A 64,255-nucleotide genomic window follows, 5' to 3' on the forward strand; every position below is an offset into this window, starting at 1 on the left:
TAAATAGTACCGAAAAACAAAACTGAGCAAAAGAAACACATTTCTAATTCTAATACAAATCAAAAATAGAATAAAAATAACAACAATAAAAATAGAAACTTGTGTTTCACTCATATCACCCTGAGATCAAAGACCACACTAGATTAGTGTTGGGAAATCACACACTAAGAAAATATTATCTTCAAGCGAAAGCACACTCACAAATAAGAGCAGTAAAATATAAATAAAAACACATAGGAAATTTAACGTGTTCGACACCTCAAGGCCATACATCCATAAATACTCAACAAGAAGTATTATCACTCAAGAACATTTTTTTATGGATCAAAACTGTAAACTCTTCATAGTGCAATTTTCGTGGACCTAATACTGCAAACCCTTCATAATACAATTTTTTTTTTTGGCAAAAATTGCAAACCTTCCAATGACACACAACTATCCAAGCCCCCCATACACTCAAGAGACCTATTGAGTTATGGTGACAATTTCAAAAGCAACTCTTTATTTTTATAATACTTTTCTACTGCTCTCTTCTTCATATTACTCGATGTGGAGTGAAACTTTGGTGAATACTCACTTGAGAACCAACAACTAGATGGGTTTCATGTGGTGAAGCAACAACTTGAAACCTGTGAACTACATTATGCATACTAAACTTAAAACCAAAACATTTCACTCTTTTAGCTTGATTAAAACCCTGGTTGTTCTACAAGTTTTGGTAATAGTAAGCATTTTGTCATCCTTATCATGATAAATGATGCAGTTTCAAAGGGAAGAAAATCAAAATCAAGAAATAAACTTTAATCCCAAACAAATGAAACCCCAAAACTAAGAAAATGTCATATCACCACCCAACTCATACAAAGCAATTAAATTATTCAACAGGAAGTTGTAAGAACAAAAGTTTTAAAACGAAAGTATTGTAAATTTTTTGTTTATGAAAAATACTACTAGCTAGCAAATTAGAGATGGGGTGTACGAAGGTTATGCTAGCCCCGACAAAGCTTCTAGCAGTGAGTAATGATAATGACAACCTTGAGCTTTATGTGTTCTGTTTGGTTGAATGTAAAGAAGGGAGAAGTTGATTGCAAAGGAGAAGAATAGTAAAACATGTCTTCTCTATCTTGATTTGGGGGAAAAGAAAAAATAAAACATAGCACACTCTTAATTTCAACCAAAACGTCCATTCTTAGTTTTATTTCCTTAATGCTAGTGTGGAAAAAAAATAATAAAGAATATCCAAAGTCATGCCATGTCATGTAGTAAGATAAGCTGTCAAAAATGAGTAGTCATTATATCATTTTCCTTTACTTATGACTAATTGATAATTCACATTTCACTTTATTGATAATCTCGTTCACAAAATGCATATTTATAATTATACACATCTATATAGGTATTTTACAAAATTTAGTTTAATTACATCATTTCAAAGAATTTAATACTCTAATATGGTGTATAATATCAACATAGGTAGTAGTGGTCAAGATAGAGAAATTAATAGTAATTGGTCTAGAGATAAAGGTATTTATGGTTCCATCTAGTAATGTTATCAAGGATGACTCTTGTCCTTTGAAGATTGTTTTATGTTCCATTGTAGTACTACAAATCTAGCATTTACTATAGCAACCAAATGTTCAACATACAGAGGTATCATGCATACATATTTAACAATTTTATATCATTTTCTTAAGAAGAAGAGACAAAAAAACATGAAAGAGTAAAGTGAGAACAAATATTAGATAAAAATTTGAATGACATAAATAGTGCAATTATATTACTCATATATGATTACATATATAGAATCAAAGTCACTTATTTAATTATCGTGCATATAAATTTAAATTATGTAGCTAGTCAAGCTATATAAGCTTCAATGTAAGAGACTATTGAATATGGTTTAAATATCACTCATTTAAATTCTCAGCGCTATACCTCTATCTACGTATAATTTAAACTGTCACTTTTTATAATAGTGTCATATATAAGATATTATTTAGAACACCTTATTCAAGTTAAAATGCCAATTAAACAAAATATTGAAGTATATTTGTAACACTGAAGGCTTTGTCATATAAGTGAGAAAGGGTTCAATTGCTTAGCAAAACAGGACATGCTTTTGGGATAAAAGAGAGTAGAATTAGAGAAATGTTCTCATTGCATGACTGGTAAATAAACCATTCCCTTAAGAAGGATCCTCTTTAATGGAAACCAGAATGGCTTGAATTGGTGCATTTTGATGTTTGTGGCCCACTGAAAGTAAAGTTGTTTAGTGGTGCACTTTACTTTGTTACTTTTATTGATAGGAAGATCTCAGTCTATGCACCTCATCAAAAAAGATCAAGTACTTGAAAAGTTCAATGAATTTCATGCTTTGGTTGAGAGGCAATCAAATAAGAGTTTGAAATGCATTAGTATTAATGATGATGGTAAGTATCGTGGACCCTTTGATTTTTATTGCAAGTAACATGGTATCAAACATGACAGAACTTCTCCAAAAACTTCTTAGTTGAATGATTTACCAAAGAGGATGAACAAAACTTTGGCTGAGAGAGTTAGATGTATAATTTTTGAAGCAAAGTTGTCTAACCACTTTTGGGGAGAGACATTGCTTGCACATGTGCATGTTATTAATCTTAGTCTTGCAATTGCTTTGAGTATTGAGGTGCTGGGAAAAATATGGTTTGGCAAGAATGTTAGCCATGATCATTTACGTGTTTTTGGTTATAGGGCACTTGTTTATGTTCCAAATGATGAAATATCCAAGTTAGACACAAAGACAAGACAATGTATCTTTATTGATTATGGTCATGATGGATTTGGCTATAGGTTGTATGATCTTTTAGAGAAGAAGCTAGTCAGAAGTCGTGATGTGCATTTCATGGAAGCTTAAACCATTAAGGACATTAACAATGTAGAAAAGACTACACACGAGAAAGATAAAAAATCTCATTAATGGTAATCTGATGTGGTTTCCTATTCAGAATTTAGAATCTAGAAAATGTTGAGACTATTGCTCAAGATGATGAGCAACATGGTGATGTTGATGATCAATGGGTTAGAGATTGAGTTGAGGTTCCCATTGATGATTCTCAATAGTAACATTATGATGATCTTGGTGATACACCTGAATTACCACAAGTCCCTATCAAGAGGTCCAACAGGCTGATAAATTCATTTTCCGGGTATCCTTCTAATGATTATGTAACATTGACTAATGGTGGTGGGGAACCTTAATGTTTTGCACAGGCTTTAGACAATGAAAAAAAAACAACAGTAGTTGGATATGCAATGCAAGATGAAATGAAATCTTTGCATGATAATCACATTTATGACTTAGTGAAAACGCCTAAGGGAAAAAAGGCTTTAAAGAATAGATAAATTTTTAGGATGGAGCAAGATGTTAATCTACATCTCCAAGGTACAAGGCCACATCAGTGGTGAAAGGCTTTAATGAGGTTTTCTCACCCATGGTCAAAATTTCATCCATCAAAATTGTCTTAAGTTTAGTTGCTACTCTTTCAAAGGTTGAGCAGATGGATGTGAAGCCAACTTTCCTTCATGTTAATTTGGAGAAAGAGAATTTACATGAAACAACATGATGGTTTTCTTATTGAAGGCAAGGAATATTATATGTGTATGTTGAGGAAAACTTTATACGGTTTGAAGCAGACTCCAAGACATATAAGAAGTTTGAATCATTTATGAGTGAACAAGATTACAAAAAGACTACTTCTAATCTTTGTAACTTTATTATAAAGTTCTCTAATGATGATTTTATTATCATATTGATGTATGTTGATGACATATTTATTGTTGACAAAAATATTTCCATAATTGACAAGTTAAATAAGACATTTGGCGAGTCTTTTGCCATAAAAAACTTGAGAGCTTCTAAAAAGATTATTGGCATAAGTATCTCATATTATATAATAGAAAAGAAGATTTGGTATCACAAGAGCACTACATAAAAAAGGTGTTGTAGAGATTCCAAATGGAAAATACTAAAGCTGTGAGCACTCCTCTTGCTACTCATTTTAAATTAAGCGTTAAACAAAGTCCTTCAAATGAAGTTGAGAAGACATATATAAGCATAATTAATTATACATCTATGGTGGGTAGTTTGATGTATGCAATAGTATGTACAAGACCCGATATTGCACATGTTGGTACAATTAGTTGATTTTTGTCAAATCTAGGTAAAGAACATTGGAATGTTGTGAAATGGATTCTAGGGTATCTTCGTGATACTAGTGATTTGAAGCTTTGTTTTGGAGATGATAAACCTACTTTAGTGGTTTACTCCGACTTAGATATTGATGAAGACATTGATTCCAACCCACTTTGGTCCATTTGATTAAGTTTTTAGGGGGGCTTTGGCTTGGCAATAAAGCTTGCAAATGTGTGTAGCATTGTCTACTACAAAAGGCAAAGTTCATTGCTATTACAAAAGCATGCAATGAATTTTCATTGTTGAAGAAATTCTTGCAGGAGCTTGGTTTTGTGCATAACAATGATTCATTATTGGTGGATAGTCAAAGTGTTATTCATCTTGGTAAGAATCAAACTTTTCATTCTAGGTCCAAACATAAATTGATGTGAGGTATCATTGGATACGTGATGCTTTGGATACTAAGTTGTTGGAGTTGGATAGTCAAGAGAGGTTTATTTTCGTAGCCCTTGGAAAAGAGAGATAATTTGTTGGCATATTCACAGAGTCGTCTCAGTAAAATTGTGATTCATGTTTCGCTAATCGTTGGATCAAGCTGAAACTTTGACAAAAGGATTGTAACATAGGGTTCTTTATTTTGATTATTGGGATCATACATTAGAGGTTTGAGGTTAGAGAAATCAATTTCGCCTATTGCTTTATTATGGATTTCCCTTTCTTTATTCTTTATATTTGAGTACATTATTGTTTTGATGGAATGGATGGTTATAGACACTTGCTTGTGTTTTTTATTTGACTTTCTTGTACCCATATTTGATCTCAGTAGAGATTGATTTACTAACTTGTGTATGTGGATTTTTACTTTTGATATTGAAATGGTTTCCCACGTTAAAAATATCAATATTTTCTTTTATGATTAATATTGTGTTTTTCTATTGTTGCATTACTAGGTTACTAGTTTTTAATATTATTTTAATATTTTTTAAAACTACTTTATTAAAAAAACACTTTATGGTCTAAAAAAGTGAAACTCTTATGCCATTATATAAATAGATTAAGAACTTAGATAACTATCAAAGTCCTTAATCTTTATCATCTTGATTTTTAATAAAAGTAATGAAATTGTTATTATAATTTTATCTTTTCTGAATTAAATAATAGTCTAAAGATGATTGGCCTCCTTCATTGGCACATTCTTCCCTTCTACGCGACACATATGTTCATTAATTAATAATTAATTAAATAAAAAAACACAAAGATTGATTATAAAACCATGAATAATTTTACCCTTCCCATAACATATCTTTGATATAAAAGATATATTAAATATGAATATGAATTAAAAAGCATTTATTTAATAATTTATTATTAATGTTACATATTTTTACTTATCTCAACAAAAATAACTATTAAATATAGACATAATTCACAAATCAGATAATAAGACAAGTATGAGGCTTTAATATATATATTTTTTAAATGAACTAATATGTGAATGTTTTTAAATAGGTTATGTGTTTATTTAAGGATTTCTTTTTTCACTTTCATTCTCTCACTGACATGCAAGTATTTTTCTTTTTCTTTCTCTAAAGTTTTTTCTTTGTCCTCTTCCATTTCACGTTCATTCAATTTTCAACGAATCAATTTCTCTATCAAAGTTTTGAAGTGGTGAATGATTTCTTACATAAGTTGAAATCTTATCAACATAGTAGAAAAGTTTCATGAAGGGAAAACTAAATTAGATAGATTACGATCTCTTTTTTTTTTTTTCATATCAAGTTTGAAGTTTTTGAGTTAATTGAGTAAAGTCTTCAAGTTGAAATTGAAGAACATTTATTACATTTGCTTTTTGATAAAAATATATAAATTCAAATATTCAAAAAATTTGATGACCGATATAATAATATATTATAAAATATAATAATATGTAATAATGTAAATATAAAATATAATAATATTAATATAATTAAAATATAAGGTAAAAAATAAAAATTATAATTTTTTAAAATTTTTAAAGATATGGAAATAATTAACTATTTCAATTTCAATATTATTGCAAGATTAAGATTCATATATTGTGAAAATTGGAATTCAAAATATATACAGTAACATCTTCTCTGAAAGCGATTACCAAACTGAAACTTTCGAATGAAAGTAGGTACTATTTGATTAATTAAACAAAAAACATACCAATAAAAATTAAATTTTGAAATAAAAAAAACATAGTGTAGGTTTTTTAATAGATTCTTATAATGTCTCTAAACAAGTTTTAAATATTTTTAACTTATAAGAAAGGTTTGTATTTAATATATTATCAAAATCTGAAAAATGATAAATTGAAAATTTTTAATAGAAACTAGCAGGCGCGATAGCGCCTGTGTGTACGCATTTTTTGAATTATATTAATAATTGATGATATTATAATGCTATTAAGTTAATGAACAAAATAAAAGTATATTTATAAAAATTAAAGTGAAATGTATGGAGAAAATATGAGAAAAATAATTGTTGATGAATAGTAGGAGAAAAAAGAAGAAGGAGATAAGTAAATAGTTTTATAAAAACTTGTAAAAGTAACCGTTAATTTTTAAAAATTTAATAAATAATTAAATTATAAAGAGTAAAGTTGGAATTATGAAATGTGGACACAAAAGAGGGAATCCCCTTTATATATAGTTATAGATACATTAATATTCACAATTAAAAATAATAAAAGTTAAAAATATGATATAGAAAATAAACAAGTAATATAATATTTAGGAACAAAAGCCCGTGGTTCTTAATAATGTAATAATATATTAATATATTAGTCCTAATATAATAATAATAGTAAAAATAATTAAAATATGGTGTAAAATAATAAATAAATAATTGTAAAATTTAAATATGAATTTTTAAATATTTTAAATAATTTTGACATATTTTTTACATTTTACACAAACTTAAACAATAATTTAAAAAATAATTTTTATGACATAGACATTGGAATATCATTACAAGTTAAAATTGTACATTCTTAAAATTTTTAAAGATATAAAAATCATTAATGATCTCGATTTCAGTTTTTTTTTCTAAATTAGGATATATATTGTTAAATTTGAAATTCAAAATATATAGTAATAAAGTTTGAATTTAAATTCTAAATTTTAAAAGCTATAAAATATGGGAGCAAAGTTAAAATTTGAAATTCAAAATCCAAAAGAATTGTAGAACTCTAATAGAGGAGTCTACCAGACGTCTAAGCTTTGTATTTTTGCATAGTGTACTATTTATATTTGTCTACATAGTCTACATTTTGTAAGTTTTGATTGTTTACTATTTATATTTTGTTTGTAGTCCAACATTTGTATCTTTAAAGAATCTACTATTTATATTTAGGTGTAATTAGTCGGATAATACTCACTTTTGTTCGGATATGTCAGTTTGATACCCGCTTTTAAAAATGTGTCAATTGGGTCCCAACTTTGGAAAAAATGTCTCAATCAGACCCCTTTGAGAAAAAAAGTATATTAACGTCATTAACGGTATCAATATTTAAAATGACTTCCAAGAGCAGAAGGAACCTAATTCAAACATTTTTTCAAAAGTTGGGACTCGATTGACACATTTTTAAAAGTGGGTACCAAACTGACACATATGAAGAGAGTGAGTATTATCTGACTAATTAAACATTACATTTACATGCACGATCTATCATTTGTAGCTTTATATCGTTTACTCTTTACACAATTTTTGTATCGTCTAACGTTTGTATCTTTGTTAAGTCTACTCAATAATTTCTATATCGTCCATCATTTTTATTATTAGAGAATCAACTATTATAATTTTCTACATTTTTTACTCAATATTTCATTTAAAATTAAATTTGATTTCTTAATTTTAATTAACTAAATTTTAATATATTATTTAAAATAGTTATATATATATAATACATTTTATTAAAAATATATATAAATAACCTAAATATATTTTTATATATATTTTTATCATAAAATCGACTAATATTATTATTGAACTTTATAAAATAAAATATATATTAAATTTAATTATACTTTAATAATTTCAAATTAATTTAATAAATATACTATAATTTTTAATTTTAAAATTCGATATACTAGTTATTGTATAAACGGAAATAATATCAAATAATATATGGCAATAAATTTTGAATTCCAGGCGGCATTTGAAAATTGAAAATTCAGACCGTGTATATAAACGATCGTAATTTGAAAATTGAAAATTGAAAATCGTAATTTAGTGAGATCGAAACACAAATATAGAAAAATTGACTTTTTTTATTTTTTTTTTAAATTTCTTAGTACTTTGTAAAAGATTAGGAATATGCACGTATTTTCTAAATATTTGTGAAAACGAGAGATAAATATATGGTTTCTTAACTTATAAATATTCGAGAAAATCGTAATTTGCGATAATAAGAATAGTAAATTTTATTTTTTTTGAAATTTCTTAGTAATTTATAAAAGATTGGGAATATATATATATATATATATATATATATATATATATATATATATATATATATATATATATATATATATACGTGTGTGTGTACGGGCGGAAGTTGTTTAGGTGATTATCTTTTAGGTTTTTGTTAAACTGAAATAATATCAAATAATATATTTTGAATAAATTTTGAATCTCTGGCGGCAATGATTTAGTATATGAATTAATTTGCTTTTGAAAATTGAAAATTCAGACCGTGTATATAAACGATGGTCTCTCGGACGGAACAGAACCCTGCAACCACAGAACCACAGAGACAAAGCCTTCTCTCTTTCCTTCACACAGAAACTGTCTGAATTAGGTTTCCGATAGGGTATCGAAAGGAAGTTGGTGTTCTCTGCACTCCAAATCTGAAAGGATATGATGGTAAACCTCTTCTGCTAGTTCATGGATACCTATGGTTTCGTAACAACAGTGTTTCCACGACATCAAGGGTTTGCATGACCTGGGAGATGAGTTTACTCTGATCTTTTGGTATTGGAGTGAAGGGAGCACCATCGTCTCCTCAAACCCTAATCTTCTGTCATCTCATTCCAACAAGGTTTCTGTTCTTTCGTTCAATCTTCTTCATACATGCTATCGCGTAATCTGTTTCTTGTTTCTTTATTACAAAAATGTTTCTTTTGATAGCTCTATATTATTACATATTCATCTTTTTCAGCGTTGGAATTTTTTCTATTTGTATCATAAATTCATTTGATAGGTGTATATTATTGATCGTTACTGCAGGTGTGATGAATTAATTTGTATCATAATTTCATTTATTGAGATTTTTTACGGTTTTTTTAAAGCCTAAAACAATACAAAACCCTTAAACATGGTTTCTATATTTTTTATTATACTTTTTATATAGGTTGTTTCCACCGGTGGTGAAGGCCGCCGGTGAAGTTTTGTTTCCACCGCCGGTAAAGTTTTGTTTCGTAATTGTGACGCAAGGAGAAATAGTGAAGCTGGCAGAAGTTTATTTAGTTCTTGAATCTTTTTTCTCTACTTTTTAGATGTTTATCTAATTTAAATACTATAAATAAATATTGTTAAGTTTTAATTTAAATTGATTTTGATCTTTTTCCTATTTTTTTCTTAAAACTATTTATCTCATAAACGTGTATTTTAAATACAAACAAATGCAAGCCCAGATTTATCCACGAACCATGTTGAATTTGTCCACGCTTTGTGTAGTTTTCCACAAACTCTAAGATCTCCTCAATCCCAATTTCAGATCCAGATCATGCCCTACGCAGAATAGAAAACCAAAATGGTTTAAAGTAAAAAAGTTAATCAAGATTTAACATTAAACCTAATTAGATCCACAGATATAAAGCTAGAGTGTCAATGTTTGACATGATAAACATATAAAATGAAGTGAAAACTATGATAACAAAATTAAAATTGCTTGAAGAGAAGAACATTAAATTCAAATATGTACTGTTAGAAAAATGAATGAAAAAGATGCTAAATTAGTCTCAAATTTGAATGGAACTCACTTCACCACAAAATAGAAAAGATCAAAATAGCCATGTTTCAAAGATCATGAACACCCTAGTGAGTGCATAATGATATTTGTGGTCACTCACATGGGATATATATGAGCTTTCAATCATGGTCTACAATCACCTCCTTTCAATTTTCATGGCAAAGTGAGTTCCATTTTCATCCATTGAACACTAACACATCTTCTAATACTAGTTTGAGATGAATGAAAGTGTTTTACTTGGAATATGAATGATTTTAGCACTAGTATGCCTTGGATTATATAGGCCTCAAAAAAAAGAAAATTGAGTTTCTTGCATCTCGTAATTGATTTAAATTAAATTTTATAATGTAATATTTAATACTCTTTTCGACTTTTAAGAGATTCTTTCTTCAAGAGACTTCAATGAACATTTAATATTTAGGTGGATAAAGTTAAATTTTCCGTAAATCAAGTCTCAAAACAACCATGCATCTTAATTGCTCATAAAGAGAAGAAATAATAAAGACAATTGCAATTAATATTTCTTCCCATTTAATATTTTTTGACAATTGATTATTTTCTTTCAAAAGTATTGAATGAAGCTCGTGAGAAATTTCGTATATGGAAGACAACTAAGACTGTATTAATTAAATCAAGTATATATAACTCTTGTAATAAATGTTTTTCTATTTAAATATTAATACAGATTAAATTAACGTAGTAAAGTAAGAGAAAAATGTTGTAGGTCCTTCTAGAAATCAAGTTAGTTCTTATCCGATAGTCAAAAGATAAACGAGTAGAGATGTTAAAATGAGTTTAAATTCCTAAGTCAATTTGATTTATCATGGGTTTGAGACGGGTTGGATCCAGAAAAAATTCAGTTACATAGGTTCACAATTTTATATTTTTAAATCTTAGAATGTTATTCAATAATATTTGAATAATTTAAATATTTCATTAATTTGTTTGTCAAGTTATAGACGTTTATACTTTAATCTTTAACCGTTATCTTTATAATAATATTCAAGAATTAAGTGAACACTATGATTCCACTATTATAAAAAATAAATTTAGTCAATTCACTCTTATTGTAATGCACTAAATATACAAAATAAATTGCAAAAAAAAAAAATCATTTATAAGTGAGCCAACCCACCAACATATGGTTGGTCGAGCCGGATTGAACTGACCATTTTTTAACTCAACTCGTGGTGAGCCAACCCGTATGAGCTTAGTTGACTCACTTTGATACTCCTATAAATTAGGATTGAAATTGAGTAATTGAAATTGGAAGATTTAATTTAGTTATTTTATTTGCTTGATTATTGAAATCCAAATTGAACATGATTTCAAAGAGTACAACTTTTCAAAATCATGTTATATTTAATTAGTAAATTACATTTTAAAAAATTATGAGATATACATATTTAAAAGAGGAAGTTTCACTACAAGAAAATCATTATTTAACAACAAATTTTAAAGACAAAAAATAATTAGTCATCATAGTAACCAATTATATCATGGGTGGCTCAACGATTTGGAAGGCTTAAAGCAAACTTAAAAAATGAAACTTTTTATTTAAAAATTATTTTTTGAGTTTTTTTTATGCAAATTTATTAAATTGTCATAATTAATTTCATTTAACATTTCTTTCTCAGTAGATAATATGGGTAATCTGTTTAATCTTTCTTGAAACATTGTTGATTTTAAATAAGTTTTTATTATCTTTAGGTTTGAGAAACTCCTTTCGGGTGAAGCAACTGACACCATAATTGTTAACATTATTCTATATGTTATATATGCATTTGGAAAAGAATTTATTCTTTTTATATAATTAAGAATATCAATTGGTTTATCATTTTTGAAACCTATAATTTCCCTTAAGATATTTAATTCTAAAAATAAATCAAATCCATCAATACCCTACAAATTGTCATGTTTTAAAGATTTTTCAAGGTTTAAGCATTTTTCTTTCAAAAATGTATAATCTAGTGACTTTAATTTTTTAACACTAAATAAAAAAAAATATCTTCATATATTTTAAATTGTTCAAATTTTATTATAGCTCCTTTTTGTGATGCAATTAAAGCCTCAATTCTTCTTTTCTTTTGAATATTTGAATAGCCTGATTCAAATTTTCTATTTGACATATCTATATATTTTTATATGAAATAAAAAATTATAATATGTAAAACACTAATAAAGATAAATATATAAAATGAATGAATTAAAACAATAAAACCTTGTGTTGGTTGTCAAGAAAATAAACTCTACAATGTTTTGAAGTCTCGAGTCTCTTTTTCGTTTTCAAGTCTCAACTTTTTCACAAACATGCAAAGTTGTTTATTTTAAGATTAATCATTAATAAAAAAATATTATTGTTCTTCTCAACTAGATATTAAGTCTTTTTTTCCCTAAACTTAATTATCTTTTTATAGAAAACTCAACTTTGAATTATTCTCAAATTAATTTATTATCCATAAAAAGATTAAACCATAATCTAATTAAAAGTTTTGTAAAAAAAATTCAATTCCTCATTAAGATATGTGCAAACAAAAAAAAAACTCTCGAAACCCATAAATTAAAAAGTACAAAAAAATAAAACTGGGCAAAAGAAACTCATTTCTAATTTTAATACAAATACAAAACAGAATAAAAATAACAACAACACAAATAGAAACTTGTGTTTCACTCATTTCACTCATATTACCCTGAGATCAAAGACCACACTAGATTAGTGTTGGGAATCACACACTAAGAAAATAATATCTTCAAGCGAAAGCACACTCACAAATAAAAGTAGTAAAATATAAATAAAAACACACAAGAAATTTAATGTGGTTCGACACTACATCCACAAATACTCAACATGAAGTATTATCACTCAAGTACAATTTTTGATGGATCAAAATTACAAACTCTTCATAATGCAATTTTCGTGGACCAAAACTGCAAACCCTTCATAATACAATTTTGTTGGCAAAAATTGCAAACCTTCCAATGACACACAATTACCCAAGCCCCCCATACACTCAAGAGACCTATTGAGTTGTGGTGACAATTCCAAAAACAACTCTTTATTTTAATATTACTTTTCTATTGCTCTCTTCTTCATATTACTCAATGTGGAGTGGAACTTTGGTGAATACTCACTTCAGAACCAACAACTAGATGGGTTTCACGTTGTGGAGCAACAACTTGAAACCAGTGAACTACATTATGCATACTAAACTTAAAACCAAAACATTTCACTCTTTTAACTTGATTGAAACTCTGGTTGTTCTACAAGTTTTGGGAATAGTAAGCATTTTGTCATCCTTATCATGATAAATGATGCAATTTCAAAAGGACGAAAATCAAAATCAAGAAATAACTTTAATCCCAAACAAGTGAAACCCCAAAACTAAGAAAATGTCATATCTCCACCCAACTCATACAAAGCAATTAAATTATCCAACATAATGACAGGAAGTTGTAAGAACAAAAGTTGTAAAATGGAAGTATTATAAATTTTTTGTTTATGAAAAATATTACTAGCTAGCAAACTAGAGATGGGATGTACGAAGGTTATGTCTAGGGATGACAACGGGTCGGGTCGGGCACGAATAGTATGATACCTGTACCCGACCCGCTAAAAAAAATCCTCCCTTTTACCCGCTGGGTATCCGCTTAAAAAATACCTGTGGATATTTTTAAAACCCGCAGGTACCCGTGGATACCCGATACCCACAAATATTTAAAAAAATATGTATTTAATAAATTTTTTAATATAAAATTATAAAAATATAAATTAAATTAAATTAAATTATAATTATAATTAAATTTGACATAATAAAATATACTGTTACTTCTAATTTTAATTAAATTTAACTTAATAAAATATAAATTAAATTTTAATTTTAATTTTTTGCGGGTAACGGGTACTCGCGGGTACGGATAGTATGATACCCGTACCCGACCCGTTTATAACCGGGTATTAAAATACTTGCTACCCGCGGGTAGTAACTATCCGTCACGAATTTTATCCGTGGATATCTGCGGGCACGAATATTTTTGCCATCCCTAGTTATGCCAGCTCCGGTGAAGCTTCTAGCGGTGAGCAATGACGCTAACAACAACCTTGGACGCTGACAAGGCGCCCAATCGCGGGTCAATGTGTTGGTGTCATTTAGCCTCGCGCGAAGAACGACAAGGAGGTGGAAGACGTAGTGGGCCACAAACATCAAAATGCACCAATTCAAGCCACTATGGTTTCCATTAGAGAGGATCCTTCTCAAGGGAATGGTTTGTTTACTAGTCATGCAATGAGAACATTTCTCTAACTCTACTCTCTTCAATCCCAAAAGCATGTCCTAGGAAGTTCTTAGTCTATGCACCTCATCAAAATGATCAAGTACTTGAAAAGTTCAATGATTTCATGATTTGGTTGAGAGGCAATCAAACAAGAGTTTGAAATGCATTAGTACTAATAATGATGGTAAGTATCGTGGACCCTTTGATTTTTATTGCAAGTAACATGGTATCAAACATGAGAGAACTTCTCCTAAAACTTCTCAGTTGAATGATTTACCAAAGAGGATGAACAAGACTTTGGCTGAGAGAGTTGGATGTATACTTTTTGAAGCAAAGTTGCCTAAGCACTTTTGGAGAGAGGCATTGCTTACACCTGTGCATGTTATTAATCTTAGTCCTACAATTGCTCTGAGTATTGAGGTGCTAGGAAAAATATGGTTTGGTAAGAATGTTAGCCATGATTATTTTCTTGTTTTTGGTATAGGGCATTTGTTTATGTTCCAAAGGATGAAATATCCAAGTTAGACACAAAGACAAGACAATGCATCTTTATTGGTTATGGTCATGATGAATTTGGCTATAGGTTGTATGATCTTGTAGAGAAGAAGCTAGTCAAAAGTCGCGATGTGCATTTCATGGAAGATTAAACCATTGAGGACATTAACAAGGGAGAAAAGACTACACACGAGAGATATAATAATCTCATTAATGGTAATCTGATGTGGTTTCCTATTCAAAATTTAGAATCTAGAAAATGTTGAGACTATTACTCAAGATGATAAGCAACATGGTGATGTTAATGATCAATGGGTTGGAAATGGAGTAGAGGTTCCCATTGGTGATTCTCAACAGGAACATTATGTTAATCTTGGTGATACACTTGAATTACCACAAGTCCCTATCAAGAGGTCCAACATGCTGATAAATTCATTTTCCAAGTATCCTTGACTAATGGTGGTGGGGAACCTTATTGTTTTGCACAAGCTTTAGACAATGAAGAAAAACAACAGTAGTTGGATATGCAATGCAAGATGAAATGAAATATTTGCATGACAATCACATTTAGTGAAAACGCCTAAGGGAAAAAAGGCTTTAAAGAATAGATAAATTTTTAGGGTGGAGCAAGATGTTAATCTACATCTCCAAGGTACAAGGCCAAATTAGTGGTGAAATGCTTTAAATAGAGAAAGAGTATTGATTTAAATGAGGTTTTCTCACCCATGGTCAAAATGTCCATCAAAATTGTGTCAAGTTTAGATGCTACTCTTTCAAAGGTTGAGTAGATGGATGTGAAGTCAACTTTCCTTCATGGTAATTTGGAGAAAGATACTTACATGAAACAACACAATGACTTTCTTATTGAAGGCAAGGAATATTATATGTGTATGTTAAGGAAGACTTTATACGGTTTGAAGCAGGCTCCAAGACATACAAGAAGTTTGAGTCATTTTTGAGTGAACAAGATTACAAAAAGACTACTTCTAATCTTTGTAACTTTATTATAAAGTTCTCTAATAATCATTTTATTATCCTATTCATGTATGTTGATGACATACTTATTGTTGACAAAAATATTTCAAGAATTGACAAGTTAAATAAGACATTTGGCGAGTCTTTTTCCATAAAAGACTTGAGAGCTTATAAAAAGATTCTTGGCATAAGTATCTCATATTATAGAATAGAAAGAAGATTTGGTTGTCACAATAGCACTACATCAAGAAGGTGTTGTAGATATTCCAAATGGAAAAATCTAAATCTGTGAGCACTCCTCTTGCTACTCATTTTAAATTCAACGTTAAACAAAGTCATTCAAATGAAGTTGAGAAGACATATATGAGCATAAATAATTATACATCTATGGTGGCACTACTAAAAAAACTCATATTTCTTGCCAATTTTGTTTTGATTTTTTTTGTAGGAAATACTTATAAATTTTGTTATGAAAATTTTTTGCAGGAAATTGCTGCCAATTTTTTTTAAAATATTTTGTATAAAATATTTTTCACAACAAATTTTGAAAGAAATACTTGCTAATTTTATAATTTTGTAGGCAATAATTACCCACAAAGGAATTACCTACCAATTAAAATTCTTAGAAAAAATAGCAGGAAAAAGTATTTTCTTGCAAGACTTTTTAACAAATTTGCAAGACAATTCTCATGTAATATGAGAATTTTTAGTAATGTGGGTAGTTTGATGTATGCAATGGTATGTACAAGACCAAATATTGCACATGTTGGTACAATTAGTTGATTTTTGTCAAATCTATGTAAAGAACATTGGAATGTTGTGAAATGAATTTTGGGGTATCTTCATGATACTAGTGATTTGAAGCTTTGTTTTGGAGGTGATAAACCCACTTTAATGGTTTACTTCGACTTAGATATGGATGAAGGCATTGATTCAAGTCCACTTTGGGCTATTTGATTAAGTTTTTAGGGGGGCTTTGGCTTGGCAATAAAGCTTGCAAATGTGTGTAGCATTGTCTACTACAGAGGCAAAGTTCACTACTATTACAAAAGCATTCAATGAGTTTTTATTGTTGAAGAAATTCTTGCAGGAGCTTGGTTTTGTGCAGAACAACTATCCATTATTGGTGGATAATCAAAGTGTTATTCATCTTGGTAAGAATCAAACTTTTCATTCTAGGTCCAAACATAAATTGATGTGAGGTATCATTGGATACATGATGCTTTGGATACTAAGTTGTAGGAGTTAGATAAATTTCATATAGATGACAATGGTGCTGATATGATGACTAAGGCATTGGCAAGGAATAAGTTTGAAACTTGTGAGATTGTTGGATTGATGGTTACCTTCACATAATTGTGAAGGGGGAGATGTGTTGGGTTAGACTCCCAACTCTGTGTCTAAAAAGTCCAATCTAGTCAAAATCATTTTGTCTCACTATTTAATCTAATTGGAAAGAGGTCTTTTAGGTCAAGAGAGGTTTATTTTCATAGCCCTTGGAAAAGAGAGATAATTTGTTGGCATATTCACGGAGTCATCTCAGTAAAATTGTGATTCATGTTTCACTCACCATTGGATCGAGCTGAAACTTTGACAGAAGGATTGCAGCATAGGGTTCTTTATTTTTATTATTGGGATCATTAATTGGAGGTTTGAGGTTAGAGAAATCAATTTCGCCTATTGCTTGATTTTGGATTTCTCTTTCTTTATTCTTTATATTCGAGTACATTATTGTTTTGATGGATTGACTAGTTATAGACACTTGCTTGTGTTTTTTATTTGACTCTCTTGTACCCATATTTAATCTCAATAGAGATTGATTTGCTAACTTGTGTATGTGGATTTTTACTTTTGATATTGAAATGATTTTTGCATGTTAAAAATATCAATATTTTCTTTTATGATTATTATTGTGTTTTCTATTGTTGCATTACTAGGTTACTAGTTTTTTTTATATTATTTTAATATTTTTTAAAACTACTCTATTAAAAAACACTTTATATAAAAAGATTAAGAACTTAGATAGCTATCAAAGTCCTTAATCTTTATCATCTTGATTTTTAATAAAAGTAATGAAATTGCTATTAGAATTTTGTGTATCTTTTCTGAATTGAATAATAGTCTAAAGATTACTGGCCTCCTCCATTGACACATTCTTCCCTTCTACACACACGACACGCATATTCATTAATTAATAATTAATTAAATAAAAAAACGTAAAGATTGATTATAAAACCATGAATAATTTTACCCTTCCCATAACATATCTTTGATATAAAAGATATATTAAATATGAATATGAATTAAAAAGCATTTATTTAATAACTTATTGTTAATATGTTACATATTTTTACTTATCTCAAAAAAAATAACTATTAAATATAGACATAATTCACAAATGAGATAGTAAGACAAGTATGAGGCTTTAATATAAATTTCTTTTTAAATGGACTAATATGTGAATGTTTTTAAATAGGTTAGGTGTTTATTTAAGAATTTTCTTCTTTTTCACTTTCATTCTGTCACTCACATGCAAATATTTTTCTTTTTCTTTCTCTAAAGTTTTTTCTTTGTCCTCTTCCATCCCACGTTCATTCAATTTTCAACGAATCAATTTCTCTATCAAAGTTTTGAAGTGGTGTATGATTTCTTACATAAGTTGAAATCTTATCAACATAGAAGAAAAGTTTCATGAAGGAAAAACTAAATTAGATAATCATAGTTGGTGAGTTTAAAATAGATTACGATCCTTTTTTTGAATATTAAGTTTGAAGTTTTTGAGTTAAATGAGTAAAGTCTTCTAGTTGAAATTGAAGAACATTTATTACATTTGCTTAGGAAGTTATCTAACTACATATATAAAAATTGAAGAACATTCATTATATTTGTATTTGATGTTTTCTGGTTGCATGTAGAAATTGGAAAACAAATGTAGCATTTGTATCCTATTTCTAGACTGCATGTAAAAACCGAAGAACATTTGTTGCATTTGCATCTAATGTTATCTAATTGCATGTGGAAACTGAATAGTATCAATTGTGTATGTATAAAATGTTCGCTTAATCATGTTGAGTTTGTGTGATTTTCATTTTTACATGTGAAATTAGAGTCTCTCTTTACTGATCTAAACTAGATACTTCGATTCATATTAGATCTTGGATTTATGTATAATCATTTCCATTTTCAAAATGAAAAATATTATGATGAGAGATAAGAGTATGGTGTGTAAAATGAAAAATATTATAATGAGAAATAGGAATATGTTATATATGTGTATGCATTTGATGACATGATGAATAATTATAGTGATTATTCCATGATTTGATGATTTGTTTTATTTAAATGCATTATCATAGATCATGGTGTTGTAATTTCTTTCTTTTAGTGGCGTACCCTCGTAAGGTTGTTTATATGATGACCTCTTATGAATATATTAAATTAGGGATGACAATGTGGGCCGGACTGACCTGTTTAGGCCCGACCCGCATAAGTCCCGCACATCGTGGGCTGGTCCGCCCCGTCCGCACAATTTATGCGGGCTGCAATCACTAGCCTGCCTCGTCCCGCACTTGGTCTGCAGGCCCGCGAGTTGACCTATTTTTTTTTTTTAAATTCTTATGATAAAACTTTCATTGTTTAAAATTTGTGAAACTTTAAGAAGCTCACAAAATTAAGTAAAGACTTTAGGGAGTTGGATGATAAATTGATAATTCAACATTTTCATCATATTCATATTCATACTATGACATACACAATGTATTCTTTAAATTTTAGCACATTAAAAAATACATAATATTTGTCTTTTCCAGTCATATAAGAATTTGAAACGTTAATGCAATAGTTCATAAAAAAAGTAATTAATATAGACAAGTGAAAGTTTTTTTTTTAATTTTATGCAGGCTTGCGGACCGGTCCGCACAAACAACGAGCTGCGAACTTATACAGACCGAGCCACTGCAGGTCTGCAAGCTCACTACCCTGGCCCATCCTGCATTTCTTTTGCAGGTCTACGGGTTGGCCCGACGGGCCAAGCCCATATTGTCATTCCTATATTAAATATATGAGAAGATACATGTGTAGATTTTGGAACTTTAGAGACTATACGAATATAAGAACCATATATAAAAAAATATATATTGTTTAGTTTGTCGACGACCCCTATGTATAATATACTTAATTTAATTTGTTAATTGTTGGAAAAAAAAATTATGAAGTCTATTATTCTTGTTTTCTTGGAGTGTTATATTTTTCTTTTTATTGAAATTTTATATTTTTAAACTTCAATTGTATAATTTTCTTACAACATTAACATAATTTGAATGAAGATGTTATTAATGCAGGGATTGGTACTTTGAACGACGAAAAGGCTATTTGAGAAATTATTATACCAAGCACACTTTTCACTAAGTCATGAGTGTTAATTTTAGGGATTAAACTAGATATGAGAACTCTAATTTTGATGTATGATTATATTTATTGGAAATATGAAAATCCACAAGTATGTTTTTGTTGTTGGAAAGTCCAATTATATTTTGGAGATAATTACGTCATGCTAATAAGATAATCGTTAGTTGTAAGAAAAAAAAATTGTATTATAAAGTTTTAATAAATGTTATATGTGATTTTGAAAAAAAACAAATACTGCTATGTGAACCTATATAGCTTTTTTAGTGGTGGACTACCACTCAAACAACACCTAAATAGTGAATTATGATTCCATTATATATTAAGAGATGATTCAAAATTTTAATAAGAGAGACCAACACAAATTTCTATCTTCTATACTGAAATAATTTCTCATAAACATAAAGTATAATATTATTTTTCTAATTTAAAAAATAAATTAATAAATATTTCACTTTGTATAGTGAATTCATAAAACTAATAAATTCATAGAAAATACTTCTAAAAATTTGAGAATTAAATTCATGAATGAATATAAAAAAGATTGGACCATGTTTAATCAAATGCATATAATTCATAGAAAATATATTAAACAACTATTTTAAATATTTGAAAAATAAATTACTGAATGAATATTGTGTTCAATGTCTTTCTAGGTGACACTCTCTGTGTGGTAATAACATTAACAATGTTGTGTGTTAGTGTTAGTATTATATATTACATGTTATTATTTTATAATGTATTTGTTATTTTAATTTAATTCAGTTTTAATTTAAATAAAAAACAGATCAAATTGTTTTCTTTCCAAACTACGTTTAATTTTTTTAAATAATATACTATATTATTATTAAAATTGATATTTATATCAAATATTTATGAAGTTATAAAAAGAAGCTAATAAAAGTATTTACACACATTAATACAAATATTTTTAACAAACATTATAAATAGGTTGGTTTAAAAATAATTCTATGGATATTTAATAAAATATGAATTTAAATAAAATATTAGTATAATATTTATATAAAAATTAAATTTAGTTTGAATTTGAAAAAAAAATTATTTTATTTTAAATAAAATTAGAATTGAATTAAATATAAGGTACTGATACGAATACTATTATTAGCAAAAGACACTATCACTGATATATGATAATATTATGTGAAGAAATTAAAAAATAAAATAAAAAAACACGAATGTTTGACATATTTAAAATTTTTGATATCTTGTAAGTGATGCAATTAAATTACATCAAATTTTTAAAAATTAAAAGAGAAAAAAATAAAATCAATTTAAAATATTTTGATGAAAATTGGAAATTTTTTTTTTAACTAATTCATTATGAAATGTATGATATTGTGACACGTAGGATTACTATTAATTATTTTCATAATAGAGTTGTCTAATTATTTAAGAATGTTTGGTATGCATTTTTTTATATGAATTTAGTTTGGTCCCATGTTTTTCTATTATTATTTTTCTTTTTAATAATATATATATATATATATATATATATATATTATATGATAGCAAATAATTAATGTGCTTTAAAAAATAATAATACTTAATTTGAGTTTAATTAATACAAATTTAACCAAAAATTCCTAAATCTATAGTACACTTAAATATAATTAAGCTAAGTTTTTAAAGTTAATTTAATTTTGTTGACAGCCTAATAACAAGTAGAAAGACACTTTGTTTCTATAAATTAGTTGAATAATAATTATTATTAGAATAAAATCTGAGAGCCAGAAGAAAAAGAAAACAATTTTACTCTGGTGATGAACTTCAGAAATGTATGCAGTATATTGAGGGTCATGGCTTTTGCTCCTTCTTCTCATTATCATGAGTTCTTTCTCTGTCAAACACACTCATCTCTCTCTAAACCCTTCTAAACTATAACCTTTTATCGGTTTTTCGATTTCGACCTTATCATAGGTTCGATTCTTCGTTAGACGCATGAAAGATTCGAATTCGGATCTATTTGACCCGGTTGTGGCCATGGAATCCGACTGGTCTCGCGCTGGTTCCACTTCCGACGCCGATTTCGCCTTCGCCTTCAACGACAGTAATTTCTCTGACAGGGTTCTTCGGATCGAGATCATGGCTGACCCTGCCGACGCCGGACCCGATTCCGACGGCTGCGCCACCATTGCCGATTGGGCGCGCCACCGCAAGCGTCGCCGTGAGGATATCAGAAAGGACACAGGTCCTCTCTTTCTCTCACTTCCTCTCTCTCTACCTGTTTCTGTTGTTTTTGGAAAGATAATTTCTAGGGTTTCTAGAATTGTTCACTGGTAGAAGTAGAAATGGTTGTGATTTGCACGTACAACGTGTTTTTTACAAAATTAGGAAAAAAAAAAGGATTATTGAAGTGTTGAAACTGGAAATACAGATTAAGTGTGTTATTTTGTATAAATTTGATAGATTTTGTTTTTCTTTAAAAGGGAATGTTAGACATTGATTACGTAGAAGCGAGTGTTTTCTCATTGTGTAGCCAATATGTGTGCTCTTTTGGGTTCAGGCACGGAACCTGCTGCTGTGCCAGACGAGCAAATTTTGAACGGGAATCAACCTGATGTGGATGAGCGTGAAAACCAAGATGAGGAGGCTGTTGCAATGGTTGAAGAACCTCATTCTGGTATTTGAATTGAATACCTTTAAAGTGTTATACATATGGCGTGCTCGATTAGTATTTTCAATAACCGTTCTTTGTTTTCAAAATGTAATTAAATAATGTTGTCCAGACAGTTAGTGGAAGGTATTGTAAGGCGAGAGTAGAGTGTGGAATTGAGGTAGAGCTCAAACAAGATCAAAACAGAAGAAGATGACAAAATATGCTTTTGTATATTGATTTTTTGAAGTAATTATTCCGGAAATCATTTTAAAATTTTTGGATGAGAAATATATTGCTGATTAGGTGTGAAATTGTTTTGGAAAAATTATTTTAAATCTGAAAATGAGAAGGGAATGAAACATGCCCTTGTTTACCAATTATCTTTAGGAATCTTCATCTTTTGCATAAAATATCCTCTAATTTAACTGTAAATGGATAGTACGATTTAAACACAAGTGTGATTGTTTAGAGAAGTTTATGTGTTATCAGAAAATATGACACAATCATTTGCTTTTAAACAAGGAACGGATATGGATATCTTTTGGTTCCTTCCTTTTCAGTATAAAGTTATCATTTCTGCTCTGTGAATACTCTTGAGTCTGGCGTGGTTAATTCAGGTGATGAAGCTACAAATAGTCATGATTCGGACTGGAGCATGGACTGCTCTGCAGGTGCCGTTGTTAGAGTTAAAACGTTGCACATAAGTTCTCCTATCTTGGCTGCTAAAAGTCCTTTCTTTTATAAGGTTGAGGAAGATCTGTCTTCTTTATAGGGTACATTTGATTTTATTTTTTTACCAAAAATTATTTGCTTACTAGAATGTATTTACTTTATGCAGCTTTTCTCAAATGGGATGAGGGAGTCTGAGCAGAGACATGTCTCCCTCAGAATTAATGCCTCAGGTAGGAATGTAGGAATGTACTTTGTAGATTCTTTGCACAGTTTTGCCTCTTTTCCCTCTAATGGTTACATTATAAATGCCATACTTTTTATGTTGCAGAGGAAGCTGCTCTCATGGAGCTGCTGAACTTTATGTACAGTAATACCTTGACCACTACTACAGCACCTGCTTTGCTGGACGTGTTGATGGCTGCTGACAAATTTGAAGTTGCTTCGTGCATGAGATACTGTAGCCGGTTATTGCGGAACATGCCTATGACACCTGACTCTGCTTTGCTTTATCTGGAGCTTCCTTCTAGTGTCTTGATGGCCGATGCAGTCCAACCATTGACGGATGCAGCAAAGCAGTATCTGGCTGGTCGATACAAGGATATAACCAAGCAAGTGTTTCAGCTTTTTATTTTAATTTCAGTCATTATCTGATACACAGTGATTACAAATAAACTGTTGTGTAGACCTGGTGTTTACTTGTATCAAGTGGCATTTACTACTCCCTCTTCATTTTGTCTCTCTTGTTAGCTGCTGTTATTAAAATTGATTTCAGTTGTAGCTGGTTTACTGTATTTTCTTTAAATTTCTTTCCATTTTTTGTTAGAAACTGAAAAGCGTCGGGGAAGAAAATGTATGTTTTTAGAAGTGACTCTAATGTGTCTAATAATTGGTACCTTTATGGTAATATATCTGTTCTACTTATGGTTGATCAACTATGGTGTATTTAGTTCCTTATTTTGAATAACTTGTCCAAACAAGTTATTAATAGGTTATAGTAATTTAGAGGCTTTTTCTATTATAGAATCCCATGACAAAAACGTCTTTGGAAAATACTTCTCTTTTTATGGAATTATTTATAAATGCCCCTTCTTTGTAGAACACCTGTTTATTTTGTTGCCATTTTTCATTGTTTTCATGTTATTATCATATTTATTTATGAATGCTAATAAATCTTGCACGTGACCAGGTTCCAGGAAGAGGTCATGGCCTTGCCCCTAGCTGGAGTAGAGGCAATACTGTCTAGCGATGATCTCCAGGTTGCATCAGAAGATGCTGTATATGATTTTGTGTTGAAGTGGTCTCGACAACAGTACCCTAAACTTGAAGAAAGGCGAGAAGTCTTGGGTGCCCATCTTGCTCGTTTAATTCGCTTCCCTTACATGACCTGCCGAAAGCTGAAGAAGGTATTAACCTGTTCTGACTTCGACCATGATGTTGCATCCAAGCTCGTACTGGAGGGCCTATTTTTCAAGGCTGAGGCTCCACACCGCCAACGGGCACTGGCAGCAGAAGACTCTGCTTCCTCAAACCGTCGATTTGTGGAGAGGGCATACAAGTACCGGCCGGTGAAGGTGGTTGAATTCGAACTTCCCCGGCAGCAGTGTGTGGTGTACTTGGATCTGAAGAGGGAGGAGTGCGCCAATCTATTCCCATCTGGGCGGGTATATTCTCAGGCATTCCATTTGGGTGGTCAAGGTTTTTTCCTATCAGCACATTGCAACATGGATCAACAAAGCTCTTTCCATTGCTTTGGGCTGTTTTTGGGAATGCAGGAGAAGGGGTCGGTGAGCTTTGCTGTTGACTATGAGTTTGCTGCAAGGTCTAGGCCAACAGAGGAATTCGTTAGCAAGTACAAAGGCAACTACATGTTCACAGGGGGAAAGGCCGTTGGGTATAGAAACTTGTTTGCTATTCCATGGACCTCTTTCATGGCTGAGGATAGTCTTTACTTCATCAATGGTGTCCTCCATCTTAGAGCTGAGCTCACCATCAGGCACTGACCCCCATTTCTAGTTCTGAACTTTTCTATTCCAATTGGTAGTAGCACTGACCTCTTTTTAGATCTCCAATTATCATGTAATCTTTCAAAAGCTTAAATATACAGGCATGTGCACTAGATTCAGAATATATATATGAGAAGTGAACTTGCCTTCATTCCTGTTCGCTCGAAAAAATCACTTTCTAACTGTCGGAATTTAAATCACACCCTAACATGTTATAACTCCATTTTTTCTATTTGCACGGGTGCCTTTTACAAATTAATTTGCACTAGTAGGTATAATTTATATTATTCATTTTTTTTATTTGGATAAAAAAAAATTAAGTATCACAAAATATGGATAAAAAAAAAACGAAAATCACCGTCAAATAATACTAGTGACTTTGATTAAAGAGTAATTATAACACCAATATTGATAAAATAATTAATCATTACACATTTTTTCTATAAAAATGGTAAGGATGTTAATGGAAAAATAATTTCTATTAAAAAAGTTACATTGATTAAAATAATTGAACTCATAAACTGTTTATAGGAACACATCAATTATGTTTATTTATTCAAAATGAAATTTATTTCAATGAGTAAAAAAATACACAAATATTTTTTTAATATTGATATGTATTAAATCATTTCATGTTTACATATTTATATTATTCTTATTTGTGTATAACTTAAATATGTGCTTAATTTTAACTAAATTATTAGTAATAAATTATTTTATATTATATTTGGTAAATTATAGTTTTCCCTTTAAAAATTATGTTTTTATCTTAATGAAAATAAATAATTCATATTTATTATCTATAGTTTAATCTCACGAAATGTCCTTGATTTGTTAAAAAATCTCAATTGGGTCCTCTAGTTGTTCTAATTGGTATTTTTTAAAATTTGTTCCAATTTGACAGGGGTGATCATGGATTGGACTTTTAATAATCCAATCCACATTCATTTTGGATCCAAATAATTGGATTAGATTTTCGATCCAAATCCATTTTTTTCAAATAAAGTAGATTGGATTTTTTAAAAATCCAGATCCAAATATTTAGATCAAGTTTAAATCCACATCTAAATATTTGGATCAAGTTCAAAATCTAAAATCCATTTTTCATAAAATAAATTCAAATTAATTTTTTTAAAACTTGTGTCCATAGGGCTGACACCATAGAATTTGCCAGATTTTTTGTCGGGGCCAACGAGGCCAAATTTCAGCATGGGATGAACTTGAATGACTTTCGAACGAATTTCGGTCGAGGACGACGTGACCAAATTTGGGCATAGGTCGACTTGACAAAATTTCAGTCGAGATCGACTTGACTGGATTCGACTGAATTTCGGCTAGGCGATTTTGCCTAATACGACCAAATTTTGTCCAGACCTGACTTGGCCAAATATGGCCACATTTGGGCCAGGGCCTGATCAGTCAAATTTCGTCGGCCGGGACCGACTTGACTGAATATGGCCAATTTTCGATCACAGCCGACTAAGTTGAATATAGTCAGATTTTGTTCGGCACTTACTCAATCAAATACAGCTAAATTTGGGCTAGTGCCGACTTGACCAAATTTTGGTCATGATCAACTCCACTGAATTTGGCCAAATTTCAGTCAGGACCGACTCGCCTAAATTGACCAAATTTCGGTTGTGATATACTCTGCCGAATACAACCAAATTTATATTAGGACCAACTCAGTCAAATTTTGGTTGAGCCCAACACGACCGAATTTTGACCGGAGCCGACTCGATTGAATTCGGCCGAATTTCGGTCATGACCGACTCAGTTGAATACGGTCAAATTTCGATCGTGACCGACTCATTTGAATACGGTCAAATTTCATCCTAGGTCGTCTCAGCCGAATACGACCAAATTTGGGCCAGGACCGACTCAGCCAAATCTCAATCGGGGTCAACTCGATTGAATTCGACCGAATTTTGACTGGAGCCAACTAGGCTAAATATAGCCAAATTTTGGTCGCGGTTGTCTCGACCGAATACGGTCAAATTTTGTCTAGGTCAACTCAGCCCAATGCAGTCAAATTTGGGTTGGGGTGAACTCAACCGAATACTTCCAAATTTTGTCCAGGACCAACTGGGCCAAATTTCGACTGGGACTAACTTGACAGAATTCGGCCTAATTTAGCCAACTTTTGTATAGGGTCACGCCAACTCAATCAAATACGACTAAATTTGGGCTAGTCCTTCTCAACCTTTAGCCTAACCTAACCAAAAATATAAACTGGAAATTTGGATTGAATATTTTGGATTATCCATTTTGAAAATCTAGATTTAGAGTATGGATTTACAATCCATAAAATATATAAAATGTAGGTCAGATTAATAAACTAAATCGATCATAATTTTATTCCTACAAATATTTAAAAAAATTGCATAAATCATTAATTTGTTATAGCATTAGTCCTTAAAGAAAATACAGTAAATTGTTTTGAAATTTTTAATTTATTCGTTAAGTTCTCAAGCGTTAACTATTTTTCTTACTTTGATAATTAAGTATATAATAATATTATCAATTATTAAGAGTGACGTTACACCCGGGGCAATAGTGTCAATTCGAACTCACCCTCAATTCGTATTCCCCACGCATACCCCAATTTCCCTGCGTCTCAACGCAAGGCAACGCAAATTCTTCATTCGTGAACCAGAAACCGAAAGAGGAAAAGAAAAGCAGTCTCGGCGGCGCGTGAGGATCAATTGTTAGGGTTTCGAATCGAGGATGCCGAAGAACAAGGGAAAGGGAGGAAAGAACCGGAAGCGTGGGAAGAACGAGGCGGACGACGAGAAGCGTGAGCTCGTCTTCAAGGAGGACGGCCAGGAGTACGCGCAGGTGCTCCGGATGCTCGGAAACGGCCGCTGCGAGGCCATGTGCATCGACGGAACCAAGCGGCTCTGCCACATCCGAGGCAAGATGCACAAGAAGGTCTGGATCGCCGCCGGCGACATCATCCTCGTCGGCCTTCGCGACTACCAGGACGACAAGGCTGACGTCATCCTGAAGTACATGCCGGACGAGGCTCGTCTCCTCAAGGCCTACGGTGAGCTTCCTGATAGCACCAGGCTCAACGAGGGTATCGGCGCTGGCCTCGACGAGGAGGACGATGGCGCTGGCAATGATTATATCGAGTTCGAGGATGAGGATATCGATAAGATTTGAAATATTAGGGTTTCGGTAACGGTTTTTGGCTTTCTTTTTTTTTTTTTTAATTGAGATTATATAATTTTTATGATGTGGTGCTGATGGAATTGGATGTAGGTGGTGTTAAGGTGTTGTCTGTCTGTGTACTTTGCCAGATATGGATGGTGAGTGTTAATGAAATAAGATAGCCTGTTATACGGTGGTATACTTATATTGTTCTGTTCTGTGTTTCTTGATTGATTCCTTTGTTCTTTTTTTGTTGATCTGATTGTGAATGAGACGGATTAGTACATGCTTGGATGACGATTTCGAACGTGCTTTTGGGAGAAGGTTGTTTATTGTATCTTTTATTCTGCCCGTACTTTTGGAAGGGTTATCTAAGCATGTACTTCTTTTTGTGTTTTGATATGTTTGGATTCACCTCTAGCACAGGGTTATCCAAAAAGTACTCAATTTGTGAACTTGTCTAGAGGATGGAAGCATTACGTTTGGCATATAAAAGTTATAACCATTAATTCTTGAAAGTCATGTACGGAACGGGAGATTTATAACCATTTACTTTTGAAAATGAAGTTTGAAACTAAAATTCATATCTAACACTTGAAACGAACAAGCTGTTGGGAGTACTTTTGGTTAAGGTTTTTAATTTCATGGTTTCACAGGAGATTGCGAACATGAGTGACCGATGTGGCTGTAGTTACAATTTGAGGATTATTGTTCAAAACCTTGGTTTTGGTTTAGTTTTGAAAATGTCTTTGATTTAGTTTTGAAATGGGATGAAAATGCCTTTGACTTAGTTTGAGGCGTTTATTTTCTTTTTTATTGAAGATGTAAAGGGTGTTTGGATCTGTTCTCCTGGTCCATTTGTCTTTGTTTCTCCACATGAAGTTTGGTTGTAATTCTTGTTAGGGTTTTGAAGGAGTTACGTTTGTGTTGGTGGCTATAGTTTGATATGTGAAATCATTTTGTTGTTGTGCAAAATTAGCGATAGGAGTTTTCAGTTTTTGTAGTCTTTCATAGTTAGTTGTTAGTGTATTTTTCTGTCCTTGGAGCTAGTTTTTCATAGGCTAGTTCATTTAGGATATTGTCCTGTATAGAATGTTAGCAAGGAACTTTAACTGTTCTGTTTCAATTATAATGTTTCACGGATCCTTCTGTATGTCATGCCAATTTGAGCAAACATGGCCCAATCCGTTATGAACATAGTCCTGCGGCAGAGTACTCTTATTCTACCTGTTAGATATGTGATGAGATTTTATTTCATAGGCAGTTGTTTGTTGGAGTGGTTGATTTTAAGTAAACGACCAATTTGATATTATTAGGATAACTCCCTCTTCAAGGTATATTCATTTAAGCAGTCATAAAAGTACTAATACATAGTCGCTTAAATTTTGTAAAACCCTTCAAATTAGTCCCTAGACTTAATACTCATTATAATCGTATTATGGACTATTTGTCTGTCTAATTTTCTGCTTGGTTCTGTTTTGGTGTGGGTGTAAATTATGAAATGTATTTTTGTGGTGATTAATGTTGTGGAACTGGGATACCATCCAAAATATAGAGCTTCCTCCTGTTATGGAAATATAAATAGAGATTATATGATACTTAATCCAGATCAGACTGCAGTAGCTATATAGGAGGAACCCCCTTCATAATAAGCAAGGATTTTAAGAACACCATATTGTTAAGCTTATTACTAGCAGCTACTGCAGTGTGATGAAGATATAAAGAATGAACAGCTTTTAAATGTCAAGTACTAAATGTCAAGTACTAAATCTACTTTTCAAATGTTATCCCGTGTAAATAATATGATTTTGCCTCTTCCTGAAGCTGAAGATTATGCTTCATTTGTTTAAAATACGAAGTTGTGGCTGCTTCGACACTGAGAATGGTTTCAGGATTTGACCCAGCGAGGCCCAAGATTTTACTCATTCACTTCCCTCAGCAATGATCCTGTTGGTGCAATATGCATTATCTACATTCAATTTACTGAATTTCCTGAATTTCGGGTCTGTTCGAAAATAAATTAGTTACGTGATATGATTATATATGTACATGTTTCAAAATACGGTACAACCCCACCAAACAAGTACTAATTGCATATCCATGAAACAGGAAAATGTTTGAAATCTAGAACGTTGCATGAAGGCTTTTTCCTAGTCATTCGACGACATCAACAATAGGAAACATATGAATCACTAGAAACATGGATCTTAAAATTGTTATACCGTTATTATTCAAATTTTTGAAAGATAATACAATTGCTTTTTGTAACTTTCCAAAATACCATGAAATTTGTTTCCATTCCCTTTTGTAATGTTTTTTCAAATGATTTTGCATTCTCCTTCCACTATCATGATTTTTGCGCATTTTCCCTCCATTATCATCTTGGGTAAAATTTAAATATAAGACATATTTAGATTAACCATTTAAGATTTGAATTGTAAAATTATTTCATATTAAAAATATTAATATGGTATAAAATTTAAAATTTTGGATCTTAAGTCCTCCAATTATAATCTTAAAAAATATTTCTACTTTCAAGTTCAAAATGTAAAGTAATTGTAATAATTAAATAAAAGCTTAAGTTTTGAAAGGATAAAATATAAATAAGAAATGTTTTATAAAACTCATGACATGAAATTTACTAAAAAAAAAAAGACTTAATGACTCTTAACATTAAGGTAGTATGAACAAAATTTAAGAGTAGAAATAAAAAACAAAATGATTTTTTTATGAATTAGAATAAAATTTTTTATAAATTAAGATTAATTTATTGACAAATCAAAAATAAAATTTTAGATGAAGATATATAGAAGAAATTTTACAAAATTATTTTATATATGAACTAAATTTAATTTATAAAGAAATTCATTTTTTTCTTATTTTCTCTCATAAAAAAATGTTTATAAATAAATTTATCGAAACATATCTTACCAAAAAAAGACCCTAACTAAGATATTTCAAATTATTGTGATAATAAATCAGAAGAATAAATTCATCTTAATAACTTAAATGAAATAATTTTGAAATATTTTATTTCCACTAAATTATTTAAAAAAACTCTTAATACAATTAAAAACTTTGGAATTCATAATTTTATAGCATTTAAATTAATTGTAGAAACAATTTCTTAGCTTTTTATGTATTGTCCAAAAATTTATTTATCATAGAATAACATAACATTTCCTTTATGAAGATTATGATATTTAACTCTTATTCAAATTAAAGTTGACGACTTAGAGATAAGAGCTTTAGAATATTAGGTGAGAAGTATTATCTATGCTTTTTTATATCATTCAGATGATAATCTCTAAAATTCATTCCATCCAAATGTACAGATAGACGTTAAAAAGCAATCTCTGCGAAAAAATTATTGCAAGAGTATAAACCAAAACTACCAAAAGATTATAAACCTTAACACAGATACCCTTAGAAAGTTCACACCTACATATCTAATACACAACCAATTATACTAAGGTTAACCACCCTCTCATATACTCTTCAATTACAAACTTATATGATGTTTTCAACCATTTCTGTCAAATCTAATAAAATACAGAATTCATGTCCAAGAAACTGACAAACAAAGAATTACTTCTACTCTATAGATGAATTTAGTGACATGTTCTCAGTAGGATCACTCTTTCACTCAACAACAACTGAATCACTTGCACAATTCACTAATTTGACATTTGAATGTTGAATTCCTTTAACAATTAATTTTAATGCAATGAATTTGATTTCAAGTTGTTGTCTCAAACGTTTAATATCAATGCTAATACCAGCCATTCAATATGCTCACTGATCTATCCCTTCTTCCATTTGTTTTTCACACTGTCCTATCTCACAAAAAAAGGAATCCAGTTCAACTATAACAATGACAATACAACACACTAGGGTCAATTCACTAATACAATTCAAAACCTACTTTCAAATCGTTCATCTAAAAACAAGGTGAAATGAGATAGAATCATACAACAATTTTCATGAATTGAAATAAAACCATGATACCATTAGTAGGTATTTCATCCCATTCCAATATTTAGAAAAACAACTGAACCCAAGCATAAATTAGAAAACAAGTAAGTTTCATCCAATACCTCAAAATGACAGAAAACAAATCAAAGTGATCATTACAACACATTTCATTTCATTCAATCTCAAACAATGTAAATCAGCTAGTTTCAATTTCAGCCTGTTTCATTTCATCCAACTTCAAACCATCTAAGCTTGCTAACATCATTTCATGGCATACCTCTAAACAACAACAACAACAACAATAGAAAACATCAGACTAAATATATTTCATTCTCATGACATTACATCCTATTTCATCAGTCAAAAAACCAACCAACATTATTTGCTATTCCATGCCATTCCACCAAACAGTGGACAAAATTCACAAACAAAACGAATTCCATTCACAATACAAAGTCACCTAATCTTCTCCGTTCCACTGATCTTACTAGCAGCTTCCCTAACCTGCTCAATGTAACCCTCAATAGGAGGAGTGAGAGTAGCCATAAACCTATTAACAGGAAAAGGACTCAAATCAGGAACCAAAGCAGCTTCTCTCAACCCTTCAGGCAAAGCCTCAATTGCCTCCTTTTTCATTCTCAAAAGATTCGATTCCGCAGCTTGTCTAGCCCTATGCTTCCTCATCAAAACCCTACTATACTCCTTCGCCAACCTCCTCCCATCTTCAACCGTTAACTCATACTTCGGCAACTTCTCCACATCCACTAACCCCAGAGAGACATAATCCAACCCGGGTGTCCCAATTATCGTGGGTTTCTCCGAAACCTTAAATTTGTCGTCTTTCCTTCTCATCATCTCGATTTCTCGCTTCCGTTCCTTGCTGATGAGCCCCATCTTCTCGCGCTCCGCTTCGCGCTCGCGCTGCCGCGGGGTAAGGTACCGGAGCGGGGTGGGGGCCTGGAGGCACCGCTCGTATAGATTCTCACGCTCTTGGCGTTCGCGCGACATGGGTGGGGCTCCGGTTTGGGATGCGGATCCTGATTTCTTGGTGGTGATGCGGGAGCGTTTCAGGGCTTGGCCCGCTTTGATCTTCGCCTTGCCCTTCGCCGTGCCGCTCACGGAGCAGCGCTGGATGAGGTGGTGCCCGGAGAGAAAAGGGTTCGGCTTTGCGAGGCGGAGCATAATTCCGGCGATGGGTCGGTGGTGGTTTGTTCTATACGGACGAGGAAGTTGGTGGTTTGAAGCAAGGTAAGTGTGGGTAGCAGAGTTAGGGCAAGAAAGAGCAACTGAGAGAGAGATATGGCGGATAATGGGCCGGCCCAGAAAGAAAATTTCAATGGGCTGGCACAGCATAAAGGACCCAGCTTTCTTGGAGTATTGATGGGGAAGAAATTAGTCTTTTAGTTCCTGCACCCCCTCAATTTCTTCACACATTCCAAAATTTCAAAATAATAATTTTACTCTTACTAAAAGTAACCTCTGAACCACGTGTTCTAGAAAATTTTAAAAATAAGTTTTCTTGAAGTAATAGCCAAAAAATTGTTTTTAGTAGGTTTAACTGTGTAGGGTTGATTTTGGGAGGAGTTGAAATTTTGATCGAGATGTGGATTTAGAAGATAGGGAAGTAGCCAATGAGAGAGCGAGGTTAGTCCACGTGTCAAGATGTTGGAATATTGAATTAAGGTAGTGGATAACAAGTCAGTGTAAGCAACATGTTCTTCTCTATTTTGTTTTATTTTTTTTTTTTTATAAAAGTAAATATCTATTGAATTTGAATAGAAAGAAGAAAGTGAGACCAACCAGAGTGCCAATTTCTCGGTTTGGGGATAGATAGAGTGATACCCATCACACTGTTCATATTTCTCATATTAATTAATAACAATAATGGCAGCGGCGGCGGCAGTGACGGTGCTACTCCCACCTAGGATTCCGACCACCACCAACGTTACCCGCTGTTCTGCTTTGCCTTATCTGCCTCCACGTGTAACCAGCACCAGCACCACCTTGTTCTCACCTTCCCTCAACCACTTTTCAGGTTCCCTTTTCTTCTTTTTCCTTGTTCGTCTCAAAACTTTTAATCTTCAGGAATATTGCGTTTTTCTAATTACTTGTTTTTAGAATTTGTAACAAAGAAAAAGAAAAAAAAAAACGGCCTTTCTTTTTACATTTGATATGCATTTTACTTTTTCTCTCGTTTTCTATTTGGTATGTCATTCTCCTTGTTAGTCTTAATTTGGAAATCTTGTTTCCTCCTAAGTTAATGCACAAAAAGGTGTAAACTTTCGTGGCTCCAAACAATTCGGTAGAAATTTTTTTAGTTAGATTGATTTGATTTACTAATGGGGTTGGTTAGACTTCAATGAAGTGACGAACCACGTTCAAATTCCTTCTGGGTGATGCCAATGTTTAGTTTCCGACCATCGAAGATTGGTTTTAGTAGGAAATGGATAAGGAAAAAGGGTTTCATTTGCATAAACTCATGAATTATTGTCATATATAGTATGTTTGTATTTTTACATTGTTATATCTTTAATTTGAGGCCTGTCAGCGCTAATAAGCTGTTTTCCAATTCTTTTATCTTGTCCTCTCCTGAAATAATTTATCTCACTTCCTCTTTGATGTATTTTAATCCTTATTAACTGATTACGTAGGAGTGTTATGTAAGTATCTAGTTTGAACTTATTCCATGTTTGATCATCCCTGTCCAAGGTGATGTTCATTATGTAACGGAAACACTTCTGCATTTTGAAATTGATGAGGGTAGTAAACATCTTGTAGTATTGAGTCCTTACACTTGGCCAAATCAAAGTCTAATCCAGAAAGTTAAGTAGTTTCTGCAATGTGAATGGGGTAATTCATGCCACCACCAATTAATACTTGTCCAAGAGTCTTAACACTTGATTACTGTAGTTGGTTAAGCCTTCTGTGTCTGTAATTTTACTAACCTTTAGGACTAGTAATTTGCCTATTCAATGTTAATGTTATTTCTTCATATTTTTTTTGTTCATTTATCTTATAATAATTCTAAGGTATGTCTCTTTTCCTTTTTCAGTGTCCCGAAAATCTTTTCTGCTTCAGACCAGAGCTTCTTCAGAGGAATCATCATCAGTAGATGCCAATGAGTTATTCACAGATTTGAAGGAAAAGGCAAGAAGTTTACTACTTGGCTGATTTCAGCAATTTGGTTTTGTCCTGAACTTCCTTTTAACAAATCCACAAGCATGCGCTTTCTCCTCCTTGCCAACCCTTATTTTACACAATGTTTAGTAAAAACTCATTTTTTAACCAAGTGGAAATAATATCCTCCATTTATCATAATCAGTGGGATGCTGTTGAAAACAAGTCCACAGTGCTTATCTATGGTGGTGGGGCTTTAGTTGCTGTTTGGCTATCTTCCATTCTCGTGAGTGCAATCAACTCAGTTCCCTTGGTAAGCCTTCACTCTTTATGAATATAATTCACTTTTCCTTATTGTATTATCACTTCTGGTTATATATTTCTGAGTACATCATCGATATAAAACCTTGGTGAACCGTTCTGAAATAGTACTATTTATGTTTCAGCTTCCAAAGATTATGGAGTTGGTAGGTCTAGGATACACTGGATGGTTTGTCTACCGATACCTTCTGTTCAAGGTAAGTAACACATCATGAATACTTCACTATTTTATTTTACCATGGCTGAGGAATTTGAATTCTCTGCTTAGTTTTCGGCTGGTTTTGATACACTTGTACGTTTTGTTTTCAATTTTTTTCCTTTTGAGTGCTATGATGTTTCTGCATAGGATAAATGAGCTATTGAATGAATTCAAAAGTGATTGAATGATAACTTTTTTACCAAGACACATGCTTACACTTTTATACCTCTGCAACAACACATGTCTTGTTCAGTGTACATCTTACAAGTGATTATTTATGTGTATTTTCTATACAGTCTAGCAGGAAGGAGCTAGCTACAGACATTGAGGGACTGAAGAAGAAAATTACCGGAACTGAATAGAATGGTGTTAGCAAATACCAAGTGAAGTTTATCATGTGTGAGCACCATTTGTTTTTGTTTGCTCTTATCTGCTGTATAAGAGTGGTATGTATCCCTTGAAGTAGAATAGAATTCCTCTCAACCTCTATTGCCCCTGTAATGAACCCATTTCATTGTTAAAATAATGTAGCAAATTTTATGTATATGGCTCTGAATGGAACCATTATCTCTTCACTTCTTCCCTGTGTAAGAAATTTGAGTGATATATGAGTATAGAAGGAGGAATTATATCATATATGGGACCAGTTTTTTCTGTGTTTAGACCATGATAGATTTAAGATAATCACTTGTAGTTTTTAAAGCAGATAATTTGCTAAAAATTAAACTTTAATTCAATGATGTATAAATGTTACAGCAAGCGTAAAGTAAATGGGGAATTTACAAATTAATTTGGAAATTTAGCATTTTTTTTTTGTTATTTTTAACTACTGTCCATATAAAAAAATATATTCTTATTTAAGTATATACTATAATCGTTTTCATAAGTTAATAATGAGAAATACTAATTTAGATATTTTTTAACATGTGGATGGAAATAATTTTTGTGTGTGTATGCATTGTTTACAGGCAATTTCTTTTGTCGAAGTTAATTTTATTTGACACATGTTTGAGGTGATGAATAGAATTATCTCTTCCATGCAAATGGTTTTTTTGTTAAAAAAGTTAACTACAAACTAGTATTTCATCTTCTAATCTAATACTATATACAATTCTAAACTAACAAATGAAAAGTTTTTCTATTAAATAATATATCTGATCCAATTCAATTCAAAATTTTCATTCTACAACAGGAAAAAGTGCTAACATGTCAATCAAAGAAAATTTTCAGCTTTCAAAAAATAATTCAACATCGGAAAGTTATCTCACCTTTTTTTTTTCTGTATCTCTCTCTCTTTTCTTTTCCTGTCTTTCTCACTCACACACACTCTAGACTTTTCAGCTTCTTCTCAACCTTCCTCTTCTCTCTCTTCATCTCTCTGTCTTCTCTCTTCCTCTCTTCCTCACTTCATCTCATTCTCTCCAACTTTTTATTTTCTCTCTTACTCCATCACTCTCCGTCTTCTCTCTTCGTCTCTATTGCATGGATCTTTTTCTCAGTTTTTTACTTAGATTCATGACCATCGTGACCAACAAGAAAAAGGTAACAACTTCTCATTTCCATTTGTTTTCGTTCTTCTACCATCTCTCAGATCTATTTTTTTTCTATCATTTTTGTGTTTGGTGGATATTTTTCTCTCAGAGTTACTTATTTTTGTTATATTTTTTTGTTTGATGAATGTTTTGCTTACAGATCTACTTTTGTTATATGACGAGATTGGTTGGATCGAGGATTTTTTCTCAGATCTGGTGTTCGATGTATATTTTGTTTTCATATGTTCTTTTCTTTTGGTTTGGTTGATGTTTTGCTGTGAGATTTTTCAGCACCTTTATAAATACAACGAAGGTAACAACTTCTCATTTTCATTATTTTCGTTTTTTTACCATCTTCTCATATCTATTTTTTACGAGATGTTGGATCGCTATTTTTGTCTCAAAGCTTCTTCATCACCTTCACGAATAAGAAACAGGTAACAAGTTCCCATTTGTTTTCGTTCTTCTACCATCTTCTCAGATTTACTTTTTTTCTATCATTTTTGTGTTTGATGGTTATTTTTCTCTTAGATCTACTTATTTTTGTTCTAATATTTTGTTTGATGAATCTTTTGCTTACATATCTACTCTTCTTTGTTGCTGACATTGGTTGGATCAAGTTTTTTTTCTCAAATCTGTTGTTCGATGGATATTTTTTACTCATATCTACTTTTCTTTTGGGTTATTTTTTGTTCGGACTTCTTCATGACCTTCACGAATAAAAGAAGGTAACAAATTCTTATTTTTCTTACGTTCTTCTACCATCTTCTCATATCATCTTTTCTCATTTGTTTTCGTTGTTCTACCATCTTCTCATATCTATTTTTTTTTCTATCATTTTTGTGTTTGATTGTTATTTTTCTATTAGATCTACCTTTTTTTTTTCTATATTATTTTCTTTGATGAATATTTAGCTTTCAGATATACTTTTCTTTGTTGTCGATATTGGTTTGATCGAGTTTGTTTTTTCTCAGATTTGTTGTTCGATGGATATTTTATTCTCATATCTTAATTTCTTTTGGTTTATTTTTTCCTATGAGATTCTTGATGACCTTCATGAAGATCATTTGTAAAAGGTTTGATTTTTACTGGACTAAAATCATTCTCCTCTTTTTTTTTTAAGTTTTTTTTTTCATTTATGTGTTGTGTTTTTTATGTGGGTTTTTTTTTCTCACATATTAACTTTAACTTTGTTTTTGTTTTCGAGATGAATGAAATCTTCAAGAAGGAGAAAACTGAAGATCTCTTCAAAGCCAAAGGCAAGGCTATCAAGCACGAATAACGTTCTTAAAAGGTTTATTTTTCTTCATTTTTATTTTTTAGATCTCAGTTTCAAAACTTAATGTTTTTTCTACCATCTTTTTTTTTCACAGGTAAAATTTTATCAAGATGTGTCTTCAGTTTACCTCTTCTTCTTTTCACATCCATGTCTTCTGTTCTTTCCAGTTTGATTTTTGATTTTCAGTTTGTTTTTTTTATTTATTTTTGTTTAATCCATTTAAGTTTCGGTTTTGATCATACTCAACTCACTGTTTTTGTGTTTTTCTTCATTGATTTGTCAAAGTTGAAGTTTCTCATTATTAAGGTTTTTTCTTTGCATTAAAATCAACTTACTATTTTTTTATGATTTTCTCCAATCTTTTTTTTTTCAACTACGATTTGTTTAAGTTAAGTTTTTGTTTTTTTTTTCATCTTCGAATATGTTTTTTTTTACTTTTTGTTTAACCCATTAAAGTTTTGTTTTTTATTATTAGGGGTTTTCTTTGCTTCAATGTTTTTTTTCGTGGTTTTTGCTTTTTTTATTTATTTGTTTTTCTTTTTGTTTTGGGTTATGCTTTATGTGTACATCTTCTATGATTTCTATTTCTTTTGTCTCTTCACATACCACACTTGCAATATTTTTTTGGATGGATGAATATGGTAGGTGTTTGAGAAGAATGAGGGAGCCCAAAGGTGTTTGTTGAAGATGCAAACATTTATACAATTGCTAAGAACATAAGAGCACATAGACCTATGTGGGAAAATTTAATCTTGGTAGAACATTTATGTTTGACAGATGTCATAAAAGCACACAAACCAATGCAGGAAATTTAATCTTTGAGCAGAACAATTATGGTGACAAAGGTTGGAAATGATGTGTTGGAGAAGACATGTATATACAACATTCATTTATTATAGTAAGAAAGTGTCATGTCCCAAAAAAACATAATAGGTGGTCTTCATAATTAATGTTTTGGAACAATAAGTATCATAAGATAACATTTTAGGAACCTTTACAAAGTTTTTTAGATAAAGTAATTATTATTTTTAAAATAAATTAAACTAAAAATGGTAATACAATAAATTAATTAGGATTTGGTGTGGAATTTATAAAATATTACACGATATTTACTGAAATGTTTCGTAGTTTTGAAAGTGAATACTTTCAAATATAATTTTCATATTATTTGATACAATAATATTTACTGTTTAAGAATTATAATAGTGAAGTAAATGGAAATCATAAGTTACAATTTATTTTTAAAATAAATGCAAATCAAGGTAAAATCTAAATTTTTCAACAAACAAAATTGAAATAAAGCTCATGCTTCAATAAATATTTATTAAAGTTTAATAAGTTAAATCCATGAATGAAATATATTCGTTTGCTTCCTCGTTCCAGTACTTTGTCCCACATCTTAAAAATCTCAGAGTACAAAAAAGATTTATAATTTAAAATTAAAAGAATACATAATGATAACTACCAAATATTTTTATATAAATATTAATAGTTTCTCCTTTTCTTATAGACAATATTTGTTATTTTTTTAATTTTTGTTTTAAAAATAATATTACATATTACACTTTTTTTGAAACTGATTAATTAATAATATCTTATTAATAAAAAATGCAAATAAAATTATTTACTTTAAATACATTTATTTACCAAATTAAAAATTAAAACTTTTTTTTACTTGGCTTGCTAGATATGCTTTTTATACTTTTCAAAAAATATTTTTCATCTTCGAGAAATTAAAAGATGTTGAGGAGAATAAAAACAACTTTTCAGTTTCTTTCAACACTACTTTCAAGATAAAAATGTGTCTCTTCCAACACATCTTTATAATTAATTATGAAGAAACCAACACTAAAATACAATGTTATATTTGAATTTATTGTATTATAATTTTAAATGGAAAATATTTTAAAAAATCTACATACCTTCTTGAAAATTTTTTATACGGGATCCAAAAATCTTCTCACATTCCCATAGAGTAAAAGTCATTTTGAATGACCAAAATCTCTAATAGTATCTAATCTAATATATGATTATATACAATTGCAAAGCTAACAATACTGTTTTGAGTTCTAATGTGCATTGTCCCAAAATATACATAATTTTGGTGGTCTTCATAATTAATATTTTGAAGTAAATATGATAAAATAACAACTTTAGAAACTTTTACAAAGTTTATTGGAGAAGGTAGCTAATTTTTATAAAATAAATCTAATTAAAAATTGTAATATAATAAATTAATTAGGATTTTGTATGGAATTTGCGGATATTACATGACTGAAATGTTTTGTAGAATCGAGAGTGAATACTTTAAAATATAATATTAAATCTTATTTGATAAGATAATATTTACTATTTCAGAATTTTTATAGTGAAGTAAATGCAAATCATTAACTACATTTTATTTTTATAATAAATACAAATTATAAAGGCATAATCCAAGTTTTTAAATTTTTGAACAAACAAAATTAAAATTAAGTTCTGACTCCATGAATTTGTCTCATTAATGATAACATAGACTTTTAAAAAGTTCAAATTAGAAGAAAGATTTATAACTAACAAATATTTTTTATATAAGTATTAATATTTTCTCCTCTTCTACAAAAAAATTATGTATTTTATTAATTTATTTTAAAAATAGTCATTACATATTACACTTTTCTTAAAATCTGATAAGTTAATAGTTTCTTAATAATTAATAACAATATTAATAAATGCAAATAAAATTACTTACCTTAAATATATTTAATTACCAAATTAAAACTTAAGACTTTGTTTTTTTTACCTAGCTTACTGAAAAATATATTTATATTTTTCAAAATTTACTTTTCATCTTCCAAAAATATAAAGATGTTAAGAAGAATTAAAACAATTTTTCAGTTTTTTCCAACACTACTTCCAGGGTATATTTTTTCAACCTCTCAAAGAACTTTTCAGTTTCTTCCAATGTACTTCCAAGATATATTTGTAGCTTCTCAAAGATGAATGTCTTTTTCATTAAATAACATTAAATATTAGAAACCAACAACTTTTTGTGTTTCTCATTGCAATGTTATATATGAATTTATTGTATTAAAATTTTAAATGAAAAATATTTTAAAAATCTACCTACCTTTTTAAGAGAGCTTTATACAGTTTTCAAAAATCTTCTTAAATTTCAATGTAGCTTATTAAATAAACTTTATAAATCAACACTTACATCTTTCAATATAAATGTGAAAAATATAAAGAATAAATGGAAAACTTTTCGTCTTCCAAGAATTTTGCATTTTGAATTATGACTATTTATTATGAACAACAACAATCATGATTTGTGGGACTCAATGAATCATGAAGTATCAATCAAACACATAATTAGAGTTTAAGACATTCACGAAAAATATTATTTATCAATTTTAAGTATATAAAAAATATAAAATATCATCATGTTGTTTTTTGAGATGTTATATGCTTCTTTATTTATCGCTAATGATTAATGCAAAATGCAAAATCTTCTTCTATTAATGTGCTTGAAAACCGATTGATCTAATATTACTTGTTATGGTTGTATTCTTAACTTTATATCAATTATGGTTTTAAAATATTGCATTGGAAACCAAAATCCTCTTCTATTAATGTGTTTGAAAACTGATTGATCTAATAGTACTGATTATGGTTGTATTCTTAACTTTATATTAATTTATGATTAAATTTAAATATTAATTTAAGAATAAATTTATATTTATGTAGGATTAATGTAATATTATCATTTTATATTTTTATATAATATTACATTACATTGAATTTACATTGGAAACTATTTTTTTTTTCATTTAATGTCCTTCGAAACTGAACATTTCTTATAGTTGATTTTTTTAAACATCAAGCAGTAGATAATATTAGGTAATATATTCCTTCTGTGTGTTTTTAGAATAAATTTCAAAATTAATTCATTGAAAATAATATCATTTTTATGTTGTGAAAAATTAATCATAATACATATAATAATATTAATAAATTTTGGATTCAAATTTGAAATTGTAACAGACAGTAAAAGAAAGAGAATGTGATAAAAAAAATTAAATTTAACATTTAAAATGAAAAATGGAAAATATATACAAAAAGTTAATTTTTGTAATAAATACTTTAATATTTCTGATAAAAATATATAAATTCAAATATTCAAAAAATTTGATGACCCATAATGATATAATAATATATTAAAAAATATAATAATATGTAATAATGTAAATATAAAATATAATAATATTAATATAATTAAAATATAAGGTAAAAAATAAAAATTATAAATTTTTTAAACTTTTAAAGATATGGAAATAATTAACTATTTCAATTTCAATATTATTGCAAGATTAAGATTCATATATTGTGAAAATTGGAATTCGAAATATATACAGTAACATTTTCTCTAAAAACAATTACCAAACTGAAACTTTAGAATGAAAGTGATACTATTTGACTAATTAAACAAAAAATATACCAATAAAATTTAAATTTTAACATTAAAAAGAATTTGTAGAATAGTGTAGGTTTTTCAATAGATTCTTATAATGTCTCTAAACAACTTACAAATATTTTTAACTTATAAGAAAGGTTCATATTTTATATATTATCAAAATTTGAAAAATGATAAATTAAATTTTTTTAATGGAAATACATTAATATTCACAATTAAAAACAATAAAAGTTAAAAATATGATATAGAAAATAAACAAGTAATATAATATTTAGGAACAAAAGCTCTATGGTTCTAAATAATATAATAATATATTAACATATTAGTCCTAATATAATAATAATAGTAAAAATAATTAAAATATGGTGTAAAATAATAAATAAATAATTGTAAAATTTAAATATGAATTTTTAAATATTTTTAAATAATTTTCACATATTTTTGACATTTTACACAACCTTAAACAATAATTTAAAAAATAATTTTCATAACATAGACATTGGTATATCATTACAAGTTAAAATTATACATTCTTAAAATTTTTAAAGATATAAAAATCACTAATAATCTCGATTTCAATTTTTTTTCTAAATTAGGATATATATTGTCAAATTTGAAATTCAAAATATATAGTAATAAAGTTTGAATTTAAATTCTAAATTTTAAAAGCTATGAAATATGGGAGCAAAGTTAAAATTTGAAATTCAAAATCCAAAAAAATTGTAAAAAAAAGACTCCAATAGAAAAGTCTATCAAACATCTAACCTTTGTATTTTTGCATAGTGTACTGTTTATATTTGTAAGTTTTGATTGTTTACTATTTATATTTTGTTTGTAGTCTAACATTTGTATCTTTCAAGAATCTACTATTTATATTTAGGTGTAATTAGTCAGATAATACTCACTTTTGTTTTGATATGTCAGTTTCATACCCACTTTTAAAAAGGTGTCAATTGAGTCCTAACTTTGAAAAAGATGTCTCAATCAGGTCTCTTTGAGTAAAAAAGTATTAATGCCATTAATGGTATCGATATTTAAAATGACTTACAAGAGTGAAAGGAACCTAATTGAGACATTTTTTCAAAAGTTGGGATTCGATTGACACATTTTGAAAAGTGAGTAACACAAACTGACACATCTATACTATCTGACTAATTAAACATTACATTTATATGCACGATCTATCATTTGTAGCTTTATATGTTTACTCTTCACATTTTTTGTATCGTCTAATGCTTGTATCTTTATTAAGTCTACTCAACAATTTCTATATCGTCCATCATTTTTATTATTAGAGAAACAACTATTATATTTTTCTACATTTTTTACTCAATATTTCATTCAAAATTAAATTTGATTTCTTAATTTTAATTAACTAAATCTTAATATATTATTTAAAATAGTTATATATAATACATTTTATTAAAAAAAATATATAAATAACTTAAATACATTTTTATTATAAAATCAATTAAAATATTATTATTGAATTTTATAAAATAAAATTTATATTAAATTTAATTATACTTTTATAATTTCAAATTAATTTAATAAATATACTATAATTTTTTATTTTAAAATTCGATAGAAATACTAGTAATACTTATATTTTGAACAAGATTTAGTTATAGAATTTGTTAAAAAAACATTTTTTTATAAACATCCACTGTTTTTGATTAATTTTAATGTGTTAAGAGAAAACCTATTTTTAACCATTTTCTTTTCTATCTATCAGGAAATTAAAACCTGAAATTTTACCTAAAGAATGTCATCTCAGTAATTAATTAACAATATGTTTAACCTCACTAGATCAATGAGAATAATAGTAGTAATTTAAAACTCAAACTAATTTGTTACCTAAAATAGGCATTGGAGTTGCATAGCTTCCGCCCCATGTATTGTATCAGACTGTTACACCCAAGTCCTGGTTGGCACATGTGTTCACCAACTCATTCTTTCCCTTTTCTCTCTTTGACCAATGTCATCACAACACAACATTTTCACTCATATTTCATCGCCTCATTAATTTCCCTACACCCGCATTCTTCCACATACACCTCTCATTTCTAGGCACAACAAACTCCAATAGATCTCCACATACATATAACAAGAGTTGAAAAATTCAGACTTGTGTTCTTGTTTCACTTTGGAACCTAATCATTTTCATAACATGGTATAGATGTAACTTCTCAACCAAATCCATAGTGTGTCTTGCATCACATCATCAAAGAACCTTGTACATGTTTTCTTATGTGTTAATAGAAGAAAACCAAGTCTTGTTGTAAACAGATTCTGGTCTGTTATATTATATGTAGCTTCTCAACCAAAGTTTGGCATAATACTTGGTTAGGGAAGGATTCTGATTGTGAGTTACATTTAGTTATACCTTTAACAAAATTAGAGGAAAAGAAAGTTGGTAGTGAGAAAACTCATCCTTTTCCATTGATGAGCAGTGAAATTACTACTGCATCGTAAGAGCCTCAATGGGTTTAGTGCATGCATGGATTTCCTTGAAAATCATTCAAGAATTGAACATTAGAGACAAAAGAAGGCTTCTGGGGTGACATTCATGGGGCCTCATAGATGGTGGCAAGTTACATTGGTAATTGTGTGTTTGTTTTCATCATCTCTTGTTAAAGGCTTGAACACTTATTCTGATCGTAAATCACTGGATTCCTTTCTTCGCATGCAAGCAAATGAAGGGATAAAAAATCCTAGAACAGGTGTTCTCTACAATGTTTCCCTTCCTTCAAACTTAACAGGTATGGAAGTTTCAGTCGTTAGATTGCGCAGTTTTTCTTTATGGTCAAGAGGAACCAACTACAGTTTCTTCAACCTTCCGCCACGGATCATGTCTCGGCCAAGCCACAAAAGAATAGCCATTTTGTATCAAAACTTAGGTAATTGTTCTTCTCATTACTACGATGTGCCTAACCACACAATGGTGGCTCCAGTTTTTGGTGTCATGGCTTACAGTTCTTCAGAGTCAGCATTGGTGGATCAGAAGATTAACTTTGCCATTCATGGTGATCCCATCAAAATTTGGTTTCCTCTTGCTGATGAACGTGGGAGAAATCACACTCCTCTTTGTGCTAAGTTTTCTGATAATGGGTTGGTGAAATTCAAGAACATGACTAAGCCATATGTTTGTGAAGTACACAGACAAGGACATTACACTCTTGTAATTCCTTTTCCAAATGAACTTCACACTCATGGCAAGAGATTTGCCACATGGTGGGTGTTGGGGTTTGTAATAGGTTTCATTGGGTTGGTTGTTTTGGCTTTGATCTTGTTAGCTTTGGTTATGGAGATCAAGAGGAGAAAAATAAGAAAAATGGAGAAAAATTCAGCTGGGGAAGAGCTTTTTGACACATTCTGGATTGGAGAAACTAAATTACCATTAGCTTCATCGCTCAGAACCAAACCAATCCTTGAGAATTAAAATGTGCATTAATATCACTTGTGATACTTTGTGCAAACGGATGAGTACATAAATGTTATCCTTTATCAACAAAACAATTGTTCAGTCAACAACAACAGAAACTATCCTATATTCATGTAGTTACCACCATAGCTGTTAATAGCACTTCTATTTCATGTTTTCTTTTCACTTCAGTTTCTTTTTAGGAATATGTATTCTCTTCTGTTGTCTATATTTGAACACGAAGTACATTGTGTAGCTTGATTTCTGTCTTACACCCTTTAGTTTTTCTTAAATCAATAAAAGTGAGAATCATTAAAACTCAAACCTTAAGAAATTTTTATAGGAACTCAAATCAAAGCACTACAGCACACTCATATAAACTCTGATGTTAATCATTTTTCTGCATAACATGAAGCAGAGTAGTTCATATCAGATACCATATATAACCAAAGTCCAACCTTTATATGATAACATGTTTTTTTCTCCAAACAGTAATGCTACCAATAAGTACCATGTTTTTTATTGAACTGCAACACACAAGGATGAAAGTAACAACACCCCATAAATCGAAACATTATTTAACAATTTGACAGCTGAGTATTGCAAAATAGTTAAATTGCTACATAAGAAAGAGCTTTGGTTGCAAGCACTTGATCAAGCAATAGGTTGTAGATCACAAAGTTCATGGAGAGGGAAAGGGGGGTCAAAAAGAGAACCATTTAGAATAGCATTTGCAACAATCTTGTTTGCTGCTTCTGTGAAATGGATCCCATCCCAACTCACATATTCTCGAGGTTCAGCACAAGCACTTGCTAGCATATTACCACACAAAATTTTAGGGTTATAATTGTGGTCACCCCCTCCATGTCCACAACATGTTTTGGTACCATACTTAAACCCTGTTCAAAGAAAAAGACAAACTTGAACCATAAACCAAAGTTGCACATGTTAAATCAGCATGTATGGTGTATAATTGCAGCATATAAAACTTGGTAATGCTATTCAACCATTTGAAATCCCCAGTTAGAAGAACTGAAGAGATAAATAAATGAAGGGAATGTGTTTGTACCATAAAGTGTGGGATGGTGAAAGAGCTCCGACAAAGCAGAGTAAGTGTCTACATGAATGAGGGAAACATCTGGTAAACTTTGTCTGGTTTGGCTCAATGTATCCTTCAACAATTTGTTGTAATAATTTACAACATTCTGGTATGAAGCCATGCATCCAAACTCATCAAAATCAGTAACAGCATGAGGAAGCTGCACCAAATATCCCGGATAACATCCCACAGGACCAAGATTGAATACCATAATTGTGCGTGCCCCTTGTGCATAAAGCTCCTAAAAACACAAACTTTATGAGTACAAAAAATTTATACAAATAATGTTACAGAAAACAGAGCAAAGTATTGATAAGATGAAAGAAAAATCAATGTAGAAAATCTCTTCCAAATTCAATTTTGAAAGTTTTCTCAATCAACTCATATTAATGTGGGATTTAGACTCAGCTTTGAAATTGTTAACATGAATCAAAATTACACACGAAAGTCTTCTAAAAAGTTACTGCATAAAATGGAGAATGTACTTCAAACCTTGACGGCATCATTAATTTGTGAAACAATTTGAGGAAAGGTGTCCATGACTCCATCAATAGTACCAGTGCCTGCTATTTTGGAAGTGAGATCATTTTGGCCAATATTTAACATGTAAATGGCCTTTTTGAATATATCTGGTGAAGGAATACCAGATGATGATGTAGTTCCTGTGTGGTGCATGCAAAGCAAGGTTCATAGGTGAGTGTATCATTATTAGATAAAATAAATATAAATTTATAGTAACAGTTTTGTGTGTACCTATTTGATGAAATTCATCAACTCTGGCTTTGAATTGCTTCATTTGGTTGAGTTGAATGGAAAGGGAAAAGGGACTGAGCCCACTATGAGAGAAGGAAGCAATGGGAGGAATCACAGTGGAAGCTGAAGATGCAAAGTTAGCTCCATGGCTATAGTCTGATCCAATTGACTCAAGATATGGGCTCAAAAATGGAAGTCCTAGACCTTGAGCTGCATGTTCAATATCAAATATTATTCCGTAGAATTGGCCTTCTTAGAAATTCGTTACGGTGGAGATTTTACGTCGTTTAAAGATAAAATAAATTTATACTTTATAAATAGTTGTAAATCTTTACAGTGATGTGTTAAGATAGTATTAGAGTAATTTAATTAGTCGAATGGTATCCACTTTCATCCTTTCATTTGAATGCGTCAGTTTGGTATTTTTCTAAAAAAAATATCAATTGAGTCACAGCTTTTAAAAAGATGTCTCAGTTAGGTCCCTTTCAGAATAAAAAAGAATTATTAACACGGTTAACTGTATTGATATTTAAAATAACTTACAAATATATATATATATATATATATATATATATATATATATATATATATTAAAATTTAATGATAAAAATCATAAATAAAATTAACAACATTAATAATTTTTTTTTACTAAGACCTAATTGAAATATGTTTACAAAAATTGATACTGGATACATTTTTAAAATCGATAATATTATCCGAGTAATTAAATCGATTAAAGTCATCTAAAACCTATAATATCATTCGATATCGGACTACTATCAAATTATCCTTTTATACCCAAAATAATAAATTTATCTTATATCTTCAGCACGAGAGATTTGTACCGGGAATCATAAATTTATGATTTTAAGATTTTTAAGCTGAAATCATTGTATATAAAACCACTCTGATATATATATATATATATATATATATATATATATATATATATATATATATATATATATAAATAAAAGGTATATTAATTTATAACCGATAACATATCAATGATAAAAAACAGAAAAACACGATGCAAAATATTAATATAAGAATTGATTCATTACCAAGAAAATCAAGAATGAGTCTTCCATCAGAAGCACGACCAACTGGTTTTTCGAAAAAAGTCATTCCATAGGGACCAGGTTGTGCAGGAAAGGCCGAATGAAACCCACCCGTATCCGAATTTGAATCCCCAAAATTGAAGATGCCCCCAAAATCACACTTACAATAACTTGAATCAACCAAAGAAAATGCCACCATGCAAATTACTAAGAATTTTGAAAATGTGCATGAACTTTTGGACACCTTAAGGGTACCCATTTTTCTTTTTCTTTTTTTTTTCTTCACTTTGATAAAGGTAGCAAAGGGAGACCCATATTATAGGAACTGAATGCTTCTGAAGATAAAGCCAAAACATTGAATAGGTTATTAGAACAGTGACTACTTAACAAACCTATGGAAGATGAACTTGCCTACAAAGCATATAAAAGGCTAAAAGCTTTCGACATACAAATTCATATGATTCTAGAAATAACTCATTTTTTACTATGAGCTTTAAAGTTGTCGCAAAATCTAATTCTGCTGAAAGGAGCTAAGGATAAGGACATTTATAAAACTATAGGAGCATAGGGTCATTTTCTTTTCTATGTATTCGATGCTAAAACATTCAATTAAGTAAACTAATGTTAACTAATTAACAAACACAATAAATGCTTTAGAATTTAAAATAGGTTGATTTCCTATCATATGCTATTGCATGCATGTAGCAACACTTCAACCTACTTCTCTATTGGGAAAGTTATTGTTATTTTACAAATTCAACCAAACACATAAATATAAATTGACACGATTTTAGCTTTATTATTATTTTTTATGTTTCATTTGGATTTCACTTAACATATTTGTTTACTAAATAACTTCTCATCACGATTTTATGATCTCATATATATAAATTCTGAGAATGATAAATGTTCATTCACTAATTTGAAAAAAAAAAGTGATATTAGTAACATATATTAAGTTTACATCCAAAAACTCTAAGAAGATTCTGGAAATTTATCTTTTTTTTTTTATTATTATTATTATTATTATTATGAATCAAAATTTTCTCTCTCACTATATATATATATATATATATATATATTAATCAATTAAATAAGAATTTTTTTTGTATTATCAATATTGTTTATCTTTTGTATTTATTCAGGTGTAGTCTTAATCTGAGGGTGGTGTGTCTGAAAAAACACTTCAACATTCAAGATAGATATGTGCGTGATGAAAGTTGTAATGAATATTCATAATTACTTTCATTAATTTATTTAATGACATGTTAATTTATTTTATGCGATGTTGTTTTATCTAATCTGAGATCATCTCGATTTTATATATATATATATATATATATATATATATATATATATATATATATATATATATATATATATATATATATTCAGTATTTTGAGGTAATTTTTAATTTATATTTGGAGTGATGATTACGTTTGTTTGGTAGAGTGACAAAAGTAGTTTTATCTACTTACCATGAATAGATGGGCCGAGCTAGCCCAATGGAAAAACTCCATAAGTGAGACTTTCTTTTCTTGAGGAGAAGACAGTTCGTCCATTTCATTCTACGTGGAGAATTGGGTCAATTGGCTCTCTATAATTTAATTTAATAAAATAACATTTTAGAAATTTAAGTCTTTTATTTTGGAAATAATTTATTTTTGTTTTTAAAGTTAACGTTGTTGAACAAATTTTAACCGTTTTATTTAATTTTTTTCATTAGATTTCGGGGTTTAAAATGGCATCCAATTTTATTTTAAAATATTATTCAATACGTTACTTTTAGTTTTTCTGGGAATCATGTCGTTCATTACTTAAATCTATTCATAAAATTTAAAAAGAAAAAAAATCATCATAGATGTCATGGGTCAATATTGACGTAAAGGATCAATTAGAGTTTTTAGTTCACCTTTTTCACTGTAAAAGTAAAAGTACATATCAGTTTTATATTTAAAACTAAAAAAAAAAAATCAGTTTTATATTGAAGGGACTAAAAATTTATTTTTAAAATTTGAGAGATTAAAAGATTGTTCTTAAAATTTAGAGGAATAAAATAAAAGTTTACTTAATTTAAGGTGTTAAAAAGATATTATAGAAAAAATAGAAAATAAACTTTCACATGTAATAATCAAATTATAAATTAATTCATTCTAATGACCAATTTAGAAATTATTTTAATTTATAAATTAATATTTAAAATTATTTTTTTTATTAAAATTAATCATTAATAAGAGATTTTCTGATAATAAAATTTTTATTTTAATTACATGTGTTATTGTTAACATGAATCTCAATAGTTACATCTCTACAAGCAAATGAAACATTGTTAATATAAATGATAAAAATAATATTTTCTAAAAATAAAAAATTGAAACATTGAAAGAAAATGTGGTACTACTAATCCTAATAATAAATTCCAGCACCTATCTAAGGTGTGATCTAACTTTATCAACAAACTTGACTTTCAGTTTTTAGTGAGTATTTGTATTAAATACAATAGAATAAATTTAGTTTATTATAATGTATTTGATTAATGTAAAATCTTTTTCATAGAAATTTGTTATATTTTTTCGCTCTTCTCTTTCTAACAAGAATCTACACATTCTTATGATATTTTTAGGTAAAAAAAATGACAAAAACATTTACTTCGATCTATTTTCCTTAAAATAATGCTTGATCAGTAAAAATAACGTTCCGTGAACACAGATAACTTTTTAATTCTAATAGTTCACACACTATCTCCATTGAATAAAAAAATGAACTCCAAGAACTATCACAACTCAAGCGAAAAACATCCACCTTATTATTTAAAAAAAAAAATGCAACCTAGGCTTAACCTTAATTCTTGTTTTACTAATACCGTGAGTTAACTGATCAAAACCTGATTAAAAAAAATGAATGAGTTAGACTAGAAAAGGCAAATTTAATTTAGTGAATTGTCAAAGTCAATCTTAAAATCAGCCTTAAATTTAGGTACACTAATTTTAATAAAATTATTTTAAAATCGTTATCATTGTTCAAATTAAATATGTGAAATTACTTTCTTGAAGGAGTCGATATAAGAGTCATGTTTGTTGGATGACTGTTCGACGAGTTTAAATTTTTTATTGATTTTTTTTATGTTGTTCCTGTAGTGTTTTTAAAATATATTAATGATAATTAATTTTAAAATTTTAAAATATATTACAATTATTTTTAAAATATTAAAATAATAAATTTTAATATTCAGTATTAGAAAAAAAAAAACTCAGCACAGAAAATGTACTCTTGTACGGTAGAGTAACAGACAATATTACTATGCTACCACATTCATATTTGAAAATGTGGACATGGAAAAACAAAAGGGTAAAATGGTCCATAAAAGATGGATTGGGCCCCACCGTATGTAGGTAGTAAAGAAAAGGGCATGTGAATGTGGGGACACGTCATTTTGTCGGTAGCGAAAAAGGAAGGCATTGGAAGAGAAAAGAAAAACACGTCACAGCGCAAATCCACCGCAAAAATCGCATCTCCACACAGAATCAACGGTCAGCGTTTCTATCGACGTGTTTCCTTTAATGCACGCGTCACACCCCACTAGGCCCACTCACATGCAACGCAGCATCATTTCTGGTTTCATATTATTAAAATTAAAATATCATTTCAATTTCTCACTTCTTTTAATTCTTAATTTCTCATTCCAAAGTAAAATATCTCGTTTGTAGAAATAATTGTTTTAACTCAATAGAATGAGTTGAGCCATAATTTTATTAAAATTTTATGTGATCTTAGCTTTAACAAAGTAGCGTCATATTTAGATTTTTTTAATTAATGTTAATTGTCATAAATATCATTTTTTTATTTTAAGACAATTCAAAAAAATATATAGTTAAGATGACAAATTAAATTCTCCATTTTCAATAAATATCTTTTGTATCAAACACTCGATTTCTTTAAATTTTAAACATGTCATAAAATTAATTAATTAAAAAAACTACTTTAAATGTTGCAATAGGAATATAGTAGTTAATAAAAACAAAAAGTTAAAATATCTATTCTTCAAACTCTAGTCTCTTTTTTATCACTCTAATATCATATCCTATAAGAGAATTTTTCATTTAATAATATCGTAAAATAGTTTAAAAGTTTTTAACCATCGTAAAACCTATATATTCATCATTAGTTTGTAAACCGAACCTCAATTCATATTACACTGATACTTGCATACAGAAACTTAGCGTGTGTATTTTATAAAGGAAACCTAACATGTGCAAGGCACGTGCATGTGTAAATATTGGTTATTTACGTAACACATATAAGAATTTTATATTTTTGAAGAAATTTAAATACATTCACTTAATGTTAATTGAGAGTCCAATTCTTTGATAGATACTATGGTGCTTAAGTCAAACTCCATACACTATATATCAAATAAACAAACAATTTTTACCTAATTCAATTCAAATATAAATTTTATGTTTCTACTACATAGAATTCAAAACAATTGTTAATTAAAGTAACCTAAAACTCACTTACAAAACATAAACATACATAACTAAATAAACATGCATAATTAAATCATTTATGTATGAAGACTAATTTATTCCCATAAAATATGATTAAAAAATCAAACTAATTACTAAATATGAAGACTAACAAAAGTAAATATATTCCGTCTAAATCTTATCAGTAATTAATAAAAATTGTACATGCAAGCATCACTAGAAAAAAAAATGCAACATGAGGTAAAAGAAAATTTATTAAAAGCAAAAATTTGATTAAATTATATTGTTTTAAATTTTGTTGTCACGTAAATTGGAACTTCTGAATAAAAAAAAAACTCTCAAGAGTTTAAGAGAACAAAATTTAAAATTGTCACTAGATTTTGTCCACAAAATTAGTTCAACATTAAATATAAATTAAAAATTTTACTTTTATTTTTTGTAAATCATCTCTCTATAATAAATAAAGAAAAAACTGGATGTTACTGGTTTCATTACAAACAATTAAAATCTTTTAAAATTAAGAAAATTATATATTTTATCGTCAAGTGTTTAAAGAAATTAATATAATAAAGTTCTCATTATTTATTCTGAACCAAAAACAAAATGACCATATTTTATATTTTCGTTTTCTCCGACAAACACACGAATATCAAAATTACTCTATACTTTCCTTTTAAAACCATGACAAAATAAGATTTTAGTTTATAATTTCATACGAAAGCTTCTTTATTAATTATTTATGATAAAAAATAAATTTTAAGTTTAACTTAATTTTATAATATAAGTTTATAAGTTTTGATTTGTACTCTTCACTCTTTATATATTATAGAATTGTTTTATTTCTAATCGATGTAAGATTTCTGATATAAAATTAACTTAAAATCTCATTATGTCTAGTTTTCAAAATCTATATATTTCAGAACGAGAAGAATGTATTAAAATTCTTACATCAATTAAAACTTGTGATATATATATATATATATATATATATATATATATATATATATATATATATATATATATATATATATATATATATATATATATATATATATATATATATATATATATATATATAAGGATGGCAACGAGTTGGGTTGGATATGGATAGTGCCTACCCGCAATCCGACTTGCAAAAGAAAAAACGCCCGCTACTAGTCCATTTATCTGTCGGATATCTGCTTAAAAATACATGCGGATATTTTTAAAATTTGTGGGTACATATAGATATCCGATACCCACAAATATTTTAAAAAATATATATTTTATAAAATTTTTTAATAAAAAATTATAAAAAATTAAATTAAATTTTAATTATAATTAAATTTTAATTATAATTAAATTTAACATAATAAAATATACGGTTAATTTTAATTTTAATTAAATTTAACTTAAGAAAATATAAATTAAATTTTAATTTTAATTTTTTTGCGGATAACGATATTCGCAGGTATGGATAATATGATATCTGCACCCGACCCGTTTATAAGCGGATATTAAAATATCCGCTACCCACTACCTGCGGATACTAACTATTTGCCACAGCGAATATCCGGGATCACAAGTCTTTTTGTCATTCTTTTATATATATAAATATATATATATATATATATATATAAAATACAAACCTGATTTTATAAACATATTTTATTAAATTGTGTTATGTTTAAAGTTTAATTTTTAATCATTTACTTATCTTTTGCTCGTTTAATTCTCTTGTTTTATCTTTTAAAATTAAAATGTAAGGATTTGAGGAAAATTAGTAAACTTATTTTGATATATTGATATTGGTGGTAGAAAACAGATTTGGTGTGAAAAGAATGTTTACGAAGAAAAAATGTGTTGAGTTGGGTACGCAACAAACAACTTCCATCGTATCAATCATTCATTCACAACGCATTAGACATACGTCACCACTCTCTTTTTGACTGGACCACCTTCACCGACATCCCACTTACATATAAATAATTTAACAATTTTATCTTTTTATTTTAAAATATCGTCAAATTAGTTAAAATAAAATTTAATTTCAAATCCTCATGGCTCATTCCAATGCGTTTTTAACTGGCTTGGATTCTTTTGTTTTATAATTTTAAAACTGGAAAAATAACATAAAAAATTAACATGTTGTTGAAGTAATTAAATTTGTGTTTAACTCTGCTACTTTGAAGTTATAAGATTGACCGTAAAAATTGAAAAAGAAATGATGGTTTCAACTCTTTATTAATATTTAGAAGATATAAAATTAGTTTAAATATAAAATTATTTAAAATAAAAACAAATTTGAAACATATATCCTCATCAATTATTATGACCATGGTCCAATATCTTAACTATTATCTTCTCCCATGTAAAAAATATGATCACTATTCAAAGATAACACATACACAAAAAAATAATAATAATAAAAGTCTTACAGTTTTATTATTATTAAGGAAAATTTTACTACTCATTTAATAAGGTTATCATACTTATTTACCAAAAGCACCATAAAACAAATAAGACATTATTATATATGAATTTTGAAAGATTGTATTGAATTTGAATATATAAGACCAATATTAATAATATATTATTGTATACTTAATCATTGAATTTGATTTTCTATTTTGTTGCACTTCAAAGTCTCCATGAAGGTAGCTCCTTACACACTCATTTAGTTTTTAGTGTCCCTTTCACTATATGATAAGTGATAAGAGTCTTCATCCACTTTTCACCACTTAAGACTACCTTCAATGTGATTTGGTCATCAATAAAAGTTTGGATATATATTATCCATTCATTTCATAATTCAATACACATTATACTCATACAAGGTTATATTATGCCTTCCTCACTGTCCACCTTTCATTCAATAACATCAACAATTTTGCTAATAAAATTCAACAACAATTTGCAAGATATATTCGAAATAGTATTTATATAAATATTAATAATTTAATATAAAGTCAAGAAATACAACTTTTTAACATTATAATTTTTTTTTTCTTAAATTGATCATGCTTGGTGAATTTTATGTTTTGTGTGTAAAATTGATTTCGTTTACATTGTTTTTGACGAGGGATTTTAACAAATTTTAATAAATTGAAATATTTAGTAGTTGAATTACTTGAATTCTTTTGATTAATTAAATAATTTGTTTCAATGAAATTTTTTTAATATCTTAGATTTTAATTTTTTTTTGGATAAATCAATTTAATTTATATTTAATGTGAACTCAACTCTACCTTTGAGTCTAATTTAACTTAACTTGAACTTCAATTCGGAACAATTCGTCTCGACTTTTGGTTCAAGTCAACTCGAGTCTATTTGACCTCAGTTGGTTCGACCTGAGCATATTTGACCTCGATCGATTTGACGTAGATAGGCTCAACCACACCTTTGGACAGGACCAACCTCCGCTCAATCCTCAACCTTCGGCCAAGTAAACTTGACCTTTGGACCTTCGACTAGGTAAACTCGACTTTCGACCTGGTCCAACCGAACTCAACCTTCAGCCCTGATTGACCCGACCCAACCTTCAGCCTAGTCCGACACGACTCGACTTTTGTCTTGAGCCGGTCCAAGTCAGCCCTACATCGCCTTTCGACCTAAGCCGACCCAGTTGGACCTTCGACCCAGGTGGCCTTCAATCCGGCCCTGTTCGACTAGACCTTTCGCTTGAACCATCTCAACTCGGCCCGACTCAACCTTTATATTAGACCGACCCAACTAAGGTCGACCTTCAGATCAAACTTATTTGCTCGACCTTCGGCCCGGGCCGACAAAGCTCAACTTCCATCACGGGTCGATCTGGCTCGACATTCATTCCGGGACAACCCTACTCAAGCTTCGTCCTTGGTTGGCCCTAATATATCAGGTTGGTTGGGCTCAACCTTCCTCCTAGGTCGGCCTAGCTAGACCTTCTTCCTATGTTGGCCCGACTTGACCTTACTCTCGGACCGTCCAACCAACTCAGCTCGACCTTCGTCCAAACCTAATCATCTTGACCTTTTGCTTAACCTAACTCAATTTTTTTGACTTGTAGACTGTTTTTATCCTAAGCAACGAGCAATTCCACAACTTGAGAAATTTACAATTCCACAACTTAAAATAATATACAAATATAATCATATTTTAAAATGTATTGATCAATTTATTTGAGGTATTACACTCTTCTAAATCCATTTACAATTTAATATGGTCATATATAAAGATATAATGGTATACCGAAATCATATTCACATATATTGACATGGAATAATGTATAGCCATATTAAGAAGTATCATTATTAATCTATTATACCATTTAATTAACATAATTTATATTACACAAAAAATCAACTAAATCTACACCAATACCAAAATTCTAGGATTTTATATATAACTTCACACTATTACCACAAAAATTCTTAATTTCGTTTGTTCAACAATTATAAATTGGTAACCAAATATCATAAGTATGCAAGCTAATTTCTACAACCTAAAATCACTCGTCTAATCATAATTTGATTTAAAATTTAGAATGAAATAAAATATTTTTTAAATTCGTTAATCGCTTGAGTAATAAAATCTAACTACCAATAAACTCCGTATATAAACTCATGCGAAAAAACTCAATCCATATGCACATATATCTTGAAGGGAGGATTCGAAGAAGGAGGAAGAGATTTTAATCTCTCTGGGGTGGAGGAAGGAAAATATAATTAATGGGTTTAAAGTTTAAACATAAAACCAAATTAAATTATCACTTACATTATATTTCATGCACTATTTTATTCACACGCGAAAAGCAAGCCCTTACGTTTTCTTTTCTGATAAAAAAAAAACGTTTTTTATCTAATTTATATTATTTACTTTATTTTAATAGCACAGGTTGTAAAATTTTAAATTATAGTATTTTTAATTTTATATGATAAAGCGAGAATAAAAAAGATTTTAATTATATTTTTCTTAAAGGAATTTTTTTCAAGGCATTAAAGATATCATTTTTATTTTTAAAGATAACAGTTTTATCACCAGATTTTAAATAAGTATTCTATTTTTCATCTTTCAGCACAATAACATTTTTTTTTTCTACTTTTCTTTTTGTAACTTGTGAATGATCTTAATACAATTTTAAGAATAATATGCTCTCAGAATGTCGACTTTTATTATACAATATTATCTCTTAATCTAATTAATTTGAAATTAAAACATTAATATTACAGGTAAAAGTAAATTTTTTTATAAAAATAAATCTTTATTCATTTATCTCTAAAAAAATAAAAATGTCATTTAAAAAATGAATTCTATTTTTTTTTTAACATGATAGAAAGATTTGTTTTTAATTTGTCGCTGTCGGAACAAGTACTGAATATATAATTATTAAAAACTATTATAAGATTAAATACGTTTTTTTTCTTTAAATTATCATAAAAAATTAACATAATTTTTGACACCTGCCTTACCTTTTTCGCACAAGAGATTTTGTGACAGGTGTGAGTGTGCCTTCACTCATTATCCTTTTCTATTATATATATTGAGATGAGATGCATCAGAGCAAGATAATGTGCCACACCACACACTAGGTCCCACCACCTTGCATATCATTTTCAAATCTATCTTATTTTTTATATCAATCTTTAAGATAATCCTTCAATAATTTTCTTTTTACAAATAAGTTGAATAATTTATATTTAAATTAAGTATATTTTTCCCAGTTTAAATTAGGGTAATGTTTATTTTGGTCCTCCAATTAAAATATGTTATTTTATTCTACTTTAAGATTAATAAATGTTATTTTTAATTATTGAAGTTAGATATGACTAGTTACATATTTTTAATGATATTCATACTATAATTTAGTTTTTATAACCAAATATTTCTTATCATATTTTTTCTCGTTAAGTGTGTAAATATCAATTCGGTAATTACATCTTATATCTTATGTCATAATACAAATTACATCAATAATTGCATATACCTTAATGTGCTCTAAGATATTATAAAATTCAGAATAATAATAATATCACTTCCATTTTTTTTTTTTACTTTCATTCTTTTCTTTATTTTTTATGTAGTTTATTATGAATTATGAATTATTAATTAATGTATATATTTTTTTTAAACAAGTCAATAATTCACACTAAATTAAAAGTCTCTGAAGAATAAAAGTCAAAAAATCAAAATCAAAATATAATATTTTCTTAAAATCATCACAATTTCAATTATTTTTTATGGTTGGTTTGTCTAAAATCAACTTAAGCTCTTAACTTTAGTGTTCTAAAAAAAAAATTAAATATGTACACAAAATACTTTGATCAATAATATAAACATTATGATCCTCATATCTTACATTTTCATCATAAAACATTTGTAACTTTATTCATAATATATATATATATATATATATATATATATATATATATATAAAGAAAAAAACTAGTTGTTGCTTAATAAAAATCACCATGTTTTGAATGACTAACTATTGCTTAAACAAAATACACCAACAAGAAAAGTCTAATCTCAGCCTCACTTTCACTAAAGTGAAAATCATCGACTTAAAGAGAAAATATAAATAAAATGAAAGAATCTAATCATTAAATTTTTCTAATTTTACCCGGTAATATGTTTCAAAATCTATAAAATATCTTGTGATTGCATAAGAACTGTTATTACTTCATCACATCAAATTTGATATCATCATAACTTGACATTCTATGAAATAAATACCATAAATAATTTAATATATAATATTTCATCATGTTCATTCAATTTTTAATCAATTTAATTGAAACATTTATTCTGAGATGTTTACAACATCAAAATAGAACTATCTCATATGCAGACGAATCAAAGGTAACTCTTAATTAAAAATGACCACTACAAACCTCACATTTTAAATAAATTTGAACTTTCAACTCATTTTAAAACATTCAACATCAACTTAAGATACAAATTCAGATAAACTCCGATGTTAACTAAAATATAATCAATGTATTAGTCCCTTATCTTAATTATCGTGTTGTTTAAGAAATTATTCGAAGAACTAAAAAATCTAGAAAAGTCTTAACTTGTACCTAGGATATATTATTCATATATCAAATATATTAATATGAACCCAATCTATGAACTTAGTCTAGCATAGATTCATATATACAAACAAGAAAAAAGGACTTTGCGATTTGAGGAAAGAGAAAAACTTGCTCTTACTTTTCTTGATTGATCAAAATTGATCGGCATCTGACTAAGGTCTCATTGTTACTCTTGGATCAACAAATATACGATAATTAACTAAAGAAAAACTAAAGAGAAGTAAAAGAGGATTTGAGAAAAATAATTTAGAAAGATAACGAAGTTAAGAAATAAATAATTAAACAATGAAATCTTAATTTATATATTAACATTAAATACAATTTTAACTTCTACTTAAAAAAAAAACACCATCTCTCCTACATCAAGATAGAATCTCATAAAAATTGTATTCACTCTTATATATTATATTATGCTTTTTTTTTTGTTATTTTTTTAATGATATGTGTAGCGACCCTAATTAGTAGATATTGTACTATTAATTTCATCATTACATAACTAGTAACATACATTATAATTAGAATACTAATATACAAACATTTACATTGAATATGAAAGTCTTCCAAACAACTTGTTACAAACTAAATTCCAAACTTAAGATTGAGCTACTCCCAACTATAAACATATTTCAAAGTATCTAAATAAGATAAAAAAATTAATATAAGATAAATTGAATTGATAGATCACTATTATCGAATATCCCTTCTAAAATATATGATTAAAACACTATAAAAATAAAAATAAACAATTAAATAGAATAAATAGAAATTTATTCTATTTAAAAATTCAATTGTCGCAAAATTATTCCTCCAAACTCTACCTACTCAACAATGTATCATTTTCTTAAACGAAAGATAATAAAAGAAAAAATTTGAAAAAAAAGAGAAGAGGACAAGAGACTTGTGTATACAAGAGGAGAATAATGGAAGATAACAATGAAAGACGGTCTCTCTCACTCTCTTTTATTCACTTTGTACTTTTTACTCCTATTATTATATTAATATTAAATTATTATTATTTTCTTTCTTCCTACAATACAATATGGATTCCAAAACATCATTTATAAGTGAATTTTCCTTCGACTCTCATAAATATTTCAAAAATATATACAAACTCAATGTTTGAAATTTAAACATCTCATCTCATTAATTATCTATCCAGTAAATTACTCAATAAGATACATGTATTAAAAATTATGAATACTACATAATTTAAAAAATAAATAAGAAATCAAATGACCAAAGAAATCTTTTAGAGAAATTACACCATAAAACCAACATTTAAATTTTTTTGCTTTAAATAAAAAATATAAGTTATGTGAAAAAATGTTTTTTTATTAATAAACCAATTCATATTAATTCAAATATTAAAAATATACACTAAAACATATTTCATGAAAATATTTATTATATATATTGCATAAATAAATAAAATTCCATAATAAAAAAAAAGTGGGATGATGAAGGATGTGACATGAGAAATGTAAGGTGAAATTGGTGCCTAAAAGACGAAATGAAAGCTGCAGCTGCGTGCATCATACATTCAGTGCTCTCCACATCTGAAAGCAAGATGTGCCTGCCACTGCACTTTTTTACTGTGTTTGGTTCTTGAATACAGATAAATACTTATATAACAGTTATTTTTTAATTATTTCTTTTATAAAATTCATAATAAATATCACTGTAAATTTTGACATTTCAGTGAGCTAATATCCTATAAAACGTATTATTAAAATAAATATATTCAGGTTTGGATTAGATGATAGATTTAAAGGAGTGAAAATAAGAAGATTTAAGAAGAAATAAAGGTGAAGATGAGATTTTTTGGACTGAGGAGATGATAATAAGAAATGAAGGAAAATAAAAAAAAAGTGTATGAAAGTTTGTGAATAATGTGATTGATTTAATTGATATAATAAATTTGAAAAGAATATTATAAATTAATTTAAATAAATAAAAAATTATAAATTTATTATTATTATTTAAAAATTACAATTTATTATTTATATTACTTTATTCTTTATATTTAAAATTATAAATAAATTATTAACTATTACCTATAATATATTATTTTTTACTTTTCATGCAAATTTCTTCATCTTTGAAAAGTAAGTGTGACACAATTTTCTTTTCATTTTTCATATTTTATTAATATTTTAATTATCATTTTTCTAACTTTTTTTCCTAAACTTTCCATCTTCGACAGTCTGGGTCTGGATCCAAACACAGAGTTAATCTTTCTATTTATTTAAAATGATTGATTTTAATGTTTATTTATTTTTTAAAATTGACATTCATTTTTATTTGAATATTAATATAGAATGTCACAATTATTTTGCGTGTAGTATTTTCATTTGAAGACTAATGTGATAAGAGTTAATAATGTTTTTGGTCAATTTCAAAATTTTAGACTAATTTAATCTTTCATCTTTTAAAATAAGTGAATTTAGTCTTTTTAATCAACTTTTGTTAGGTTTATTTGATGTTTGATACGCATTTCAAGATTATGTTTAAATTGTTCATACTGTTCGAAAGATGAATGACTAAATTAATCCAAAATTAAAAATTAAACTAATTCTAAAATTTATTGGACAAAAACATATTTATACAATGTACTTCATTGAGTACCCAGTATTCATGTCTACATCAGATTCATTCAGACTAAATTTAAAATCTGTGAAATGCTAAAATTTTAAAATACTTTTATTTATTACTTTATTTGAATAAATCAATTCCAAAGTT

The 64,255-nt window shown here is 28.8% G+C and overlaps 6 protein-coding genes and 1 long non-coding RNA gene across 7 annotated transcripts; 5 read left to right on the plus strand and 2 right to left on the minus strand.

Annotated features, from left to right (window-relative positions):
• Nucleotides 1–22,062: 22,062 nt before the first annotated feature.
• On the plus strand, nucleotides 22,063–25,758 carry LOC114166597 (BTB/POZ domain-containing protein POB1-like). The gene is made up of 6 exons (XM_028051344.1): nucleotides 22,063–22,524; nucleotides 22,840–22,956; nucleotides 23,550–23,677; nucleotides 23,771–23,834; nucleotides 23,933–24,212; nucleotides 24,791–25,758. The coding sequence occupies exons 1-6, from the start codon at nucleotides 22,275–22,277 to the stop codon at nucleotides 25,602–25,604; spliced, it is 1,653 nt and encodes a 550-aa protein (XP_027907145.1). The 5' UTR covers nucleotides 22,063–22,274; the 3' UTR covers nucleotides 25,605–25,758.
• Nucleotides 25,759–28,170: 2,412 nt separating this feature from the next.
• LOC114166602 (eukaryotic translation initiation factor 1A-like) lies at nucleotides 28,171–28,965 on the plus strand. The gene has a single exon (XM_028051350.1). It carries the CDS (start codon nucleotides 28,335–28,337, stop codon nucleotides 28,770–28,772), a length of 438 nt encoding a protein of 145 aa, XP_027907151.1. The 5' UTR covers nucleotides 28,171–28,334; the 3' UTR covers nucleotides 28,773–28,965.
• Nucleotides 28,966–32,939: 3,974 nt separating this feature from the next.
• On the minus strand, nucleotides 32,940–34,058 carry LOC114166599. Its single transcript, XM_028051347.1, has one exon. It carries the CDS (start codon nucleotides 33,915–33,917, stop codon nucleotides 33,192–33,194), a length of 726 nt encoding a protein of 241 aa, XP_027907148.1. The 5' UTR covers nucleotides 33,918–34,058; the 3' UTR covers nucleotides 32,940–33,191.
• Nucleotides 34,059–34,480: 422 nt separating this feature from the next.
• LOC114166601 (protein CURVATURE THYLAKOID 1A, chloroplastic) lies at nucleotides 34,481–37,008 on the plus strand. The gene is made up of 5 exons (XM_028051349.1): nucleotides 34,481–34,770; nucleotides 35,788–35,882; nucleotides 36,058–36,165; nucleotides 36,299–36,370; nucleotides 36,669–37,008. Exons 1-5 carry the CDS (start codon nucleotides 34,620–34,622, stop codon nucleotides 36,732–36,734), a joined length of 492 nt encoding a protein of 163 aa, XP_027907150.1. The 5' UTR covers nucleotides 34,481–34,619; the 3' UTR covers nucleotides 36,735–37,008.
• Nucleotides 37,009–37,696: 688 nt separating this feature from the next.
• Nucleotides 37,697–40,113, plus strand: LOC114166603. Its single transcript, XR_003599971.1, has 4 exons — nucleotides 37,697–37,914; nucleotides 38,065–38,980; nucleotides 39,112–39,198; nucleotides 39,829–40,113. It is a non-coding gene; the product is annotated as an uncharacterized LOC114166603 (long non-coding RNA).
• Nucleotides 40,114–46,110: 5,997 nt separating this feature from the next.
• On the plus strand, nucleotides 46,111–47,432 carry LOC114166600. Its single transcript, XM_028051348.1, has one exon. It carries the CDS (start codon nucleotides 46,206–46,208, stop codon nucleotides 47,076–47,078), a length of 873 nt encoding a protein of 290 aa, XP_027907149.1. The 5' UTR covers nucleotides 46,111–46,205; the 3' UTR covers nucleotides 47,079–47,432.
• Nucleotides 47,433–47,436: 4 nt separating this feature from the next.
• On the minus strand, nucleotides 47,437–50,282 carry LOC114166598 (GDSL esterase/lipase At4g01130-like). The gene is made up of 5 exons (XM_028051345.1): nucleotides 49,977–50,282; nucleotides 48,913–49,122; nucleotides 48,652–48,821; nucleotides 48,130–48,400; nucleotides 47,437–47,959 (listed from the first exon to the last, which is right to left on the minus strand). The coding sequence occupies exons 1-5, from the start codon at nucleotides 50,230–50,232 to the stop codon at nucleotides 47,715–47,717; spliced, it is 1,152 nt and encodes a 383-aa protein (XP_027907146.1). The 5' UTR covers nucleotides 50,233–50,282; the 3' UTR covers nucleotides 47,437–47,714.
• Nucleotides 50,283–64,255: the final 13,973 nt, after the last annotated feature.

The sequence above is a fragment of the Vigna unguiculata genome, chromosome 10 (genome assembly GCF_004118075.2).
Source record: "Vigna unguiculata cultivar IT97K-499-35 chromosome 10, ASM411807v1, whole genome shotgun sequence".
In the NCBI taxonomy this organism is placed as follows: Eukaryota; Viridiplantae; Streptophyta; class Magnoliopsida; order Fabales; family Fabaceae; genus Vigna; species Vigna unguiculata.

Coding starts and splice junctions, on each gene's coding strand:
- LOC114166597 (XM_028051344.1), top strand. CDS start 22,275: ATGAAAGATTCGAATTCGGATCTATTTGACCCGGTTGTGGCCATGGAA. Junction 23,678..23,770: donor AAAGTCCTTTCTTTTATAAG/GTTGAGGAAGAT, acceptor TACTTTATGCAG/CTTTTCTCAAATGGGATGAG. Junction 24,213..24,790: donor CGATACAAGGATATAACCAA/GCAAGTGTTTCA, acceptor GCACGTGACCAG/GTTCCAGGAAGAGGTCATGG.
- LOC114166602 (XM_028051350.1), top strand. CDS start 28,335: ATGCCGAAGAACAAGGGAAAGGGAGGAAAGAACCGGAAGCGTGGGAAG.
- LOC114166599 (XM_028051347.1), bottom strand. CDS start 33,917: ATGCTCCGCCTCGCAAAGCCGAACCCTTTTCTCTCCGGGCACCACCTC.
- LOC114166601 (XM_028051349.1), top strand. CDS start 34,620: ATGGCAGCGGCGGCGGCAGTGACGGTGCTACTCCCACCTAGGATTCCG. Junction 34,771..35,787: donor TTCCCTCAACCACTTTTCAG/GTTCCCTTTTCT, acceptor TTCCTTTTTCAG/TGTCCCGAAAATCTTTTCTG. Junction 35,883..36,057: donor TCACAGATTTGAAGGAAAAG/GCAAGAAGTTTA, acceptor TATCATAATCAG/TGGGATGCTGTTGAAAACAA.
- LOC114166600 (XM_028051348.1), top strand. CDS start 46,206: ATGGGGCCTCATAGATGGTGGCAAGTTACATTGGTAATTGTGTGTTTG.
- LOC114166598 (XM_028051345.1), bottom strand. CDS start 50,232: ATGGGTACCCTTAAGGTGTCCAAAAGTTCATGCACATTTTCAAAATTC. Junction 48,401..48,651: donor AAATTAATGATGCCGTCAAG/GTTTGAAGTACA, acceptor TTGTGTTTTTAG/GAGCTTTATGCACAAGGGGC. Junction 47,960..48,129: donor TCACCATCCCACACTTTATG/GTACAAACACAT, acceptor TTCTTTGAACAG/GGTTTAAGTATGGTACCAAA.